The 71,536-nt window shown below is 48.9% G+C and overlaps 1 protein-coding gene across 1 annotated transcript; it reads right to left on the reverse strand.

Annotated features, from left to right (window-relative positions):
• Positions 1-16,627: 16,627 nt before the first annotated feature.
• ZC3H12A (zinc finger CCCH-type containing 12A) lies at positions 16,628-32,770 on the reverse strand. The gene is made up of 6 exons (XM_077837657.1): positions 32,631-32,770; positions 30,540-31,148; positions 22,222-22,361; positions 20,805-21,039; positions 19,885-19,991; positions 16,628-19,777 (listed from the first exon to the last, which is right to left on the reverse strand). The coding sequence occupies exons 2-6, from the start codon at positions 31,007-31,009 to the stop codon at positions 18,732-18,734; spliced, it is 1,998 nt and encodes a 665-aa protein (XP_077693783.1). The 5' UTR covers positions 31,010-31,148; positions 32,631-32,770; the 3' UTR covers positions 16,628-18,731.
• Between the last annotated feature and the right edge of the window lie 38,766 nt (positions 32,771-71,536).

Consider the following 71,536-nt stretch of genomic DNA (forward strand, 5'->3'; position numbering starts at 1 on the left):
GCCAGTGCAGGTTTCCCAACCACGGGTACAGAAGGGGCTCTCTGGGTCAGCGTCTGGACCCAGCACCACATTCGAACCTCAGCCCCCGCCCCGCCCCCCCATCCCAGCCAGTCCCCCCACAGGTCCTGCACCATAGCTCAGTCCCACACTTCCACCTCCTGTGCGCTCAGGCCCATCTCCTCTGGGCCTAAGATTTAGTCAGGACATGGCTGCATGAGGCAGCTTCCTTAATGTTGAGCAATTTCTTGGAAGCCTCCAGGAATTCTCCTGTGAGGGATACGGCCAGAACAGTCACTCAGTGGTTCCACTGTTGTCTGCCTGGATGAGTCTCTTTCACAAGCCGGAGAAGCTGTAGCAATGGAAGGGTTGCAAAATGCAGGCGCTGCCCTAGTTACTGCCTGGCTTGGACAGATAAATCTCCTTTGTTAGCTTCTCAAACACGCGCTGTAACTCTCCGCTGGCCTCTTGGAGACACACTGTTTGCACGTGGAGGAACAAGCCCCCTGAGGCTGCTGCCCTTGAAGTGCACATCTATTTGCAGATTTTTAAGCCTCTCATTCTTACCCCAAATGAAAGCAAGGCTCAGTCTGCAAAGAAAAGTGGCAAAAGTCAGCCCTCTGCACTGGAAGACTGTACTGAGCCCTGTTCCAGGAGTGTCCATGTGCCGTACGCTGCACCAACGTGACCTGGCTAATCCCCAGTGACTTCATTCCTCCTTAATCACATGGAATGAACTGCATCTGGGACCTGGAAACAAACAAGCCACTAACCCTCTGCAGCAGGAAACACAGTCACCGGATGGCTCATGCTGGGTGTGAAAAGTGGCCCGTAATATAGGCACAGGGGTCTGTCTCTCCCGCACACTGACTGGTATAAAACTAAGGGTCATGGATGTGACTCACCCCTCTCCAAAATGCCCAAGGTGTGGCCTCCCTGCCTGGAGGCTTTTAAGGACCTAGCAGAGGGTAGCAGGAACAGACTCACATCATCCTATTAACCACGACAGGGAGATGATGATCCTTGCTTTCTCCCACCTATTGTCTTGTTTATTTTCACTGTGAACTCTTCTGGGCAGGCCTGTGTGACGGTGCTCCACAAAAGGCTTTATGAAAATATGCTTATGAATATATATAACATAACTAGAATATGTTCTTTGCTACATATGCCATGTAACATATCTCTGTAAAGGTTATGATCTACTGAATCTATCAATCCTATTTGTATGCATGTATCATTTTTGTATTCGAAGTTATGAATATTGGCCGTGTACTGGCTTGATTTCTAAATAACCTTAGTAGAGCATTTGGTCAGTTCCTGGAGAAAGGACTTCACAAAGTTAAGTGCCCAATCAAGAAGCACTTAAGGAACAGTGCATCTTGGAAGGCTCCAGTCCACATAAGAAGTCTTCCTGGAGATGTTCAATATGCCAGGTAGGCAATGGCTTCTTCCTGTAAAAACTGTGAGTCTTGCATGGACCTGTGACTTGCCCAGGTGACTCCAGAACTCCACCTTGGAGCTGGACTTTGCATAGGCGAGAGGAGGGTGTCTCAAAGAATCATAGAATCATAGAATATCAGGGTTGGAAGGGACCCCAGAAGGTCATCTAGTCCAACCCCCTGCTCGAAGCAGGACCAATTCCCAGTTAAATCATCCCAGCCAGGGCTTTGTCAAGCCTGACCTTAAAAACCTCTAAGGAAGGAGATTCTACCACCTCCCTAGGCAACGCATTCCAGTGTTTCACCACTCTCTTAGTGAAAAAGTTTTTCCTAATATCCAACCTAAACCTCCCCCACTGCAACTTGAGACCATTACTCCTCATTCTGTCATCTGCTACCATTGAGAACAGTCTAGAGCCATCCTCTTTGGAACCCCCTTTCAGGTAGTTGAAAGCAGCTATCAAATCCCCCCTCATTCTTCTCTTCTGCATGCTAAACAATCCCAGCTCCCTCAGCCTCTCCTCATAAGTCATGTGTTCTAGACCCCTAATCATTTTTGTTGCCCTTCGCTGGACTCTCTCCAATTTATCCACATCCTTCTTGTAGTGTGGGGCCCAAAACTGGACACAGTACTCCAGATGAGGCCTCACCAATGTCGAATAGAGGGGAACGATCACATCCCTCGATCTGGTCGCTATGCCCCTACTTATACATCCCAAAATGCCATTGGCCTTCTTGGCAACAAGGGCACACTGCTGACTCATATCCCGCTTCTCGTCCACTGTCACCCCTAGGTCCTTTTCCGCAGAACTGCTGCCTAGCCATTCGGCCCCTAGTCTGTAGCGGTGCATTGGATTCTTCCATCCTAAGTGCAGGACCCTGCACTTATCCTTATTGAACCTCATCAGATTTCTTTTGGCCCAATCCTCCAATTTGTCTAGGTCCTTCTGTATCCTATCCCTCCCCTCCAGTGTATCTACCACTCCTCCCAGTTTAGTATCATCCGCAAATTTGCTGAGAGCGCATCCACACCATCCTCCAGATCATTTATGAAGATATTGAACAAAACCGGCCCCAGGACCGACCCTTGGGGCACTCCACTTGATACCGGCTGCCAACTAGACATGGAGCCATTGATCACTACCCGTTGAGCCCGACAATCTAGCCAGCTTTCTACCCACCTTATAGTGCATTCATCCAGCCCATACTTCCTTAACTTGCTGACAAGAATACTGTGGGAGACCGTGTCAAAAGCTTTGCTAAAGTCAAGAAACAATACATCCACTGCTTTCCCTTCATCCACAGAACCAGTAATCTCATCTTAAAAGGCGATTAGATTAGTCAGGCATGACCTTCCCTTGGTGAATCCATGCTGGCTGTTGCTGATCACTTTCCTCTCATGCAAGTGCTTCAGGATTGATTCTTTGAGGACCTGCTCCATGATTTTTCCAGGGACTGAGGTGAGGCTGACTGGCCTGTAGTTCCCAGGATCCTCCTTCTTCCCTTTTTTAAAGATTGGCACTACATTAGCCTTTTTCCAGTCATCCGGGACTTCCCCGGTTCGCCACGAGTTTTCAAAGATAATGGCCAATGGCTCTGCAATCACAGCCGCCAATTCCTTCAGCACTCTCGGATGCAACTCGTCCGGCCCCATGGACTTGTGCACGTCCAGCTTTTCTAAATAGTCCCTAACCACCTCTATCTCCACAGAGGGCTGGCCATCTCTTCCCCATTTTGTGATGCCCAGCGCAGCAGTCTGGGAGCTGACCTTGTTAGTGAAAACAGAGGCAACCCCACAAGAGATCTCCACCCACAAGAGAGAGTCTATTTAAGCCCAAGGGAGACCTCTCCATTTGGTCTTCAGCTGGCTAAGGAGATAGCCTTTCCTCTCCCAAGGATACCTGAAAGAAACTGGAACAAAGGACAATAACCACAGGGGGTGCAAGTGATTGCTGGACCCGGACTAGAAGGAGATTAGTCTGTAAAAGGAAGCTTACTGGAACTGGTGAGGTTTTGTCTGTATTCAGTTTTATTAGACGTAGACTTGTGGGTTTTATTTTATTTTTGCTTGGTAATTCACTTTGTTCTGCCTGTTACTACCTAGAACCACTTAAATCCTACTTCTGTATTTAATAAAATCACTTTTTACTTATTAACTAACCCAGAGTATGTATTAATACTTGGGGCAAACAGCTGTGTATATCTCTCTATCAGTGTTATAGAGGGCGAACAATTTATGAGTTTACCCTGTATAAGCTTTATACAGGGTAAAATGGATTTATTCAGGGTTTGGGCCCCATGGGAAGTTGGGTATCTGAGTGTCAAGGACAGGAACACTTCTGTAAGCTGCTTTCAGTTAAGCCTACAGCTGTTAGGAGACATGGTTCAGACCTGGGTCTGGGTTTGCAGCAGGCTAGCGGGTCTGGCTCAAACCAGGCAGGGCGCTGGAGTCCAAAGCTGGCAGGGCAGGAAAGCAGGAGCAGAAGTAGCCTTGGCACATCAGAGGGTTTCTGTGACCCAGCCCGTCACAGCCCGTCTCTCACTCTGCCAGTGCAGCACCTGGCGCAGTGGGGCCTGATCTCAGCTGCAGCTGCTGGACACTGTTATAATGATATTTAAATTGAGGATAAAGCGAAAGGGGAATTACGGCTATTGTCTCTCCTACTGGAGTAAATGACCCTGATCCTAATAAGATGCTCAGGTGGGATGGAGCTTCTCCCTGGGACCAGGGTCTGGATGAGCTCGTCCCCAGCCTACGGGGCAATTTGCTTCTGGGCTGTTCGGAATACAGGCAGGAGCACAAACTAACCATCTTGGTGCAAAAGGAAATGGGGCGTTTCTGGTGCTGACTGAACTCCAGGCTCTGAGAGCCGTGGAGCAACAGGCCGGAGGGTCAACGCAGGTTGTACCAGCAGTGCCGGGAGCAGCTGGGAACATGGACAGCTGAGGAGTTCTCTGAGCCTGTGCAAGTCTGGGACGCTGTGGATAGGTGGGAGCTAATCTCAAGTGTCCGTTCCCCAGGCACTGGAGTTGACGCGACGGGCTGGCTGTTTGCTCTGTGACTTTATACCAATGCACATTCCCAGGCGGGCTCCGAGGTGTCTGTTCAGCAAACAGTGGGTTGATTCCACCTTTCTGTCAAGGCAGGAAAGCCCGTGCTCCTGGCCAATTGCCCGGGCAGATCAGCATGCGCCACAGTCACGGAAATGTTCATTGCAACTTTGCAGACAGGGTTGTGTTGTTCAAAGGGATGACATGTGACAGCAGCACCTTGTGTCTTGGAGATAATCCCCATTAAGAGGAGTCTGGGCAAACCAGCCTTCGCATACCTGATGTAGCTCAACCCCCTTTCAGCAGCATTGCCACGCTCAGAATCCCGATCTCAGGCCCTTCCCTGCGGGCTTCTGCACAGCTAGGTTCTGCCGGTCATCTGCCGGCGACACCCTTGGCAGTAATGGCCTCCCAGGGCAGGGGGAGACTGATGGGAAACCCCTGGATTTAGCAATTTCTTTTTGTGCCAGATACAAAATGACTGTCTAGGAAACAAGCTGTTACTGAGCCTGCCATTCAGGCTGGTGCCGGGGCCCTGGGCAGCAGTGACCTCTCTCCGCTCACAGCACAAGCCAGCCCTTCACTGCTCCATCTCTGCGCCTCCAGCCTGGCCTGCAGGGCCCTCCTCTCAGTCTCGAGGCTAGTTTGCAGAGCACCCCTCAGGGCCACTTGTGGGGCTGGTGCCATGGACAATTGCACCTTAGGAACTAGTCTGACTCCCAAAGCTGTGATGCAACTCATCCCCTGACTGCCGCACTCTGCTGTTCCAGCTCAGTCGGGACCTGCAGCCCCCAGCAATTCCAGGGCTGCTCCCTGTCCCTGAGCCCTGCCGGTTGCTCGTGCCTGACCTGCAGCAAAGCTGTCTCCATTTCTGGGCTCCCGCACAGACTCCTGCTCTAGGCTTCTCTTGTGCAGACACTGCCAACTGCACCAAGCTCTGCGGTGAGGACAAAGTCCAGCCCCGAACTCCCCCAGAGCTGGGTCCTGTCCAAGACGCCTGATTTCTGAGCACTGAGCTTCCTGCCTGTATGTGTCACCCTGGCCAGCACAGACAAACAGCAGAGCCTGGAAGCCATTAGACCGTAATGACTAGACCTTGATGCCCCAAAAGAGTGTCTCTGAGCTCTTAATTAACAAAGGGTCCCAGCTCAGCACAGTAACCACCTCACCTGACACAGGCAAATGGCTCTTCTCTGCTGGCATGCAGGCAAGGATCCCAAAGCTCCAGTCCCTCCCTAACCAGTGCTTACTTTGGTCTGGTGCTTTTCATCTGGCTTGGCTAATGTTTAAGGTCAGCTAGTGAGATGTGATGCTTCTTGGTTCCATACCTCTGGCCTCTGGCATGGAGCCTTACGCTGGCTTTTACTCTCCAGGAGATACGGGTTTGTTGGAAGCTATTTGCCAAGGTCTCGTGGTGAAACTGACCAGCAGCACTGTATAACTGGCTATGGCAAAGCTGGGCCTGTCCCTCTCACTATCCCTTGCAAGCACGAGCACAATCCTACCCCAGTCTTTGCACCACCCTTCTGAGAGCCAGCTCACATACCTGGAATCAGGGAACAGGCTAGGAGAGCGTGGGGACTGTCTCTCCCAACAGGTCTGTGCAGCGCCCAGCACATTCTGGGCACGGCTGCAACACAGATAATAGAGTCATGACTCACACTGTTTGCACTGACCTGTCTGCACTAGGAGCTAGAGATGGGACAAAATGCTACGTGTCTGAACGACCAAAACTCGGTGTTCAATAGTGTGAGACCTGGACCTGAGCCCCTGCTGGTGTTGGGTCACATCAAAATCCCAGCCCACAAGGTCTTGCAAAACCCAAATCATGTCCACACTGACATGAGTCTAGATGGCATCCAGACACACACCTCGGCGCATCTGTGCCCTTGGAGGGTCAGCTCAGACAGCCTCTGGGGTGTTCGTCTGCAATATTGTACCTGCACGGGAACACAGTAGCTGTAGGTGAGCATGTGGCAAACTCCCCAAACCCCGTGCTCCCCTTCCTGCTCTGGAATTAGTACCAGCATAGCAGGAAAATAATAATCACCCTACTACACCTAATTAACAATACTGTCCCCTTGTCATCTCAGGCACTCAAAGCCCTTTACAACTGTTAATGAATTAACTTCCACAATGTCCCCCACCTTCCCCCAAGTCACCCAGGTATTTATGTAACAGCTTTCCTTCCAACCACTTAGCCCCAGAGCCACTAGACACTTTTAGAAGCATTTCTTTTTTAAAAAAGACAAGAACAACAATCCAAAAGATACACCACAATCAGCCCATGCAGGAGCAAGCCCCCAGTCCTCAGCAATACTCAGTCAAGATCTCCCCATTTTACAGGTGGGGAAACAGAGGCATCAACAGGTGAAATGACTTGTCCAAGGACACAGAGTGAGTAAGTGGCAGATCTGGGAACGGAGCCAGAGGTCCTCACTCTTAGTCCTAGACTAGGGTTGCCAACTTTCTACTCGCACAAAACTGAACACCCTTGCCCTGAACCCTGCCCTGCCCCTCCTCCGAGGCCCTGCCCTGCCCCACCCCTTCTCCAAGGCCCTGCCCCCCCCTCATCTCTCACTCGATCTCCCCACCCTCACTCACTCACTCATTTTCACCAGGCTGGCTTGGGGTTAGGGTGCAGACTCCGGGATGCGGCCAGAAATGAGGAGTTTAGGGTGCTGTGGGCTGAGGCAGGGGGTTGGGATGCCGGAGGGGTGAGGGCTCCAGCTGGGGGTGTGGGTTCTGGGGTGGGGCTAAGGATGAGGGGTTTGGGGTGCAGGAGGATGCTCTGGGCTGGCACCGAGGGGTTTGAGGACAGGAGGGGGATCAGAGCTGGGGCAGGGCGTTGGGGCGTGGGAGGGAGTCGGGGTGCAGGCTCCAGGCAGTGCTTACCTCAGGCAGCTCCCAGAAGCAGCGGCATGTCCCCCCTCTGGCTCCTACACAGCAGCACAACCAGGTGGCTCTGTGTGCTGACCCGTCCAATAGGAGCTGCCATTCCCAGCCAATAGGAGCTGCGGGGGTGGCGCTTGGAGCGGGGGCAGCATGCGGTGCGCTCTGGCTGCCCCTACGCATAGGAGCCGGAGGGGGTACATGCCGCTGCTTCTGGGAACTGTGTGGAGCCATGGCAGGAAAGGAGCCTGCCTTAGTCCCGCTGCGCCCCTCCAGACTTTTAACGGCCTGGTCAGAGGTGCTGACCGGAGCCACCATGGTCCTGGAACACCCGGTCGAAAACCGGACACCTGGCAACCCCTGTCCCAGACACTCACTAGCCTGTAGCTGGTTCAGTGCTTAGATTCTGCTGTGTCAGGCACTAAGATGGAAAGCTCTTGGGGGCAGGAACTGTGTTTTCATGTGCGTAGACAGCCCCCAGCACAACGGGTCCCTGATTCCCCACTGGGGCCTCTAGACACTACTGCAGAGTAAATCATGAGCAGCCAGGCAGCTGGGATAGTGCGGTGCGTGATGGGAGTGCTCGAGATGTCAGACACACACAGCACATCAAATCCCAGCCATGCTACAATTCAGCTGTATTACAATCAACCACAGAACCACGTTAGAAACAGCCTCCCAGGGTGGTGCTGCGCGTGGGTCACTGACTCTCCTGGAGATCACTTTTAAACTGCAGGATGGAGGCAAACAGCATTGGACAGCATGCACACGGCCTCTCTTCCCCACTCAGTCGTGGTGGCCCGGCTCCCAGCTGCAGCAATATTCACCACTTATCTCCACACTGGGCAATAGTTGCTTGGCTGATCCCGTAAACCTCCCCCCAGGCCAAGTGCCTGGGTGAAAACAACATGCAAATTCTCCTGAAATGTTGCTCAACAAGACGCTGTGTCTCCCCTGACGTGTTTGTGCAAGGCATGCCCGGGGTGCGGGGAGCAGGTGGGGGCTCCGCACAGCTGGGGAACCTGCCGCTGATTGTTAGTCTCTAAGGTGCCACAAGTACTCCTTTTCTTTTATCAGCTGATGGCTTCATTACTAGCCTTTGATACTGACCTGCCCTCTGCCCCTTTGATCACTGTCTACTCCCCAAGGCTGCGGTGGGGGAAGGTTTGCCTAGGGTAAAGGACACAGGGAATTCTACCAAGAGAAAATGCCTTTGTCACCTTGCTGTGATTGCATCTCTGAGTGAGACAAAACAGCCCACAGCTTTCTGCTCAGTGCTGGTGTGTTTAGGGAAGTCCCCATTGCCATGAGACCCAGTAGGGAACTTGCTACACCAGTGCCATTTACATGAAAAAAACTTGGATACTATGGTGAGGGGCATTATGGTGGATCATGTATATGCGTTAGAGTTAAGGCTGCGAGTCTGTCACGGAGGTCACAGACTTCTGTAGCTGCCCACCAACTTTCCTCCCCCCGGACTAGCAGGGGTTCGGGCTGCACGCCACCACCGGCCTACTCTCCAGGACCAGCAGGGGTCCCAGGCCACCTACCCCAGTGCCCCTGGACTACCCCCCCAGAGCACCTCCGGCCCAAGTTTTAGTTAGGGGTATATAGTACAAGTCATGGACAGGTCACGGGCCATGAATTTTTGTTTACTGCCCGTGACTTTTACTAAAAATACCCGTGACTAAAACGTAGTCTTAGCTATAGTGGATCACAAACTGAACATGAGCCACCCGTGTGACTCAGTTGTGCAAAAGGCTAATATCGTTCTGGGGTGTATTAACAGGATTTCTGTAAGTAAGACACGGGAGATCATTGTCCCGCTGTACTCAGCCCTGGTGAGGTCTCCGCTGGAGTACGGAGTGTCATGCTTAGGAAAGATACAGACAAACTGGAGAGAGTCCAGAGGGGAGCAACAAAAATGATCAAAGGTTTAGAAAACCTGACGTATGAGGACAGGTTAAAAAAACTGGGAACATTTAGTCTTGAGAAAAGACCTGATCACAGTCTTCAAATACGTTGAGGGCTGTTACAAAGAGGATGGTGATCAATTGTTCTCCACGGCCACGGAAGGTAGGACAAGAAATGACGGGCTTTAATCTGCAGCCAGGGAGCTATCGTTAGAAATTTGTCCTAATATCTAACTCTGAAAGGTAGTTCAGCTCTGGAACAGGCTTCCAATGGGGATTGTGAAATCCCTGTCATTGGATGTTTTTAAGAACAGGTTGGACAAACACCTGTCAGGGATGGTCTGGGTTTACTTGGTCCTGCCACAGCAGGATTTGATGACCTCTCGCAGTCCCTTCCAGCCCTACATTTCTATGATTATACAAAACCCATAGATGGATAGAGGGGTGTGTACGGGGACAGCCAGCCAGCCAGATTTCCTATACAGCAGTAGATCTTTGTTCTGACCCTTACACATACTCCCCATTTCCTTCTTTGAGTGGTTTCCTTCCCTTTTGCTGGACCCAGCCCTGCTTCTGGCTGTTCCTTTGTCTGTGTCCTAGTATCATATTTACTTTTGCACTTCCTTCCTCCTTTATTCAGTGGATGCCCTCACGCTTCTATCAGATTACAGAGATGGGGAGGTTGAGAGGGTGGGGCCTGGCTGGCTCTCCCAGATGCCTGTCAAGCCTTCAGGGTCAAAGCAGAGGCCCTCACTCACACCTCGCTAAAGACAGAGACTTTCTCCCTTGTTGCATAATATTGTTTAAGGTGCCTTAAACCCCCAGGTTCCAGTCAGAAAGCAGGGGGCACAGCAGCTCAAACAACATGGCTCTCAAGCCCCATCTTCTTTCCCTTGGCCCCAGGAGTCAGGCAGGAATCTCTGTCCAGCACCACTGTGAATTGTTGCTCATTTCTAGCAGGTGCAGCTGCATCTTCCACCCACATACTAAAGTCAGGGAAGCTACTTCTAAGCCAGACACTTCCTGGGTTCTGGGAAATCCCCTCCGGGAACCTGCTGAATTCACAGGAACATCCAGTACCAAAGAAAGGCATGGGAAACCTCAGCTAACAAAGAACTAAAAGGAGGACAGTGTAATTAATCCCAATCAACAGGGGTTTATGGAAAACAGATCCTGCTAAGCTCTCTTGCTATCTTTTTTGATGAGATTATAAATTTGGTTGATAAGGTATTAGCATTGCTGTAATGTACTTAAGAGTTCTGTAAGGCCTTTGACTTGGTACTGCACAACATTTTGATTAAAAAACTAGAAAAATGTGAAATGAGCTTGGCCCACATTAAATGGACTGAAAGCTGGTCTCACGTTGCCACTGTAAATGGGAAAACATCAAGGTTAGGGTCTTGGCTCTTCACTATTGAACATTTTTATCAATGACCTTGCAGAAAACATGAAATCGTCACTGATAACGTTTGCAGAGGACACAAATATTGGGGAGTGGTAATTAATGAAGAGGGCTGGTCACAGATTCAGACTAATGTGGATCACTTGGTAAGCAGGGCACAAGCAAACACTACGTTTTGATATGGCTAAATGTAAATGTACACAACTAGGACAACAGACTGTCGGCCATACCTATGGGATGGGGGACACTGTCCTGGGAAGCAGTGATGCTGGAAAAGACAGGGGGATCATGGTGGATAATCAGGTGAACATGAGCTCCCACTATCATGCTGTGGCCAAAAGGGCTAATGCAGTCCTAGGATGCATAAACTGGGGAATCTCCTTATTTTACCTCTATATTTAGCACTGGTGCACAGGGCCGGATTATCTCTCCTGTGGGCCTGGGGCTATTAGATTGTGTGGGGCCCCTGTCTACAAGTCTTTTTCCTAATTTAAAACAAAATGATCACAATTATGGCATCAAGGCTATTAACGCTATACTAAACTTGCCTTTTAATTAACATAAAGCCATTCTGTGGTTACATTTCAGTCTTAAAACATGTAGAATATAGTTAAGTTAATGCAAAATAGCTGTTCTAAGGTAAGAAGTAGGCTGTTATAATAGTTTCTTTCTGGGAGGGAGCTTGGGTGCAGGAGGGGGCTCCAGGAGAGGATGAGGGGTGCAGGCTCTGGGAGTTTGGTGCAGGGGGTTGGGGTGGAGGAGGGAGTGCAGGGTCTGGAGGGAGTTTGGATCTGGGGCAGGGATGCAGGAGGGGGTGCGAGGTGCAGGCTCCGTCCCGGAGGTGCTTACCACAGGCGGCTCCTGGCTGGCAACACAGCATGGCTCAGGCAGGCTGCCTGCTACCATAGCTCTACACCGCTCCCGGAAGCAGCCAGCTGCCGGCATGTCTCTGCGCGCCGCTGGTGGGAGGGGGACAGCGTGTCTCTGTGCGCTGCCCAGTACCCGCAAGCGCCGTCCTCACAGCTCCCATTTGCAGAGCAGAGCAGAGGCTCCAGGATCAATGGGTTGGTGACCACTGAATTGTATATAATTATGGATTTATTTTTGCAGGGGCCCCCTTAGCCTGAGGCTGCAGCCCCTAAAGCCCCTGCGTTAATCAGGCCCTGCTGGTGCAGCTGCTGCTGGAATCCTGTGTCCAGTTTTGGAAATAAGGCATAACTTTCTAACAGCAAGAGGAATGGACCCCTGGAACAACTTACCCAGGGTGGTGGTGGATTCTCCATCACTGGCCATTTTTCTAACAGATAAGAATTACTGGGAGGTGGGGGAGGATTCTCCAGCTGGGCTATACAGGGGGTCAGACTGGATGACCTCAGTGGTCCTTCTGGCCTGGGAGTCTCTGCAGAGGGAAGGCAGACAGCCCCCTAAGGAGCAGGTCAGTGCTGCAGGGCACCAGGGGTAGGACCAGTGCAGTGCAGACTCCTGGCAAGAATTTCACTGGTTCTGAGAAACAGCCTGCACCCTGCCAAGCTGAAAGAGGAGCCTTGGTTAATGCTCCATCCCACTCTCTTCCCCTGTGGCTCTTCCCAGCTGGGTCATTGCAGCCTGAGGACCAGACCTCTCTGGGCTTTGCCTTTTTAGTCTTTGTTTCCTGCACAGGCCATGCCTCCCCCTCCTGCATTTAGTGCAAAATTCAAAACAAACCCAATGTCAAACATCAAAATGGCTGAAGAGTGACCTCCCCCCCACGCTGTTCAACAAAAACATATCAGTGAATGGGTCAGGGCTATTGCCCAGTGTAAAGGGGAAGCAACCTCTTCCCTGATCAGGAGGTAGTGAGATTGAGTGGACAGAGCCATAGACTGGGATGTGGGCGACCTGGGCTTGTTCCTGGCTCTGCCATGGGCCTGCTAAGTGATCTTGGGCAAATCACTTCACCTCTGTGCCTCAGTCTCTGCATCTGGGAAATGGGGATAATGGCACTTGCCACCGTTGGTGAAGCGTTTTGAGATTTACGGTATCTGAGCTAGGTATTGTCGTCATCGGGAGCCCCATAGCTCAGAACACACAGCACATAGCAATTGCCAGACTGGATCAGACAGAGGTCTAATAGCCAGTCTCCAAGATCGGTGGAAGAAACCCTGCAGAAAGCATTGCACTTGCCCACAAGCAGCTTCCCTCCTAACCTACACGGAGATTGGCTTCTGCCCTAAACCAGGAAGGCTTCCAGCCCTTCCAGCACTCTTGTTTTTTAAACTCTACTGGTTCTTGTTATCCATAAAGAACTCCACTCCTTTTTTAAATCTTGCTGCACTCTTGGCCTCAGTGATCCCTTGTGACGGTAAATTCCACAGCTTAACTGTGCATCATGTGATAAAGTATTGCCTTTATCCACTTTAAAGTAACCATCTTTCCAGTTAATTGAATGTTCCCATGCCCCTGTACATTAGCCTAATAGATGGTCATTCACCATAACCTATGTACATTTCTCATGGCTCTCATCTACGATGAACAATCTCAGTGCTTTTAGTCTCACTAAATATGAGTTTGCCCAGATCTTTAATTTTTATCAGCCATCTCTAGCCCTTTCCATTTCTGCCATACCTTTCCAGAGATGGGAATGTGCAGAACTGAGCTCAGCCATCCTAGTGATTTGAGAGGTCTGTATGGCTCAGGAGACACTCAAGCAGGACACAGAGAAATCATACTGACCCATACTGCAGCAGGGTAAAGAAAAGAACAGTTGTTTGGAGGAGGGACAGAGAACAGATAATGAAGGTCTGGTCAGACTTGTTCTGCAGGGCTCAGAGCTGCTTGATCAGCTTTGTCCGGCCCCTGCTTCCTGGGGTGTTACAGGACTGGCTCCTGCTCTTCCACTTCATCTTGCTCCGCTGGAGTCTACTGCCCCATGCACCATACCCAGACTTGCCGTGCAACGTTACAAGACTTCCCTTGCATTTGTTGCTTACCCCATGGCCCCTGCTTCCCAGCAGCAAGGCAAGAGTTCCTCACATTTTTCCTTGCATTATAGCAATGGGTGGGACTGTTGCTCAGACATAGGCTTGAGGGGTTCTGTATTTAGGGGCTGAACATATCCAGCGTGCCCCAGACTGAGCCAGCCGCGTACCCAGCCGAGGTGCAACACGCTTTTCAGAGCACGTGTGTGCATGTGACCTCTTTTTTAAAAAGAGTAGATCTGCACCTTGCAGAGGAGGGGATAACCTATTTAGAGAGATAAGGAATATGATGCAGATGCCATGATCACCACCCATCTGACACCGCGTTCCATCTGCGCGGAGGTACCCAAGAGGAAGTGGTAAGCCACCGGATGTTTCTTGAAAATTACACAATAGCAGAATATACTAGAACCAGTGTGGAGGGGTTTAGGGCAGGTTTCTTTGATTTGATGGACATGATTGTGGCTGCAGTTTAGGATGAACCAATACATGTAGCAGTTCAAATAAATGCTGCCCATTCCTTCTCAACAACAGGAGGAAGGACAACTGCATCCACCAGGAAACAGACGGGCAGCATTTCATCAGCAGGCCCAGCTTGAGCAACCGCTACTTGGGCATGCCTGTAGAGGCTTCAGCGAGATGCTGCAGAACAGCAAAGCCATGCCCTGTCTAAGGAGTGCAGAACGCTGCTCAACTGGTAGCCTGCTCCTGGGGACAGGGAGTCAGGAGATTAGCATGTCATGCCCAGCTTAGGCATGGCCCTGCTGTGGGACAGTGGGCAAATCACTGCCCCATTCTCCCCTGCTGCCTTCAGCTGTCAAAAGCTGCTTGGTGGGGTCTGAACTCTAGAACCCTCACTCCTGAAGTCTTTCCCTCCTGAGCTATATACGGTTACAAAATCTGCTGCAGAAACAGAGGCAAGACCAAGCTCCATTGCAATCACCGCCTGAACAGAACGGGCCCAGCTCCCTTCCCTGTCAAGTTATGTTAGCAAACCTGAGAACGTCGGCACTAATTTACTCAGGATTTGTCTACCAACTTGTTTGTAACATGGATCAGTTTTTGGTTCGATTCCAGTATACAAATAGGAATGGCCTAGAAAGGGAGAGCTTTCATCGATATAAAGGAGGCATTTCATTTAGAAGTGCATTCTTGAGTTCCTACAATAAGCTTTTAAAAAGTTTTCTTGTGAGAGTAGTTGTTAGGGCACAACTTTCAAGCATCAGCTGCATGTGAATTTCAGCATTACCACTCGCAATTCTTTTTTTCACCCTGAGACCTCAGCACAACAAGGTAGAGGGACATTTCATTCAGTACCTGATCTCAAATGCACATGCACGGCTCCACCTCACCTTTCAAAATCATGGTGATGTACTCACTGTATCCATTGGGAGCTGGAGGACTTACTTTCCAGAAGAAATGTGCCCTTGAAAGGGCTTCCCTTACCCAACCAATAAAAGCCCTTTCACCCGGTAGGGCTCAGAGGAAAACTGCAGATTCTTATTAGAATACTTCACCTCATCCTGTTCATTAGGGTCAGCAGTTCAGACACAGAGCCTGTGTGATTGGTGCCATTTTTCCAACCTGGCTGACCAGGGCTGATGTTTTTGGTTTGAAATCAGAGTTTTCCTTCCCCTAGGTGCCTGCCACTGCTGAGCAGCTCACCTGCCTGACAGAGGGAAGGGACTTGCTCAAGCTCATGCAGCAGCTCAGAGCCAGAGCCAGGAACAGAACCCAGGCCTTCTGAGTCCCAGTCCTCCCCCTCCCCAGCTGCTGCTCTCAGATTCCCATTAGAACACAGATACACCACTACCTTCAAAGGAGGTCCCTCTTTTCCTCCAGTTTAGGGAAGGGATTTATTTCATATCAGCTGGAAAGAGCTATCTGACTGTACTAGATCAAGGGAGCACATTTGAATAAAAGACCATAAAATAATTTACAAAGTCAGATAAAACTCTGTTGTACTGAACTCTAGAGGGTGGGGTTGGGAGAGGAAGTATTCCCCTGGAGAAATCTGAGTGTTAAATTCTTACTAGACTTCCTCCTAAGCTCACTAACAAAGGCCCCTGCCAAGAAAGTCTTGCATATGGTGTGGTGTCATGATTTATAGTGATAGATTTATATCAACAGCTTGCATAAATGATATGGTGCTAGACAGTGCTTAAGTTATGCCAGGGCTAAGCCCTGGCTCCTTTAGGGTTGGTGGTTCATAGCCCTGGCACCTCTGGATTTGCTGCTTCATTGATGAAAGTTAAAAAAAACATTGCTTGCGCCCCGACCCCTTTCATTGCCTATGGAGCACTGGTACTCATCCGTAATAGATCGCCGCTCTCTGGTCAGATGTTTACACTAATCTCTCTATGTAGATCACAAAGCTGCAGAAGCCAAGGCTGGGAGCTTTGTTTTGAGTGTTCTGTTTGAATTAGTGAGCAGAACAGAAAACCGGTTTTTGTTTTTAAATTCTGTCCAACAATTGCTAGGAGGGGTGAGGAGAAGCAGGCTTCATGAGTTCTACCAAAACAACAAAAACAGGCTGTAGCATCCTGGGTCACTTATGGCAGCTGCCAAACACAACAGCAGACTTTTCCCCACACAGCCTGCTGAAAAACCCACATGCCAGCAAAGTGTCACTTCCCTGGACCAACCCCACACTTGCTACCATGGTGTATCCCAACACTTCCATGGTCCTCAGCCTCACAACCATGAATGAGTCTCTATGCCCAGCCCCCCAGAGGCAGGGAAGTCTCATGCCCATTTCACAGACGAAACACAGCGATTAAGTGATTTTCCTCAAGGTCATCCAGGGAGTCTGTGTCAGAGCTGGGAAGTGAATCCAGAGATCCCAAGTCTCAGTCCAGTGTCTTAACAGCACAGCTGCCTTTCCAGAAGCCTATTGTGGTACATTACTTAAAAATCCCCACCAAGCTGTAAAACAGTCTTCCCAAAAGCCATCAAAAAGAGACCCAACAACCTAGCCACGCAACCTAGCCATTTTTATTTGGGTAATGCAAGTTCTTACTTTGCCATGACATACACAGGGCTGCCTCTTCCACATGACTAGCTGACTGCGTGGACTCCAAGTGATACAGCAAGTTTCAATAACTGTCAACTTTAAGTATAAAAGTGTCTAAGATCTTTGACTGCAATAGAACAAGTATATATTGCTATTAACTCTTCCAGAAAACACCACTAACACACAATGGCTGAGTTAAGTACAGTACTAAGTAAAATAGTATCAAACAAGTTTCTGGACAATACCATTAAAAAACATCTTTCCTGTAATTTACAAATATGCAAAGTTATCAGGTTACATAAGATTAAGAAGCATTTTGCTTACTAACATGAAACATTACAGTTTTGTAATGTATCATAATTAACCAGGTATACAGGGTTTCTGTGTCCTTGTGGTTTCCATGGCACATGGTGCCAATTTGGCTAGGCCATCCACTGGAAATCTGAGTGGTAAGAACCAGCGAACAGAATAGCCTCCAACACACCACTGAGAAGTGGGGTGGCTCAGCCACATCTGTGCGCAGTTCTCCCTCTCATGGTTTGCCACTTAGAAGGACCTTGATTTAACCACAAGATGGACATAATTAAAAAAACACCGCCACACAGATACAATGTGTATCAACAAGTCAACTGCTTCTGGCCTGCAAGTGAAAGTTTCCTTTGCACCCTAATTAAAATGCTGGGACCAGAAGCAATTGCTACAGTATTTGCTTTTGTATATCTTAAAATTTTAGTTACAGTATCTACAAGTCACCAAAGATATCCTTAACCGAAACAGACTTAAGAGGGTCAATTAGTCATAAACAAAAGTGAGACTGCTTTGGAGATCTTGGGAGTCAGAAGGGTGCTTGTGGGGGTGGGGAGAGAACAATATATAGGAGTGAAAGGGTAAAGGAGTGGCAAATTCAAAGAGAAAATACTGAATATTGCCAAGAATTTGGAGGAGCCATCAAAATTGTACCGGCAAAAGGGCAGACACACAACTTGCAAGTCCAAGTGGGACCGCAGTCACTTCATTTTACTGATCCCCACAGCTATGGTGGGGTGATGACGAAGGGGGAGCTAATATCACAGGCATTCCAGGCCTCTCCTCAGCACTATACAGATGATTCCACGGCCGGGCATAAGGGACGTGTTTTAGAAGAGCAGCACAAGCCTGCTCTTCTCTGAAGTTTGGTACAGAATGTAGTTTTGGTGGAGAAAGTGCAGGAGGCAAGGCTCCAGGAGACCAGAATCCAAGTCACATGGAGGTTTGGTGCAGTGCCAGGCCCTTCCAGGCAAGCAGAGATAAGATTAACTCCTCACTCTTTGGATTAGCGGGAGCCCTGCAGCAGGCGAAACAACTGCCCTATTCACAGGGCAGCCCCACATAAGGCCAACTCATTAGGGGTGGTTAGGGCACGGAAAGGCCGTAAAAATGGTCGAGTCAGCTATTGGAATCTGCAGTCTCCTCACAAGGACAAAATGAAGATGGCTGATGGGAGTTTAAGGCAAGCGACTCAGTTAAGAACTAAGGAGCAGACTGGACAATGAGCACAGACTCCAGCCTTTCCCGAGATGTAGTTACACAGACACTTATTGAAAAAGGCACCGTCTCAGAGTAACCCCACAGACCCCACTCACTCAACGTAACTGTCAGATCTTTCTCAAAGCGCCATACATCTGACTGTGTGCTACGCCACCTCTGAATGCTGCAGGCTAATGGGAAGAACCATGATCCGAAGTGCCCAACTGACAATTGCAGGAGCTCAATGGGCAGGACATACCCACCTGCTCCTACAGCGGAATCCCTGCTCTGTGCTCCTGAGAAAGGCAAAATCCACCCCCTTTCCCCAGATTCCTGCTAATATGCCCTAGGGGAGGATGGGACAGTTTCCTCACAAGTGGTTTTGTGAGGTGCATTAGAATTGGCCACACCAGAGTACGCCATTGGCCCATTGAGTCTGGTATCCTGCCTTCATCTTGGACCTGGTGCTTCAGAGGAAGGTGAAAACCCTCACGGAGGCAGCCATGCCATTTGTGCTGTGCTGTCCACAGGAGAGACATTGCTCCCAGCACACCGACTGCCTCACATACCTGGGTTCTGAGACTTGTACGTCAGTATTTCAGCAGCTAGTCTTTGGGGATCCAAAAGCTGAGGGAAACGGCTCATCACAGCATCTACTAAATGGGGGTGGAATATGCCACAGAGTTTCACATGCACATTGGCTCGCTCCTCTGCGAAGCGGTCTGGCAGGGCCCACTGGCACTGGTCACCGTACGCTGGCCCTGGGGCTCTCGGCAATGGGCGAGGGTCTCTAACGTTGCTAGGTCGTGTTGATGTGGCAGGCATTTGGTACGGCTCGGACCAGTATTCACGAAGATGTCGTGCTGCGGTGTTATACTCACTGGGAATGCTATAATGCCCGCCACCTGCTAGATGTATGGGCACTCCATAGCCTGGGAAAGAGTGAGAGGACCTCGTGAGAGAGTTCTCAGAACTATATGGCAAGTAGCTAGTATCAGAGGAGACCGCTTTGTGAGAGCTGTGCTTATAGTGGCCAAGGGTGTCCTGCTCTACACTAGGAGAGTGCTGGTAGACAGGTCTCTGTCTGCTGCAGCTACAGACTGCCATCTGTTCGGGGTGGGAATGCTCACAGTGAGCAGAAGATCTGCAAGGCCACATCTCAGACATTTGGTTCTCAAGGGATCCAATGCCTGAGTCAAGATGCTCCTGAGAGATGTAAGAGAGAGAGTCCATATGGGGAGAAGGGGGAGGGTGCTGGTACCAGTCAGAAGATCGATAGCTGCCATTGTTAGAGGGGACACTGCCCAAGGCACAATCCCCCTGGATTAGGAGGGGACTATCGCTAGATTTTGCTTTTTGGGCTGAGCTTTTCCTCTCCATGGAGACCTTCTGCACAGAGCCTTTGTCGCTATCTGTGGACACAGAGCAGAGGGGCTCTGCCTGGGAAGGTCTCCTGCTCCTTTTCTCCTCTTTGGCAGTGCTGGTGGGGCTTCTGGTTGGGGACAGCCTTGCATTGGCCCGTAGTTCATCAGCTACAGAGCGCTGTGGTTGGTTGATCCTTTCAGGATGATAGAATTTACACTTAATCCCATAAGTGCATTTCTTCCCTGCAAGGAAAAGGCAGAACATAGGGTGACCTGCTGCAATTCACCAAGTGTGTACAGTTTACTCTGTACAGACACCGCTGCCCCCAAGCATATGAGGCTAGTCTTACCGTAAGGGCACTGCTGTTTCTTGTGTTCTGGCACCAAAGGTTTTTTTCTCAGGAAGTTCTCCAGGCTGGGGCCATGCCGCCCTAAGGGGTCATCTGGAGGCATAAACCTAAAAGAAGATAATGAGCATCACTCAGGAGCAGCCACTTTCCTGGGCCAAGGTTTCAGTCTCTCAGCTGCATGCAGATGAAAAGTTATTCACATCTGCCATCCCCTCCCCATGCCAGCCAAGAAACAAACCCTGGCATGGCCAGAGGAGTGTGATTCAGACAATTCCTCTAGACCCAACAGGGTGTCACTATTTGTAAGACAAGTTTCCCTTTTAATCCTCTCTTAATGACCCATGGCAGGCTGACCTGTTTATTAGCCATACAGAGAAGGGTTGTTGCCCAACCGTACTGTTCAAGTAAATAGAGAAGGATTTGATCGAGATTGTTGCAAGAGGCTTCTTGCCCCAGGAACAGAGCAGGCTGCCTCCCCCGCATTGCTGGTCACACCAATCCTGTGCTCTGCTGTCGCACGCTGGGCCAGCTGATCATTTTCTCATTTGTAATGCAGAGGAAGCAAGTGGTCTGTACCAGTGCCAGGCCTGCCCAGGAATGTCAGCAGGGAGGAGTTCCTGGCTCCAAGCAAGCCAAGTGCAGTCAGAGCCACTCTTGGCCTTTTCTTTGTGCCCTCCCTGTGACTTGCTGCCTATTGGGAGGAGCTGTTCCACATAGGAAGCACTGAGTCACTGCCTCTCAAATACTCACCTTAAGTCATTTGCTTTACCCTGTGTTTGACACTCACCTTTCCAGCCCCTGCATGCCATCTCCTCCTAACACTGAGATGCCACTGACCTTCTATTAATCAAAGGCACACAGTACTATGGTCACTTAAAACTGCTGTATTGTTTTTAAGCGACCGGGGAACATGAACGTACTTGTCATTAACAAAGGAATACATCAGCAAGCGCTCCTCAATGAACTTCTTCCATTCGGGACGCTCATTCTGCAGGTCACGGTAAGTGTCGTTGGAAACCACGATGCCATCAGACTCATATGCCAGTTTCACAATGAAACGGTCATCATAACAGACAACGCGTTTGCCTCCAACCCGCCTGGAAGGAGTGAAGACCAGAATTTTCTTCTTTTCAAGGTCACGGAGAATGTGCTGGTCTGGAACAATCATGAAAATGTGGCATAAACACATACACAGCCTGGTATCATTTCCAGGCAACAGATGCCAAAAAAGTAAAGTGTAATGTTTACAGGCAAAAACAAACAAAGGAGCTACAAACATGCAGAGTCCAGAGTTCCAAAGGGGCACAGTGGCTACTTTGACATTTCAGTTACTCTGTATCCTGCACAGACTGCTACTGTTAAAATCTTTCCAATTTTTCAATTTCCTCACCCACACCTCTCAGTTTAAAAGGGCACTGACCCAAACTCAATTTAACATGGACCAAGACTGTCTTCTGGCTAAGGCACTGAAGTAGGACTCTGAAGATCTGGGTTCAGTCTGTGGCCCAGCCAGGAATAACTGCTGTGATCCTGGGCAAGTAACGTAGTCCCTCTGTGCCTCCAATCCCTGATCTGTAAAATGGGGACAATGATTCTTCCTTGTCTTGCACACGTTAGCTGTGCTGTCTGTGTAGTTTGTAAGCTTTGAGGCACGAACTGACTCCTCCTATGTGTTTTTACTGCACCTAGCACAGTGAGGTCCTGATTTTAGTTAGGACTTGCAGATGGTGCTGCAGTACAATGAAACTCCAGTCCCTATGTTTTCTTCAACCTATGACAAGCAGACCAATAAGGCAAGGCCAAAGCATGCCTTTGATGGAAGTGGCCAGGCTGACTTTTTATAGTGCTCTGGAGTATGTATGGATTTCTTTTCAGAGCTGAAATACTGACTTTGGAACAACTCAAACCTCAGTTCCTTGGAAACTCAAAACAGCAATTATCACCACCTGGACCCATCTGAATAGATCCCCAAGCTGCTTGTCTGTTAACATTTCATACAGGTGGGCTGTATGGCCATTTACAAGAAGAGAAAATGAATTCTGGAGATAAGAAAAGGTAACACACATCAAGTGAGTAAACCTCAGGAATAAGGAAGCATTTTGGAATAAAGTTAGTTATGTTCTTTGAACTCAGCTACCTTATCTGAGCAAGAACTTGCTTAGAGGAGAGGTTAGGGATTTGAAATCTCACTGGTCAGAAGTTTGGTTAAGTTTCTAGTGCTCTTATTTTCCATTTGCTACCTAGGAGCTTACTGGCCCAAAAAGGACCTTGGCAGGCTTATTAAAACGCTACAATTGGAAGCTTTAGAGATTTAGTTTTGGCTTTAGAGTTCCACACCTGTGATGGGCACATCTGGTCTTGGCTGTTCTTTTCTCCAGGATGGCACAAAGACTGTGATATCTGGGTGTCCTCTGTCCCAAAACCAGTGAACGGCCAGCAGGATACCTCGGCAGGAGAACACTTCTTTATTTCCATGGCTGCATTAAAGAGGATGGAAGAGGACCTTGTTTTCAGTATTCAGATACAATGTACTTTTGCGTATTCACAGACAGCACATGAGACAGACAGTCCAATACTAAGCAGGAAGAGCCAGTGTTTTAGACATTCTTTTCAAGGTGGTACTTTTGTAGACAGTATCCTATTAGTTGACAGCCTCTGAATTTGTCCATTTATTGCAATGCATTAAAGAGGTTGAGGGGACCAGTAGTTCTGTCTTAAGCTATTCTAAAGCTGCAATACCCACAAATCCCCAGACGCGCAGAGCACTGACAACTTTTATCAATTTTTAGCACCTCTGAAATCGGGACCCACTTGTTTACAATGGGGCACTCAAACCTATATTTAGACTCCTAAGTTTTGCTGGCATAGCTATGTCAGTGGGGGGGGAGAAGGGGGGCACAGGAGAGGAAAGAAGAGAAATCAAACCCATAGCTAGAGTGCTATTGGCAACCCCTCCTAGTATAAATGCAGTTATGTTGGCAGAAAAGTCCATTTGCAGTACAGCTTCATTTTGTTTGGAGAGCTGGGGTAAGCAAGTGATACCGACAAAAGGCCTCTTGCCACTACAACTTCGTTCAGGCTAGTAGGAGTCGCCAATGTAGCTAGACCAGCAAACGGTTGTAGTATAGGAGTCTCTTTCCTTTTGCTTTACTTCATACCAAAAGTGTGTTCAACAAAGACCCTCTGTAAAGATGGGGAAGGACAGATCCTCTCCTCATTATACAGAGCCCAGTATGTGGAGAGACTACTTGTGACCGTACTGTGTTTATGAAATGGCAGCTTCAAACCTGAAAGCCCCGAATAAATTCTTTATATCCAGCTGGCCTGTTAGAGACAATCAAGAAGAGGAAAAATTCTACCCGAAGAAAAGGGCAGTCACAAGTATCAGAGGTTAGTTGCTAGCACAACACAATCCTTCCTGCTGAACAGTCAATTAAGTCAGATCAATAAGTCTCTGGAGAGTTTCTATATAACACATGGCTGGTAATCGTTTCTTTGCAGGTTCCAGTATTCACAATGTTATCAGTGCTTATGTTGCACATTAACTAGAAATATTATCAACTGTTTCCAGGTTACTAGTTTCACAGTAGTGACAGATCAGGGCTGTAGGTGGCATTTACTTTAGGGTGACTTTCAGAGACCCTGCATGTTGCACTGAAGAGTATGAATGGGGAGTCACTTCAAGAGAATCGATTTCCCCTCACCACCCACTTAAACAAAAATTCATATTACATTTCTAAAAATATTAATATCTACAATGCAAAATAATTAGATTATGATCCATGCAAACTCAAGAATCCATCAGACTTCAAGGAACTTGCTTTATGTTTAAGCAACCCTCCCTTCAGTAGGTAAAAGATACTCTGGAAAGCTATGTTCAGAGTCAAGTATTTTTGAAACAAATAAGAACTACATTAAAGTGCATTACCAAGTTAACAAAGAAATGCAGTAGCGTATTAGCATACAAAAAGCCTGGTCTCCCATCTCTTGGGTGGTGGGAGACTACAACTGACTACCATTGAGCCTAGTTCATTTTGTTACCCAGACTCATGTATTCTAACTGGCCAGCTTCGATCAGGCCATCTTGTGATCCACTATCACTACATACAGTCTGATCTGGGGCTCAGATACCCAAAGAAAACACATGAAAGGCAACTGCTCATGTTGGTGTTCTCTGAAGAGCATACATGTCATTTCACTTTTCACAAGAAACAGGGTTGTAACTCTTGTATCCTTGCCAAATTCTAATTTAGGTAATTACATGGTGCCTACTTAAGTTCCCTTGCAGTTTCAGAGAACAAGATTTGTTTCCTGTCCTAAACTGTAGTGTAATGTTAACATGTGCCAATAAAGAAACGTCACATTCCACATCAGAGGCAGCTGCATTTCACTGATGAAGATATTCCCGGTTCAAAACTGCTTGAGGAACCTTCATAACAAACGATGCTATATAAATGTAAGATAACACAAACAGGATTAGTATTTTCTGTGAGTATTGCCTGCAAGTCTTATCACAATTTTTAAAGGTGAAAGTTCTTATGTGGAAAAGCAATGGGCACCTAGTGAGGAAAAATCTGCTTATTTATATCACCACCATCGCAGGCTCAGAATGGCTTATGACAATACAAAGGTACACAGATCACAAGAAAAATGAGGAGTCCGGTGGCACCTTAAAGACTAACAGATTTATTGGGGCAGAAGCTTTTGTGGGTAAAAAACCCACTTCTTCAGATGCATGGAGTGAAAATTACAGATGCAGGCATAAATATACCGACACATGAAAAGGAGAGTTACCTTACAAGTGGAGAACCAGCGCTGACATGGCCAATTCAAACAGGGTGTATATGGTACACTCCCAATAATTGATGAGGAGTTGTCAATACCAAGAGAGGGAAATTTATTTTGTAGTGAGCCAAGGTCCATACCATATTAAGTCATTCTGCAGTCTTAGAGATTGATCTGGCAAACTCTTGGCCAACCAGAGTAATGAGTACTGAGTAATCTCATTGTGTCCTCACAGTAGGCAGAGCTACACAGCCAGTCAGCGTTTGCAGTGTTGAGGCATAAAGCAGGTACAGTATACTTAAATAAAGTCAGAGATAACTGGAAAAAGCTGAAGCACAGACATGAGAGGGGGCATCTTTTTTGGTGCATGTGGGTGTACAAACATCGCCCATAAAACATAGAGAAGTAAATGCTCTGTGGAAAAACTTTGGACACAACTGTCCTTGTATTAGCCATTGCATGCTATATTCCTGAACCCTGCTCTTGAGTTCTTTGGGTAACAATATCAGAAGTGCCTACCTTCAAAGAGACCGCTTGTTTCTCTGCAAAACCATTAAATGCCAGAAACCTTTACATCAATGTGAGCAATATGTAGGGTGAAAAATACCAAAGGCACTAGAGTTTTGGCCTCTGGATCCTCTTGTTAGGGTCTTATGAAGTGAAAGCAGAAGGCTCATCCAAATTTAGCTTTTTTGTGAGTAAAGGGAAAAAAGGCACCTATGTTCTTTCCCCAATAATAGATTTTTAAAAATGGCAAGCAACTCAATAGTGCTCCTATTACAAGCCTAAGCACGGCATTTTGTGGCTTTTGTCAGTTTAGTCGCTTTGATGCAGTAAGAGGTTTTTTTTTTAAGTCCCTATCAATTTGCATGAAAAAACCGAACACATGCAGCAGCCACTTTCTAAATGAAATAACTTCGGTTTGTTTTCTTCCCACCCACCGCCACAGCAACAATACACAATTTCTCCTTTGCCTTTTAGAGTACAGTACAACCTCAGAGTTATGAACACCAGAGTTACACACTGACCAGTTAACCACACACTTCATTTGGATCTGGATTTACACAATCAGGCAGCAACAGAGCCCCAAAAAAGCAAATACAGCACAGTACTGTGTTAAATGTAAATTAAAAAAATAACGGGAATGAAGCATTTTTCTTCTGCATAGTAAAGTTTCAAAGCTGTATTAAGTCAATGTTCAGTTGTAAACTTCTGAAAGAACCACCAAAACGTTTTGTTCAGCGTTATAAACCACCTCTATTCCTGAGGTGTTTGTAACTCTGAGGTTCTATTGTAGAAGGGTTTAAAGAAACCCAACACAATCCAAAGTTCACTTCCCCACTGAGCAAAACTCCAGCCTAGAAATAATTTTTTAAAGCTCCTGAAACTGAGACTATATTACAACTGAAGACATGCTCAGACACAACAGCGATGGGAGTCAAATGAGTACCTGACAGGGCAGAACTTTCACTGCTGCGGGACCAAGAATTACTATTCTTTCTCCTTAAACTCCCAGCTCCAGGGTATTTTACAGATTATAGAACCATCATAATTTGAATTGGCTCTATATGGACACAGATTTGAAGTGATATTTCCATTTTATCATTATATGGAATTCTCTAGTTTAAACAAAATGGGTCCTTCATTCTGTAGGAAATAAAAAGAGCCAAGCTGGGGGAGCAATTTCTGTTGGTGAGACACACAAGCTTTCAAGCTACACAGAGCTCTCCTTCAGATGTCAGGAAGATACCCAGAGCATCCCAGCTAAATACAAGGTGGTACAAATTGTAACATATTTTAAGAGACCATTCAAGGTGAAGTGAGCAATTAACAGTAGTAGGGCAAGGAAGGATCAGTGGATTATCGATTGTTATAATGAGTCATAAATCCAGAATCTTTACTAAGTACATGATTTTTAGTGTCTAGTAGAGTTATGACTTTAAACTCCCATGCTTGTCTGTTGAAGGTATTGTGCAGGTTTCCACTGAGGACGAGGACTGAGAGGTCAGATATGGAGTCATTGTTTTGTGAAGAGTGCTCGTCCATGGGTGATTGGGTGTTCTTGTTTTATTTTTCTGTGAGAGTTCATTCAAAAGCATAGTGATTGTGTGGTTTCACCCACATAGTTATTGGGGCACATAGTGCACTGGATGAGGTACACCACATGTTGTGATAGGCACGTGTGGGACCCACAGATCTTGAAAGATGTGTTGGGGGAGGGTCCTATAACTGCAGAAGTGTTATCTGCCCACTTGAATCGTCTCTTACAATGTTAACTCCTTATTCTAAACAATCTTGTTCCACCTTGTATTTAGCTGTAACACTCTGGGTATGTCTACACTGCAAAGTAAGCCCAGGCTTGAGCCTAACCCCCCTTCCATCTACATACAAATCATGTTAATCCAGGGCTCAGACCGAGGATCCCAAGGGGTTGGAGGGTATCAGTCTGAGTTAAGCCAGGACCCAGGGTTCAAGCCCTATTGCAGAAGCAGCCCCACTGGACTCATGTTCTGGGAGTATGCTACAAGTATCCCTCAGTCCCACAGGCCAACTTTATTTGCCCTCTGCAGAGTCAAGTTTTCCCACATTGCAACACGAACAAAGGGCTAGAGTGTCTATATTTTGGGAGTGCGCAGGATATGAGTGATTGGACTCAGACCTATGTACTGCAGGGTAGATGCCAGAGCCCCAGGTTAGGATCCAGGGTTCAGTAATTCCTAACCTGGAGTTACAAATGAGTGTAGACTCTCAAGCTGTAGATTAACAAACCCAGGGTCTGCTAACTTGAGTTCTATTAACCCTAGGCTTACATTGCAGTGTAGACCTACCCTTTGAGTACCTTTCCCAGACCTGAAGAAGAGCTCTACGTAAGCTCAAAGCTTGTCTTGTTCACCAACCGAAGTTGATCCAATAAAAGATATTACTTCACCCACTTGGTCTCTCTAATCTCCTGGGACCAACATGGCTACAACTACACCACAAACAGGAAAAAAAAATTAGTTTTACTGCACGTACGATTTAAGCCACAGACCAATTTCAGACTGTTGCAAGGTCTATTTGGATATGGAGATAAACAGGGGGAACTGAACATCTCCCCCCCACCCCAATTATTCAAAACAAATGCATAAGCTTACTGTACCCCAGGGACAGCTTCCAGGCGGCAGGGCTATCTTTAAAACTTCCTAGAGAAGGTTTTAAAATAGCAAGCTCCCAAAGTTCAATTAGCTTACATCAGTGGCCAGAGGAAAAATACCCAAAAAGGAGTTTTTACAAAACCAATAGAGTTGAAAGATACCCAAACATTTACCACCACAGTTCCTGAAAGATTAAATGAAAAACATGCATTCAGGTTTTTGGAGTCCCAGCTAACAAGTCAGAGTCCGCAATGAAAACGGTCAAACGGGCTGATCTGATTTGGCAACTACTGAGAAATTCCCTTAGAAGGAAGTAGAAGCTAATTTCCACTGAGATTTGCATATGATGTTGAGAGCTGTACAGGGAGGCCTGCTGCTCATTGTGCAAGTGAATCAGCAGGGAACATCATACACCATTAATACAGGAAGTTTCAGAATGGAATTCCCCTCCTGGTAAACAGCTTCAAAATAACCCACACCAGTCAACTGCCTGCTTTGCAAACATTAAACTGCGTTCCAGCTGCGGTATTGCTACATCCTGATAGGAATCAGAGGAGAAATATTCTTCCTCTAAATGGCAGCTGAAGATCAAGTGTTCCAAGACAGACATTTCCAGATGGACAGATTCTGTCCTGCCAAGTTTTCTCAAATATATCGTAACAAATATTTAGACGAGCAGAATTTAACAGTATTTGCTTTGGAATCATTCACCCTAAAGTTCAGTCATAACAAATGGCACATTTCTAATGGGGAGAAAAGCACGGTTAAGGCAACAAGGTAGGCATAAACCTGGATATGTAAATTAGCTACTCCCCTGAAGAAGAGGCAACTACAGGCATGATACTGAAAAAAACCCCACCAAGTCATACTTATGCTGGATGCCTTACCCCCTGGAATGTGTTTCAACTCCTCCTTCCTCAACACAGCTCCCTAATGCAGAAGGCCCAACCCCTCTGGTGGTCTAGAAATCCCACTAACTCTGAAATGGACAAGTGGGCCAATTCTTTTCTGCAGTTATTTCATGCAATACAAGTGAGGAATAGAATCTTTCTCCACAGTCCCAAATCAAGAAGACTAGTCACCACACACCTGGTCTGCCCATGACCACATCTGCCAGGCACTCGCCTTTGCTTGAGGTGGCTTGATGGAAGAGTATTCAGGGGTAAGAGGTCACTGTAGCCTAATACTTTGTCTGCATGCACTAAAATTCAGAGTTAAAGGTTTCTGCAATAAAATTAACACTACCCACTAGCACATCTCTTAAAATAAGGTCTTTTCTCCCATGAACACACTATGCTGGGAAATGCAGCTTTGTTGGAGAAACAATTATTAATGGAAAGGGGCCAATCTCTCTCCTACACACAATTCCAGGTTAAGTCCACTGGCTATAAAGTCTGGTAAGTCAGTGTGAACATCAGAGCGCAAACACAATATTTCCTGATCATACCGGCTAAATTGGGCCTTGGCCCTCGGATCTGTTATACGGTCAAGAGATAGGGTGTTCCCCTTCCTTCCTCATACAGTCTTACTCAGCCATACTGCCAATCATGACTTGGGGGAAAAAACCCACACCTGTAAGGCAGTCTCCATAAAGGACTTTCTTCTGCCCTAGGTAAATCCTCTAGAGTAGCTCTGTGTGCACTGACATGTATCTTCTAATTATAAGAGAGATTAAGACAATCAAATATAAACTGAAGGAAACTTGTATTTAAACTGAAGTGGTGGAATCAGATTTGAAGTCCAAGCGTACTACCCTCTGGCCAACTGGTTCCATAGGACTTGATTTTTTTTTTTTTAAATCTAGAGGTAAGTATACTGTTATGTGCAAAAAGAATTCACTAAAGGAGAACCTTCCTCATATCCTCCCACTTCTCCCCCCAAAAATCCACTTTACCATTCTTAGGGGGCAAAACGAGGCTGAAAACTTTTAATCCAGCCTGGGCCAGTACTGAATCTGTCCAGTACACGACAGATCTCTTGATCAGATTGCCTATGAAAAGAGGGCAGGCTCTCTCAACAGAAGGTATGAGAGATTTGCAGATAAGTCATCATCTTGCCTCCATGTTCACAGCTGTCAATGATGCTGCAGAACTGGTGTACCAGTGTCATTCTAAACTGGAAATCTGTCCCTCTTTTCTTCCACCCAATCTGCAGATCTGCCATGAGATTTAACCAAAAAGTTGTGGAAACTAGACCAGAGATGCCACTTTACTCAAAGCTACAGCCTCTTCTAATTAACCCTAAAAAAATTATTTGTTGAGCAACTTCCTGCTTTTGGAGCTTACGTACAGTAATTAGGTAACAGGACTACACATCGGGGATTTCACTTCTGCTTGCTAGTTTAAATACAAAAACTTTAGCATTTCATATGAAACAAGTCCAAAATTCCCACTGGGCATAGAAGTCCCCATCATTCGCACCCTAGTGGGACATGGCAGACAAACCAAGGACTGAACGGGCCATTAAGACAGACTGAACCTCACATTTGTAGATGTTGCCCTTCGAGGTGAGGGAATGAGACAGGTTGGTGAGACTGCTCTACCAAAGCCCAGTCTGGCCTCACCTTTGTGGAGAGCTTGGATGCCTCCAGAGTTTTTAATCTAGTACCTTTCATAAGCACTAAATTCCCCAAAACCAAAAACCTTAAGAAATGTAAAGAAATTACTTTATAATTTAATCTGATGCCAACTATACTAAAATTAAAGATGCTTCTCCCACTTAAGGGGACCAACCTACCTCATTGCCACATTGCTTCCATCAATAACAATGGGTTTTAAATTACTGCCTTCCTTCTCCTCCAATGGTGGCACAGGTGGAGGGGTTTTGTTGGCTACTCCCCCACGGGGTATCAGTGGGGCTTCTACGGCCTCCTGTGGGGGGTCGGTAGTCTCTCGGTCAGCAGCTGCAGCACCATGCTTCACAAGCTCCCCAAGGACAGTATTGGTGTCAGCGTTTGAGCCCAGTTTTTGGAGAACGATATAGATCTCTTCTGATGAGTAGCCCAGTTTGCGGAAGAAGTCCACTTTCATTTGCATCTCAGCACTGTCCATGAGGTCCTGCTCCGAAATCCTGAGCCTTTCCTGTGCTGCCCGGGGTACCACATCCACCATGCTGAATGGCTCACACTCTGTAGGGCTCTGGCCCTTCGCAGGAAGCACACAGTTCAAGTTCAGGTGATCGTTTTCAGATGTATCTCTGGAGCTCATGCTTTTGTCAACCTGAGCAACTTAATGTTTGCCAGCTGGAAACATCTCACTCCAGCTGGGAAAACCCAGAGCAGAAGGAATACTGTCCAAGTTCATAATTTTCCTGGGGCAAGTTCTGTTTTTCATTCACACACCGTATCTGTGAATCAATACAGTGATCATTAACTCCTAAAGACTTGATCTAAAATAAAGGAAATTCAGGAACTGTTTTCACACTAACATTCTTCAAATTCTTCTCTGTGGCTCAGCTACTCAAGAACTCTGGAAATTCTTTTATTGATACTTCATGTTTATGTTTCCAAAGCACATCACAAGAATTGAGAAATCTTTAGAAATCCCATCCCCCAACAACCTGGTTAACATGCAGATTGTTTGCACTAAATTTAATTCAGTGTTTGTCAAAATAGGGCATCACCTTCCTATAGCACATCAGAGGCACTTGTTTTTCCCCCCCACTGAATGCAGCCGATGAAGTGAGCTGTAGCTCACGAACGTTTATGCTCAAATAAATTGGTTAGTCTCTAAGGTGCCACAAGTCCTCCTTTTCTTTTTGCGAACACAGACTAACACGGCTGCTACTCTGAAACTTGTTAAAATGGTCACCTATGCCATGGTTTTTGTAATAAGGATCCTGGGATGTGCAACATCATTCTCAGCACATAAATATCACTTTTCACCTTCAAAGTGCCCTACAAATGTTAGCTGATTAAGCCCCACAAACATCCCTATGAGGTAGGGTCAGTTATTAATCCTTGCACAGATGGGAAAACCAAGGCTAAGCAACTTGTGCGAAGTCACGGAGTGAGGGTCAACGACAGACGTGTAACGGGGACCCAGATCCCTGGTCCTGTGCTCAGGCCATGCAACCCCCTCGGCCGTGTTTCGCCTCCCCATGGGGGCACACCTACGCCTACACCTCTGGCCACTAGGACAGGAGCGAAAAGGCAGTCTGGCGTAACAGGATAGCGCTCAGCCGTGGCCTCGAGCTTTGGTGGAAAGAGCACATGTCCACACTTCCACCTACTCTCAGCTTCTTCTTTCCGGCCTGGGCATTCCTGCTTCAGGGACAGGCCTGCAGGGCACACACCCAGGGCACACAGGGCTCCCGTCCCGGGGCCCCTAACCGAAACCCTGCGGTTCTGCCCCTCGCCCGGCCAGCACGGTCCAGCAAACGGGGCCCTGGACCAGGGAAACCCGGGTTCTCGGCCCCGCTCTGCCAGGGGCCTGCGGCGTGACCTTGGGCAAGGCACCTCCCCTCCGGGCCCTGCCTCGCCCTGCGCCCTGGCTCTGTGTTTCGGCAGCAGGCTCTGTGGGGACAGGGAATGGGGGGGCGGGGGGACGGACCGTGGGTCGCACAAGGGGGGCCCCGATCCCGGGTGGGGCCAGAAGAACAAGGAATAAAGCAGGGATGCGCCCCGCGCCCCCTTACCGCGAATAGGGGGCAGCCCACCCACCCCCGCTCCGGCCGGGAATGGGGGGGGTTGAGCCCCCGCTCCGGCCCCCCCCGGCTGTACCCCCCCCCTCCGGGGCCACCCGCCGCTTTGGGGGAGGAACGGGGCCGCCCAGCCTGCGCGGGCCCGGCCCGGCCCGGCCCGGCCCGACTCGACTCGACTCGACTCACCGGCCTGGGCGCCGCGCGCCGCCGAGGGTCCATGGGCGGCGGGGCCGGGCGCGCTGGGCCGGGGCCGCCGCTTTATACCTGGGCCGAGCCCGGCAGGTGGCAACGCGGAAGCGGGGCGGGGAGGAGCCGCGGCCGTTTCCTCATCCGCCGCGCCCGGCCTGGCAGGGCCCGCCCCGCGCCCGGCCCCCGCCCTCCTCCCAGGCGGAGCGAGGGCGGGGTACATGGCACCCCTTCCCTCAGACCCACTGAAATGGGGTGGGGGTACAGGGATCCCGCTCCCCCCCCCAACAGAGGGGCAGGAGCCCCCCTTCCCTCAGACCCATTGAAATGGGGTGGGGGTACAGGGATCCCGCTCCCCCCCCCCCAAACAGTGGGGCAGGAGCCCCCCTCCTCCCAGGCGGAGCGACGGCGGGGTACATGGCACCCCTTCCCTCAGACCCACTGAAATGGGGTGGGGGTACAGGGATCCTGCTTCCCCCGCCCCAAATAGTGGGGCAGGAGCCCCCCTTCCCTCAGGCGGAGCAAGGGCAGGGTACATGGCACCCCTTCCCTCAGACCCATTGAAATGGGGTGGGGGTACAGGGATCCCGCTTCCCTCGCCCCAAACAGTGGGGCAGGAGCCCCTGTTCCCCCAGGTGGAGCGAGGGCGGGGTACATGGCACCCCTATGGGGTGGGGGTACAGGGATCCCGCTTCCCCCCACGTATCGGGGCAGGGTACAGGGGGGCCTCTTCTCCCCTTGTGTTTTAGGGCTGAGCTGGGACCGACAGCCAGGTGCTGTGTGTCCCCAAAGCTGCCACTCCTGGGCAGCGAGGGGCAGAGATGCTGGAACTAGGGGGGGCTCCTGCACCCCCTGGCTTGAAGTGGTTTCCATTATATCCAGGGTTCACAGTTTAGTTCAATGGCTCTCAGCACCCCCACTGTACAAATTGTTCCAGCGCCCCTGGCGAGGGGGGAACCCTGCTGGCCCCACGGCCGTGGCCCAGTCACTCCCTGGCTGGCCCCGTTCTCCCCAGAGAGGGTCATGGCTCCTTGTACTGGCGGCTGCTGTGGTTTGATTTATTTGATTTATTTCTCCCCCCTGTTTGGGGTGTATCTTAAAACCCCTGCCCCAGGGAGTTGTACACTGCTGAGAGCCCAATTTACATGGGCGAGAGATGTTTCTAGCTCTCATGATTGCAGAGAAGAGTATGGAAATGTGACCCATGTGCACCTCAAAGGCTCAGACACCAGCAGGCCAAGTAATATGACAACCCCCCAGCATGAATACTTTTGAAAGTCTCAGGAGTTTAAGTTTCAGACTAGCAGCCATGTTAGTCTGTATTCGCAAAAAGAAAAGGAGGACTTGTGGCACCTTAGAGACTAACCAATTTATTTGAGCATAAGCTTTTGTGAGCTACAGCTCACTTCATCGGATGCATTCAGTGGAAAACTGAATGCATCCGATGAAGTGAGCTGTAGCTCACGAAAGCTTATGCTCAAATAAATTGGTTAGTCTCTAAGGTGCCACAAGTACTCCTTTTCTTTTAGGAGTTTAAGTGAGTCTCATAATTTTTGAGTACTTGGAGTTGGTAACACAGAAAATTTCAGAACTAATGTGAGTCAGAGCTGCTGGGCTCTGGGCCTGGGGAAGGTAGCCGACTTGATCAGGTGCCTCACTTTAGGCTGCCACATTTGTGGGAGAGGGGCAGGGAGCAGTATTTTCAATTCAGAGACAGAGCTGGCTCTTCCTGGTGCTGTGTGATCTTCCACAGGTGTTTTTCCAGCAAGCTGTGCAGATTTAAATCCTAAAGCTACAGGGACCCATCTGTTGTTTTGGCATGTATTATTCTGCCAATCCTACATTAGACTTCCTTTTGCTCCATCACCTATTCCTTGTTCTTCATCTATAGTTTAGTGATAATTACTTCAAGGTATTTGAGTTTTTCAGCCCATTTTTGGGGTTTTGTTGTCTCCATATCTGAGATAACTCAAGTGCTTTACATTTCTCTGCTGCCTCTCCTTTCCTGCCCATTTTTCTACATTTTTATGCAGTTGCTGTGTTCTTACTCTCAGACACCTGATGAAATGAGCTGTAGCTCATGAAAGCTTATGCACAAATAAATTTGTTAGTCTCTAAGGTACCGCAAGTCCTCCTTTTCTTTTTGCGAATACAGACTACACGGCTGCTACTCTGAAACCTGTCAGACACCTGAGTCTCTTCAAAGTTTTCATATTTACATAATATGGCACAGGTTCTGGAAGCCATTGATTATAATTTACCCTGCTGAGCTGGTGCTATTACTTCTATACAGCCAGCTAAGGAAAACTACAGTTATGACAGAGCATTTTAGACATGTCCACGACCAAATGGTTCAGTTCCAGAAGAAGTTCATTTAGAAATCACAGCAAGAGTGAGAAGGGGCAATTTCATGTCCTATATCCATCCTTGATAGTTCATGAAATTCCATTTTAGTGATAATAAAAAGCCAATGCTTTTCAAAATAAGTGCACAATGCTCTTTAGATTTGTTTGTGCATTTTAAAACTTGCATTAGTAATTCATTTATTTTTAGATTTTTTATGTGTGCTATACAAGTATGTGATTTTTGGAAGGTGGAAAGAAGGGAGTATGGAATATTGTTTAAGAAAGAAGGTCTCTATCATATTTGCTTGATATTTTCCCCTTTCATTGCCTTGGTCTCTTTCCAGTACCTGACTAAGGTATTTATTTGTAGAATAATCACAGTTGATGAAGAAACCGGTCTTTTTCTGAGAGCACCTGGTTTTTATGCAAATCATTTTACAATAAGGAAGATTTGCATCAACAAGTGTACTCATTAGCCAGAGTAACTCTTCTTCCTGGTGTCCTTTAAGGACAGCCTTTGTCTAGATTTTGCTGTTTGAGAGCCATTGCTGTTTTACCTGGCTGCTTTTGTATTGGTAGAAACAGCAAAAGCCACAGCTGACAATTTGGTTGGGATGTGTAGCTAATGATTTTAGTATTTATGGTGGTGTAATACCACATTACAAAATTCACTTTAAATAAAATAAAAGGCTACAGCTGAGAAAACCCTTTTGTCTGGTAATTTTCAGACATGTGGCCAGTTGGTAACATTCTGAGTTTAATAACTTAAGAGATAAATTTTAAGAAGAGCTGCAGGCCTGGCCATTTCCCCACCCTGATGCAAATTGCAAATTAGAGCGTGTATTATTACAATTTATCAAAGTACTCAAGAGTTTGCTAGGCACCTCCCAAAATAAAGAGCACATGCCTTCTTTATGTATAATAAAGATGAAAAAACATTAAAAAGTCAATTTCCTCCCCTCTGTGTCCTTTAAAGGTTAGGCTCCTTCAGACTGTACCCTAAGGAAATTGAGCAAACAGCACCCCCTGCTGGCAAGCAGAGGGGAAGAACAAGTTGAGAGTGTTGTGCGTAGTTTGCTTTTCTGTTTTTGTTTTTTGCAACTATTTGGATTTCAAACACTTCCAAGAGTTAGATGATAAATAAAAAGAGGGAGAGAGAAATTAAAAGAGGGCAAAGCTGTTTCTTTTGTGAGATTTGATACAAGATAGAGATGTGATGAGGCAGCAAGACTGCTCCAGAGAGCAACCTGCAATGCTGAGATTGTGTGGAGGAAGCTAGTCTGGGAGGAGGAGGAGGAGGAGAGTCCATGAGCTTGGCTGGCCGGTAATGGATGGTTTCAAGAACGAAGCCAATCCTGAAATTAGGGTTACCATATTTGAACATTCAAAAAAGAGGACGCTCCACGGGGGGAGGTATTTGCTCGTGACCCCCCACTCCTGGCCCTGCCCCAACTCCACCCCTTCCCCAAAGTCTGCCCCAACTCCACCCCCTCCCTGCCCCATTGGATCCCGCCTGCTGCTGGCTCCCTCGCCGCTCGCCTCTTCACCCTCCCCGCCCGCCACTTGCCTCCTCACCCGCCCGCCCGCCAGCCACTGGCTCCCTCGCCTACTCACCCCCCCACCCACTGCTGGCTCACCGCTCACCTGCTCAGCCCTCTTGCCGCAGATCCCTCTGGCTCCTAGGATCGGGGCAGCCAAGCTCCGTGCTCCCATTGGCGGGGAAAAGCGCCAGTGGGAGCTGCCGGAGCCACGGAGCGGGGCTTGCAGGCGCTGGCAACGCGCAGAGAGCCCTTCACCCCCCCCCACCGCCAACCTGACCCTAAGAGCTAGAGGGACCTGCCGGGGGGTGAGGTGGGGAGTCCCAGCGGTGCTTACCTGGAGCTGCTCCCGGGAAGCATCAGGCAGGTCCCCCTGGCCCTTCCTAGGGTTGGGTCGGGGGTGGTGGAGGGCTCTCTGCCTGCTGCCGGTGCCTGCAAGCCTCGCCCCCGCAACTCTGATTGGGCAGGAGGGAGCCAGTGCAGCACGCGGAGACCCCCTCCGCCTTTGTGCCTAGGGGCCACCCACACTGCAGGCTCCTGCCAGCGGGCGGGCGCCGGGAGCTGCCCAGGAAGCGCCGCCAGCCCCGGGACTTTTGCGGTGAGGTGAGCGGTCCCCGATATCGGGACAAAGGGCGTCCCGACCGATGTGGCAAAGTCCTGGACTTTTTAGATATTTAAAAATTCCTCCCGGATGGCGATTTAAGAACCAAAAAGCCGGACCTGTCTGGGAAAATACGGTCGTATGGTAACCCTACTGAAATGAATAGGAAGCCATTGAAAAAATACCAGTATTTCAGTGGACCATCTGAACTAGCAGAGCTTCACTCAGCTTTGTGTACTCAGTGAACTCAAGACACAGTGGGAATCTGAATGATCTGACCGGAGGCCTGTGGCTGGCCTCACAAGCATAGAGAGAGTGGACTGCACACAGCACATCCACCTCTACAGCAGCTCTCAGCACCTTGAATCTAAAAGGCTGTGAGCCTGAAGAAAGCAACAGCCTCTGAGGTCACCTAGGAGGCAAGGCTGAAACTAAGGTCAAATTGTAAACAAATGGGCTAAATCTGGATTGTATCATGTTACTTTCACCCAATGCAGAATTTAGGTTTATGTATTTTTGCTTCCACTGAAGCTTATGGCCTCTGGAAGCGAGTTTCCTAGAAAACAGCCTATGTGAGAGGTTTCAGGTCACAGAGCTGGAGCTCTTGACTTAGGCAGAACAGTGATGGCAGCATGCGCGTACCTGTTCGTTGGTTCAAGAACAAACAAGAGGAGTTCTCATTTTCCTATCCATATCCTGGACCTTTTGCAGTAGGGCCTTGCATACTGGTGAGGCAGAATGCACATTGCTCTGCTGCTGAGCAGAGGCACTCTCCCCTCTTTTTCCAGTGTGTGTGTTCACCTCTAGCTGACAGGTAACCTCTCTCATTGAGTAAATGGCATCCAGGGCAGTTGCAAGTTAATTAGGGCTGGTTTCTAGTTCCTGTCTTTGCGTATTTACATTCACAAGAAAGGATGTATGGAAATCCCCTCTGCAGAATGCATATGTACAGGCCTTTCCTGATAAAGAGCTTCCTGTGAGTGATGGCAGCTGGGTAGGCAAAGCTAGACACCACACCACACAGTTTATTAAGATGACTCTACTCTGGATGGCAGCTGTAGCTAGCCGCACATTTCACTCTCTTTTTAACCTCTGGCAATAAAGGAGTAGATTCTGCTCTCCACAAGCACACTGAGTAGCAGAGTACTTACTCCCAGAGTACTCCTGCCAGAGTAAGGTCTTAGTGGAGTTATTATTCCAGAATAAAGTCACTTTTATTCAGAATAGAGTGTCCACACAGGTTTCAGAGGAGCAGCCGCGTTAGTCTGTATTCGCAAAAAGAAAAGGAGGACTTGTGGCACCTTAGAGACTAGCCAATTTATTTGAGCATGAGCTTTCGTGAGTTACAGCTCACTTCATCGGATGCATAAAGTGGAAAAAAAGTGTCCACATAAAGTGGACATAAAGTGTCCACACAGAGAACTAGGCCAGAATAGCTATAATGGAAGAGTTTATTCCACGGTAGCTATACCAGTTAGTTTAGCTGGCTAGGCAAAACCTTAGGTACTACTCAGGACTGTATAGCAAACTCTGGGCTGAGAATGACAAGTGTTACATTGCAGAAGTGCTGACTTACTTCCTCGCAGCAACAGCCCTTTCAATAATACCCTATGTTATTTCAAGTGCGCTTACTCGAGGAATTAAGCCATCATCTCATCGACTCATAGACTTTAAGGTCAGAAGGGACCATTATGATCGTCCAGCCTGACCTCCTGCACAACGCAGGCCACAGAATCTCACCCACCCACTCTTGTATCAAACCCCTGACCTATGTCTAAGCTACTGAAGTCCTCAAATTGTGGTTTAAAGACTTCAAGGTGCAGAGAATCCTCCAGCAAGTGACCCGTGCCCCACGCTGCAGAGGAAGGTGAAAAACCCTCAGGACCTCTGCCAATCTGCCCTGGAGGAAAATTCCTTCCCGACCCCAAATATGGCGATCAGCTAAACTCTGAGCATGTGGGCAAGACTCGCCAACCAGACACCCAGGAACGAATTCTCTGTAGTAACTCAGATCCCACCCCATCACAGGCCATTGGGCATATCTACCGCTAATAGTCAAAGATCAATTAGTTGCCAAAATTAGGCTATCCCATCATAACATCCCCTCCATAAACTTATCAAGCTTAGTCTTGATGCCAGATATGTCTTTTGCCCCCCTAGTCCCCCTGGAAGGCTATTCCAGAATTTCACTCCTCTGATGGTTAGAAACCTTCGTCTAATTTCAAGTCTAAACTTCCTGATGGCCAGTTTATATCCATTTGTTCTTGTGTCCACATTGGTACTGAGCTTAAATAATTCCTCTCCCTCCCTGGTATTTATCCTTCTGATATATTTATCGAGAGCAATCATATCTCCTCTCAGCCTTCTTTTGGTTAGGCTAAACAAGCCAAGCTCTTTGAGTCTCCTCTCATAAGACAGGTTTTCCGTTCCTCAGATCATCCTAGTAGCCAGTTTGAATTCATCCTTCTTAAATATGGGACACCAGAACTGCACACAGGATTCCAGATGAGGTCTCGCCAGTGCCTTGTATAACGGTACTAACACCTCCTTATCTCTACTGGAAATACCTCGCCTGATGCATCCCAAGACCGAATTAGGTTTTTCAAGGCCATATCACATTGGTGGCTCACAGGTCTTTTTAACCCTTAGAAATTCATGTTGTTGTTGGAGGTTAACAGGACACAGAATGTAAACCCTTAGGATCAGTCAGACCCTGTTGCATTTGTATTTTGGAGCAGCAGTTTGAGCCTGTGAATTCCAAGCCAATCTACTAGGGATGAGGATATTGAGCTATCACCCCCGGGTTCGGAGGTTAATAACTCGAAGTGTTGTGGAGATGTAAAGCAACGAGTATCGTAACTATTGGTTTAATGTATTAAACCTCCCGCAGTGCAGCAAGGGGCTCAGGTGCAGCTCAAAGGACATAATAGCAACAATCTGAGCTGTCAGTCCAGTTCTTAAGTCCTCAACTCTACCACACAAATTATGTTTACTAGCCCCTTTATTGGCCATCTTGGATGAGTGTCCACGGACTGAATAGGCCATGGAGACTGAACCCCCTCCCCCTTCTAGCAGGGGTCCTCTTTACGTTCCAAGCTAGCACATTGGCAGGAGACAGCATGTGGGGAAAGCTAGCCCTGCCATTGCCAGGCTGTACCTGCTCTGTGGTTAATCAGAGGACTTCAGCATTCAGAGCTGCCCAATTGGCATTTATTTTGTCTTGTAAAACTTGTTTATCAAGTGTTTGGATCTTTTGCTCTCCAAGCAATGACTTTTTCTTCCTGAAGCAGAGAAATCTCTCGGACTCACTGGGTAATCGGCAATATACTGCAGCAGAGTTAAAGAACAGAAAGCCCATGCAAACAACACACTCTGCTAATAATTGGTGGGGGAAAACAAACTAGTTGCACAAGTGTCCCTCTCACACCAGCCACTATATTGTTGTGCTACCTCCTTCCTACATGCTGCTCACCTGCTGCAAAATATCAGCTATAGCCTCCTACAACAGAAATATCCCTGTCGCTTGCTAAGTCCCCGTGTCGGTTGGCTGCAGTGCTCCTACTCATGGACATACTGTATGCTCTGAGACGCCTCGGAGATATTAGTAGTGCAAAGTGAAAGGCATCATAGAACACAGTTTTTGTTGAACAAATATTTGATTGTTTAAATGAGATCTTTCACTAGATCACAGGATATTTCTGCCCAATCAGCGTAGGAGGAGGAGATGAGGATTTGTGCTGGTCCTTGAACACTGTCCTTTAGAAAAACCAAATCCTTCTAGGAAATGGAAACTTTTTGTTTTGTGAAAATGAAAATGCAGCATCCCTGAAATAACTGAACGAAGGGGATAATGATGGATGAGTTCTGATACCTCTCCGTCAACGCAGGCCCTCAGAGGAGTTGTGTTAAAAAATGACCAATGGGTCTGTAAAGAAAATCCAACCAGAGGGATATAGGAGAAAGATCTCAGGTGTGGAGACTCTCAAGCAACTTGGTGGGGACAAGTTTGTTACAGTGTCTCTGTTCTGAGCATAGGGAAGTGGGATTGTAACCTAAACAAGGACAGCTAGAGCTGTGTCCCGTGTTCCTGCTCAGTCACTCACTGATGAGGTGGAAGCTTGCTCTCCTACAAGTTCTGAGTAGTGGGCAAAGCATTCTGTAGAACTCCTGAGAAGGGGCTGATCCTGCCCCACTTACACCCTGACTTGAATGGGATTGTTCGCATGAGTAAGTGCTGCTCAGGCTGAGGAAGGGACGCTGCGTCAGGCTCCAGGTGTGTGCATGGAGTGTGGAGGGAGCAGAGATTGGCTCACTGATGGGAGGAAAAGAAGGAGAGGCTAAGCATTGTGTCTCACCAGAGTTAGTCACCTGCAGGAGTGTTTCTGGGGTGTCTGGAAACATGTGCCAAGTACCTGAAGTGTAGAATTTTGCCGAAGCAAACAGGTCCGCAGCCTTACACTGTTTGCTTGCGGTTTGTTATGTTTCATCTCCAGCCCTGAGAACAGGAACTCCATAGTGTGTGAGTCACTGAGACATGCTTTCACCTCGCAGCTTGTGACACATTCCTTCCTCACTGCCTGGGCCCTATCACCTAATCCTTGACTCATCCATGCCAACACACGGAGGGGAGCAGTAGCGGTGGACCCAAGTTGGGAAATACAAAACGCCTACATCTGAGAATGTCCAGTGTGTGTCAGCTTTAATTTACGGCTAGGCTGCAGGCCTGTCCTCTCGTCATGGGCTGGATAGAGTTACTTACACAGAAGGGACAAATAACTTCTGCCAACACAGCGATTACTGAGTGGAATGGCTGGTCTGTGCTATGCAGACTGGTCCGTTGTGGCCTTAAAGGCAGTGACTCCCTGCTGCATGCTGTTAAAAACAAACATGGTGAAGGCAAGGCCAGACACAGAGTCGCTTGGAGAGAAGTGCCCTAGTTGGGAAATAGTCTGAACACTTCAATATAAGTAGACTCTGTGGATAGCAGGGAGGGTCTGTCACTGCCGAAGGGCATGTGGACAGGCAAAGAGAGAAGCAGCAGGATGCTTAGTGAATGGATTTACCAGAGACAAGACACATGGGGCATAGAACATCAGGGTTGGAAGGGACCTCAGGAGGTCATCTAGTCCAACCCCCTGCTCAAAGCAGGACCAATCCCCAATTTTTGCCCCAGATCTGTAAATGGCCCCCTCAAGGATTGAACTCACAACCCTGGGTTTAGCAGGCCAATGCTCAAACCACTGAGCTATTCTTCCCCCCCTAACATCAACAACCAGGCAGGAGAGCTGAGTCCTGAGATGGCAGGCAGGGGGCTGGCTGTCCCACCGGGTGTAAGCGAGCACCACGAGGGAAAACATCACCTCCTTCCAAATTCCCTGCATAGGCTGAGGTGCTGCCAGCTTCTGGCTAAACCTGAATTGCAGGGGACAGCCAGCCAGAGAAGTTGAATCCCACAGAACATCCCAGCAGAGCTGAAATCTCCTACTGAAACTCATTCATATGGAAAGAACACCCTCCCTGCCAGCCCCAGCCCTGCTCTTCTTGCCCAGAGCTGCGCTGGAGCTTCGGAAACTCTTACTTCCTTCTCATGACAATGCCTGTCAGATGAAGAGGACCTGTGAGTCCAGCTCAGTGTCGGGTGCTGTTGGGCTGAGCGGATGGATGTCTGCTTGAGTAATGCTGCTTCATTGCTGCCCACCCCAGGGCCCTCCCACAAACCGGGGGCAGAAATGTAAATACGGTAAGCAGATCTCCCCCTCTCTGTGTCCTGATGTCAGAGCCAGCGGAGAGGCAGAGCGCGGGCGGGAGGCACTATCTGACATGACTCAGTCTGTGTCAGCACAACGGTGCCTGGATCTGGCCTGCGGGGACCAGGAGCTGATTGCCTGTCTCCTCACCCTGAAGGCGGAACGGTTGCTAACCAGACCCAGTGCTTTGTGGCTTTGCTCATTTCTTGAGTTTGGCAGGCAGCAAGATCCTTATCGTCACCCATGCCCACGGTGGTAGAGAGCAGAGGCACAGAGAGGCTGATAACACAGCTTCCCATCCACAAAGCTGGTCTCTCACTTAGGCTGGTTTCACATGGCTCTACCTCTGCCAGGCCAGATTCTCTCTTCCTTTTCCCATTGGGGGATTCCCACAGAGTGGAGGGAGTCCCTAACCAGCATAGAGCTGCCGTAGCCAGTTCTTATGCCACACATTCAGTGTACGGGGTGAGGCTGGAATGCTCCTGTGCTTTAGCTGTTCTTCGCTGGTAGATGGCCAGGGGCCTTTAGTATCTGGCACATTCAGCAACCCCTAGACTAGAACCAACCGTGTAACCGGGGAGCTGCAGCTGGCTTCTTTGTGCCACCTCCCCAACACAACTGCACCCAGCAGCTACTGAGCAGAGCAGCAATTCTGGCCTGATACGTGTTGTGAGCTGCCTCCTGGTTTACAGTAGTGTGAGAGTACAACAGGCCCCAAAGACCTTTTCCCCGTTCTATGATAACGAGGTGAAAGCCCGGCTGTTACCAGGTGTCATTCTCAAAGTGTCGAAAAGCCCCAAATGCTTGAGAACTTAAATACGGCGGGGTGGTAACAGAACCGAAACCCAGCGTTGGTCGAACTTGGCGATAATCTGAGAGCTTTCAACCATGCTAGTAGCTGTTTCCATTGCTTCACACTAACTCTGAAACTAACTCAACAGTTGTTCAAGGCTTCAGAGTGACCCACAGAATGACAGTCCTGAAATCTTGTTATATAGATGCACCAACCAAGCTACGCATTCATTTCAAAACAGAACACATGGGGTAGGACAGGAAAGTCAAGAGAGGCCATTACCAGCAGGTTGCAGAGTAACAGCCGTGTTAGTCTGTATTTGCAAAAAGAAAAGGAGTACTTGTGGCACCTTAGAGACTAACCGATTTATTTGAGCATAAGCTATCGTGAGCTACAGCTCACTTCATCGAATGCATTTAGTGGAAAATGCAGAAGACGTTTTTATACACACAAACCATGAAAAAATGGGTGATTATCACTACAAAAGGTTTTCTCTCCCCCCACCCTACTCTTCTGCTAGTAATAGCTTATGTAAAGTGATCACTCTCCTTACAGTGTGTATGATAATCAAGGTGGGCCATTTCCAGCACAAATCCAGGGTTTAACAAGAACGTCGGGGCGGGGGGGGAGAAAACAAGGGGAAATAGGTTTCAGAGTAACAGCCGTGTTAGTCTGTATTCGCAAAAAGAAAAGGAGGACTTGTGGCACCTTAGAGACTAACCAATTTATTTGAGCATGAGCTTTCGTGAGCTACAGCTCACTTCATCTTCATCACTTCTGATGCAGTGAGCTGTAGCTCACGAAAGCTCATGCTCAAATAAATTGGTTAGTCTCTAAGGTGCCACAAGTCCTCCTGTTCTTTTTAAGGGGAAATAGGTTACGTTGCATAATGACTTAGCCACTCCCAGTCTCTATTCAAGCCTAAGTTAATTGTATCCAATTTGCGAATGAATTCCAATTCAGCAGTCTCTCGCTGGAGTCTGGATTTGAAGTTTTTTTGTTTTAAGATAGCAACTTTCATGTCAGTAATCGCGTGACCAGAGAGATTGAAGTGTTCTCCGACTGGTTTATGAATGTTATAATTCTTGACATCTGATTTGTGTCCATTTATTCTTTTACGTGGAGACTGTCCAGTTTGACCAATTACCAGCAGGTAGGAGAAGATAAACGTGGTCATGACCAAACCACGAAGAGCAGCTACATGAACTCTGCCGTCTATCAGAGCTGACTTCAAGGTTGGACCCGGCAAACCTTCTACAGCCCCCTCCTGGTGCACAGGACTCAGCGATTTGACTGCAGCCAAACAGTGTGTGGGGGGGGGAAACCTGGCTGCATTGCGCCCTTTGAGAAGCGTTTGTTTGGCAACGTGACTGAAACTGCTTGTAAAAGCACAGATGAAACGTGGAAGTTCCTGTGATGTGCTACCAGGTTTCCAATCCGTGGGTACGTGTGTGCAGCCTTCCATCTAGTGGACTACACAAGGTGTTGCAATTTGCACAAAACTTTCTGATCATTCAACACATACGGCCATGACTTGTAACTTCGGGTGGAAAATGGTATAATCGACAATCCATTACTGCCAACCTGATGCCCAGTTAATGCCATCTCTCAGCAGCTCTTAAGGTAATATACATTTTACCACATTTCCAGGCTTTCATCTCTCTATATCAGAGGTGTCCAGAAAGGAAACCTTCCCTTTGAATTGCATCACTTTTGAACTCTTCATATAAAAACCCCAGTAGCTTCCCCTTGTTACACAACCTTCGTATGGCCGGCCTGTCCACGTTCCTGCTCAGGTGAATACGTTGTCTGTCTAAACGCCCTCCTCAGTGTTCACTGGTTAGAGGAGTTCTCTTCCCCTTTTTTTGCTAAACAGATGTGCGACATTTCTGTGAGCTGTGAAAGAACAGCTACTTTCCATTCCACTGAGGGCTGCATTTTAATGGTGGGAATTAGTATATTAGTTAGTGATCGGGCCTGATTCTGCAGCTGCCCTGCACATTGATCTGCCCTCGAAGTGAGTGGAAATCCCATGTGTGGAGCAGCTGCAGAATCATTGCCTCAGTGTGTTAAAGTGCCGGCAGATCCTTTAGGATGAAAGAGTCTGTAGAAATATAAATCAGTGTGGTTATGATTGCTTGCAACAGAGTTGACTGTCACCCATGTGCCCCCTCATAGCCAGAGATTGGCTCTGCAGAGCCCTGCCTCTGTCTTCAGGGCTCCTTTAACCACTTCCACAGTCTCTCATCCAATCACTGCCCTTCTTGGAACTGGCTCCTTTATTCACAAAACTCCAAAAGCAAAGACAAAAACAAATCTTCCACTCTGCCTAAAGCAGGGCCCAGCCCGGGCCCCTCCTCCCTGAGGTTCTGGCTCAGCCTCCCCTTAGCTCCTGATCAGCTGGATTGCCAGGCCTCAGGCTTGGGGCAGGCTCAGCTCCCCTCTCATCCACTCCCCCCTTTGAAGCTTTCTGCTGCCTCTTATGCTGGAATCAGGGGATTCCTCTCAGGTGAGGTCATCTCAAAAGAGAGACAGAGCCCCCACCTCCAAACTGCCAGCCCCTACGGACAACAGTCCCTACGGTCTGTTCTCCCACCCGCCCTGTCGCCACCAAGCCTCATGCTTGCTTTTGGGTGAAGAGCCTCAGGCTGTCACAGCCACTTTGGGAGGCTCACACTCCTTGTTCAGGAAGCTACTTTTTATGATGATTTAAACAAGGGAAACAAATAAATGAAACGGACATAGAAAGTCTCATCTGCAGCCTCTCTTTAGAGACTGGTTTCAGAGGAGCAGCCATATTAGTCTGTATTCGCAAAAAGAAAAGGAGGACTTGTGGCACCTTAGAGACTAACAAATTTTAGAGACTGTGACCCTCCACCCCTGGTTAGCCATATGCCCCTGGATCAGAATTCTCCACTCACTCAGCCTGGTGTACCCAGCTTGCACTCAGTCTGTAATGACTCACAAGGGGTCAGGCAGGGGAGAGCCAGGATCTGGGTGCCCAAATTTCCCCTCACACTGGTGCAGGCTGACATGGGTGCATGGGAGGAAAGCCAGGCTCTAGGAACCAGTGATGCCCCTAGCCAGGCACTGGGTGTCTCTGCTGCTCCACAGACCTGCAGTTGGTTCAGCCTCCCTCTGCCAGTGTAACCAGAGCAGGCGAGAGGTTGGGGTGGAAGCAGCCTGGCAAACAAGCTCACTTAGTGTTTAAACAACAGAATTTGGGATGGTCACATGCAGTTTATATCCTGTTTATTATGCAGCCCCACTACTAGAATGCTCCCAGTCCCCTTGTGGGATTTAGCCTCCAATCCCCTTTCCTCAGAGGTTCTCTGACACCTAAACCAAGCTCTCCTAAGCCACCCCAACCCACGTTGAGCCCTCCTGAACTGCCCCAGGGTGACTCACCACAGCGCCACCCTCACAACCCTCAGGCTGGCTGAGTATGATGTCACACTGCTGCCTGCCTGAGTATTTCTTAGCTCCCACCCCTGGTCCAGGCATGGGGGAGGCATGTGCAGCAGCCGCCAGGCTCGTGTACTCACCATACTTCCACTGCACACATCCCCTCCTTCCCAGTGCGCCAAAATTGGCCTGAAAACCTCAGGTATCATCTGTGCCTAGGCTGTGCTGTTGTGTCCTGCAGCACTGGGATCCCCCTGCAGCAACAGCTAGTCCAGTCTGTGCAAACAATGCCCGGCAGGGCGTTGTATCTAGTTTATCTTTGCAACACCAGTCCTGGGACATTGTTTCTAACACTTCTGACCATCAGCCCCCGTTCCTCTGCACCATGGCTCCCAGAACTGCCCCCTCTGGTGGGTAGCAGTGGGGCATACCAGCAAACATTTCCAAGTGCAGGCAAGGTCCCAGGAAACAAAAATCTGAGGCAGGGATCTGCATTTGCTTCAGATGCTTTCCAGTCTTGGCAGCCCAGCTGTCTCACCCAGCATAGGCTCCCTGCTGACAGCAGAACCAGACTTTTCAGTGTTGTGCAGCGTGTGGCTGTGTGTCACGCTGTTTGGAGACACAGTAAATTAGACTAAAGCCCTTAACCCAAGGGCATTACTGAAAATTACTATCTACTTGAATAGCTGTTAAGGGTTTAATGGGAGGACCGGGCAAGGCAGGGAGAGAGGTGAAGGTGGGAATAACTTAGAGTTTGAGAAGAGAGGGATCCTTTACGACCTGAAGCAGCTGCTCCAAATGAATATTGAGGCAGAGTTTAAGGGAAACGCCTCGATTCAACAAAGTCTGAGCACCCAGCCCTCCCCTCTGGGAGACACTAGCACCCCCTGCATGGGGTCGCAAACATCCCTGTGCTAGAAGTGAAGTGTCAAGTGTCACACACTCAATCCATGTCAGGCTATTTCTGTAGCTGCTTTCTTTCTTTTCTTTTAAACAGCTGCCTCTGATCTGGGAGCAAACAGGAGCTGGGGAGAGAGCGAAGGGAGAGCCTATTGCAACTTGAAGGGTAGACAGGTCTGATTTTGGCTTCTCAGATCACCAATGAGCCTGGAGCACCACCATTCCTCCACAGAGGTGTTCAAAACCTGCCTGCCATACCAGCCCCAGCCCCCAAGCTGTTCTGAAAAATCTCTAATCTACCTGGAAAGAACAGCAAAAGCCAGGCTGGAAATCAAAGGCCAAGCTCAATTCATCTAGCACGCTCCCTGCCTCTCAGGGGAAAGCATCCCAGAGATTGTAGCAGATCTTCTGCTAGCTGGCACAGAAATGAAATCAATTGAATTAGCCTAAATCTGTTGGATGAGCCCTACTGCTGAGAAACAAGGGGCCTGGTTTTCTGCTGCCAGGCACCTTGTGTTATTATATCCATCTGTACATGATAGGGGTAAAACACTCCCTGATCAGGATTCCCCCCCTCCCCTGGCAGGAGTGTTTCATGCCTATTTCGCACAGGTGGAAAGGATGACGCAAAGTGTCAGGCAGTGATGGATCCTGCCCTCCACCTTCCAGGCCATCTATTCTGCATCTGCATGTCGCTCTGTTTCATTAACTGATTTCCCCTGCCGCATCAGAGGGGGCAGGCCACTGTTATCCCGTATCTCACCAAGTGCACAGCTGCCGTTATGCACATTATCGGCCCCTTCATCGGACTGAGCAGGGCAATGCTGTGAAAGTAATGTGGTAGCAACTGTGGCCTTGGAGGTCCAGATAGCAGTGTGACACCCACCTGCAAAGAGAAAAATAATCAGGCACTCAGCAGGCCTGGAATCTTCCTACGGAGAGGGAGCCCTGCCCTGCAGGGGCTGATGCACGGGGTTTGGATCGGGCTGGCTCACGGTGGAACAGTGGAGCTAGTGCTATTTTCTGGTGACTGCCCTGATGCGCTCCATAGATTCCAAGGCAGAAGGGGCCATTGTGATCATCTTGTCTGGCCTCCTGGCTAATGCAGGCCAGAGAACTTCCCCAAAATAATTCCTAGAGCAGATCTTTTAGAAAAAACATCCCATCTTGATTTAAAAATTGCCAGTGATTGAGAATCTACCATGACCCTGGATAAATTGTTCCAGTGGTTAATTACTCTAATTATTAAAAATGTACACTTTATTTCCAGTCTGGATTTGTCTAACTTCAACTTCCAGCCATTGGATGGTGTTAGACCTTCCGCTGCTAGACTGTAGAGTCGACTATCAAATATTTGTTCCCCAAGTAGATACTTATAAACTGTCATCAAGTCACCCCTTGCCCTTCTCTTTGTTAAGCTAAATAGAGCTCCTTGACTTTATCACAATAAGGCATGTTTTCTGATCCTTTAATCATTCTCATGGCTCTTCTCTGATCCCTCTCCAATTTATCAACATCCTTCTTGAATTGTGGATGCCAGAAATAGACACAGGATTCCAGCAGGGTTGCACCCAGTGCTAAATACAGATGTAAAATAACCTCCTTGCTCCTACTTGAGATTCCTCTGTTTATGCATCCAAGGAGGGTATTAGCCCTTTTGGCCACAGCATCACACTGGGAGCTCATATTCACCATGAATCCCAAATCCTTTTTAGAGTCACTTCTTCCCAGGATAGACTTGACCCATCCTGTATGTATGGCCTGCATTCTTTGTTCCTAGATATACACATTTACATGTAACCATATTAAAACACGTATTGTTTGCTTGTGCCCAGCTTACCAAGTGATCCAGATCGCTCTGTATCAGTCCTCCTCATTATTTACCACTCCCCTGACTTCTGTGTCATCTGCAAACTTTATCAGTGACGATTTTATGTTTTCTTCCAGGTCATTAATAAAAATGTTCAATAACATAGTCCAAGAACCGATCCCTGCAGGACATTACTGGACACGCACCCACTCCGACTGATCTGTAACAGTAGCGGGACCCTGACAAGCACCCCAATATGCCAACCTCTTCATGGGCCACCTTGAGGAACAATTGCTGACAAATGCACGTCGAAACCAATGATACACCTGAGACATTTTCATCCTCTGGACAGACGACCTAAGCTCCCTCATAGATTTCCACCATAACTTTAACAACCGCCACCCATCCATCAAACTCTCTCTCAAACACTCCTGCACCAGCATCAGCTTCCTGGACACCACACTAAGCTTCAGCAATGGAACCCTACAGACAACTATATACAAGAGACCCACTGATCACCCCACCTACCTTCATAGATCCAGTAACCACCCCAAACACACCAAGAAATCTCTTATCTACAGCCAGGCAGTCAGATACCACAGAATATGCTTCAAGGATAAAGTCCAGGATATACACCTTAACACACTCAAAACCACCTTTATCAAACAAGGACACTCCACCAGAGAAGTAGATCACATCATGGAACGGGGAACCCAAATATCCCGAGAGAACCTGCTTCAATACAGAAATAAAACTCCCTCTGACCGCACACCCCTAGTTGTCACCTTCCACCACATGCTGGAACCCATGCAGGGCATAATTAAACAACTACAACCTGTACTCAATGGCACCCCTTCCTGAAAGAAATCTTTCCCAAACCCGCTCTTCTGGCCTTCGAACAACCCCCCAACCTCTCCTAGCTCATTGTCAGAAGCAAGCTCCCTACTGACCAGCACACACCAACTCAAAGTGGCATCAGACCCTGCCAGAACAACAGATGCAAAACCTGCAGACATCTCTCCACTGTTACACTGATTAATACCCCCCACAACACACCATTTAAGATCCATGGGTCCTACCCATGCCTATCACAACACGTGGTATACCTCAGCCTGTGCACTAAGTGCCCCAATAGCAACTATGGGAGTGAAACTGCACAATCATTATAGTCTCACATGAACTCACACAGAAAAGTGATAAAAGACAAAAACACCCTATCTTCTGTGGGTGAACTGGCATCCGATGAAGTGAGCTGTAGCTCACAGAAGCTTATGCTCAAATAAATTGGTTAGTCTCTACAATGCCACAAGTCACTATGACTATGGGGGGGAGGGATAGCTCAGTGGTTTGAGTGTTGGCCTGCTAAACCCAGGGTTGTGAGCTCAATCCTTGAGGGGGCCATTTAGGGATCTGGGGCAAAAATTGGGGATTGGTCCTGCTTTGAGCAGGGGGTTGGACTAGATGACCTCCTGAGGTCCCTTCCAACCCTGATATTCTATGATAAGTCCTCCTTTTCTTTTTACTTTTCACAAAGTGATCACTCCATAGCTGACTTCTCAGGCCTTATCCCCAGAGGAAACCTGCACAACACCTTCAGACTAGCTGGGAAGATAAGTTTGCTAGAAACTAAAAATCATGGTCTTAATAAAGACACTAGATTTATTGCTTATTTATTACAACAATCTGTAACCCACTAACCCTGCTCTTCTTTATCCTATGACTGCACATGTGTTAATTGGCCACTTCACCTTGAATGGTCTCTTAGAATGTGTGTTAACTACTTTGACTAACCAAGCTGTTCCACCTTATATTTAGCTATGACGCTCTGAGTACCTTTCCCAGCTCTGTGTAGCTAGAAGACTTGTCTCTGTCACCAACAGAAGCTGGTCCAATAAAAGATATTCTCTCCACCTCCTTGTCTCATTGACAAGCATTGGCCTTTTCAAATAAGCACCGATACCCCCGTGAAGCTTTATCAGTGGGATGACATGAGTGTCGCTGAAACCCCTTTGGGCCTAGCTTAGTGCAAAGCAAAGAATATTAATCCATTTAACTTGGCTATATAAAAAAATCCCTGCCTAATAACCTGTTGCAGCTTAAGGCATTTAGACAATTTTCAATCTTTCTGTAATTCTTTGTAATAATAATTAAATGACCTTTTAAATGGCAGTGGGTGGAAAAATTCAGCAAAGCTGAATAGCGATTCAGGGGCTGCAGCAGAATATTGAAAACCAACAGGAAAAAGAGGTACTCTGATATTAATAAGAAGGAAAAAGAGAGAAAGAAATTAAGCAGTTAAGTGTCGGGCTGGAAGTTTGTTTTACATTTTCACAGGATGATGAGCCACTATGTTTTGAGGCTCTATTTTTCAGATTAAACATTTAAGTTGTCTAACCATGGAATATTTAATAACATAGGAATCACTAGACTGGCTCAGATCAGGGGTCCATTTAGACCAGTATCCTGGCTCAGATAGCGGCCAGAACCGGCTGCTTTGGAGAAGGGAAATTACAATTGGCAATAGTACAAGAGTTCCTTTCTGACCACTGTTCATTAGAAGTTGCTCACACCCTGAAACGGGAGGGTTTAGAACTGGTTTTGTTAATGTGAGTGTGGTTGAGCACCAGATGCGTTTATAGATCGAAGTGCGTTGGTGCAGTTCTGGTGTCTCCCTGCAGAAGGTGCTATTGAGTAAGCGGAGTGGATCAGCAGGATGTGCAGGGAACAGATTCAGGCCTCATGCCAGACTCCCTGGGCCTCCCTTCCTGGGCCCCTTAGGCCCTGTAGGCCCCACACTTTGGGCCCTATGGGCCTTGCTCCTCACTCCCTGGGCCCCACAGCCCTTGTGCTGGGCTCCCCAGACTTTGTCTTGGGTTCTCTGAGCTGTGGATGCCAAGTCCAGGAGTCGTGGCCCAGAGCTGGGCAGAGACATTATTTAATCCATCTCTTAGTGTAAAAGCTGCCTCAGTCATGGGAAGGCAGTTGAAGATGGATGTTCAGAAAGTCTCTGTGCTGGTGCCCGATTGGCAGCCCAGGTTTCCCTCCAATATCATCACTCTCCAGAAGTCCTGCGCTGGGTTTGATCCTCCACAGTACATGGATTTATCACTGCCACTTTCATGTGCCTTTAAAATCCCACCACTTTTTATCTCATTTCTGCTGCTTTTTAACAGCACGAAGAGGTTTTTAATGAAACGAGACTGCATCTGTTTCCACGGGCCGGATCGGCACGGGTGATTTCAATATAAAACAAACAAGGCGGCTTCAAAATTAAAATTTTATGTGTGGAGTTTTCTCATTTAATGGAATGCACAAAGACAGGCAAAACCAATTAACAGGAGGGTGAGACTCAGTGTTTGGCAAAATTAAACAACAGGCCTCTGCAAGAGGAGCGATTTGTTCAAAGAGACCAGGAGCAAGAGAGATTGAGGCTGCTATTCAGATCTGCCAGTTCTGAAAACAAACAAACCAACCCACACACCACCTTGCCGCTCTTAGAAGTGCTTTTGAATGAGGCAGATTAACTGTGGGGAGGGATGTGAGGGAGGAGGCAGGAAAAATTCTTAAATGAGGTCATTGGATCCTATGAGGAAGAGAGAGAAAGAGGCTTCCTGAAAAACAGAAGAGTTTTCCCATTGAACTGCACTGCAATGGAGCAGCTGGAATGGCCACAGCAAAGAATTGCAATTAGCCAGAGCCAGGAGCCCTCTACAACCAGATTAGCGGTCCAGCCCTAAAATATCCCACCCTGGCTCTCCCTGGAGCAGCACCACCATTCTTAGCAACCGTGGAGATGCTGGCCTAGCCCAGATGCCGGTGTTTTCCCTCACCCGGCTTAGAGCAGGTCAGGCTGACACGAAGGTAGAAACACTTGCAGCTGCAACTGCCTTGTGCTGCCACCTCAGCTACCCCAGGGGTAAAAGGCTTGTGCAGACAAAGCCATAATGTAGGAGAAAATCTGCTCCCCACTCCCATGCCCACCCTTCCCCTGTGTCACAGCCCACTAGCCTGTACTGCTCAGAAATACCAGGGTCACCAGCGGGCTTTCTGCCAAACAGAAGATTGCACAAGAGGCTGCCTGGCAAGGTATATTGTCATAAACTGTATTGCTGAAATCTACTGGGCAGGGCAGGGGACTGGGAGTCGGGACTCAGGTGCTAGTCTCTGCTTTTCCACCGACCACGGGCAAGCCTCAGGTTCGCCACCTGCAAAACAGAGCTAGTGCCTCTCAAAGGGGTTGTGAGGCTGTTTGTGAGGTGCTTCGAGATCCTCCGGGAAGGGCAGGTTGTAATTATCCGTAAAAAAAATTATCAGTAAAAACCCTTCCGAGCCCTTTTCAATTCCAAAGCGAGGTTCCCGCAGGAGAGGGCGTCAGGCTGGCATTCCCTCTTTTTGATCCTTTTTCTGCTTCATCCTCTTTCTACATTAAACATTTGTTCCTCTCCTTAATATTTGCTATCCTAGCTTCTGATTCGAGTCCCCTTTTTTCTGATTAAAAAATAAAGACGACGGTCCAAACGACACTAACTTGGAAACAATAAAGGGACAGAGATAAAGAGCAGAAAGCGAGGCTGGGTAGAGGGCTGCTGGTAAGCGAAAGGCTGGTGAAGGTGGCAGGGTGCCCTGTTCATTGCCATGGAACCGTGGCGCCCTAGCAACTTGGGGAACATTTGAGGAGCTGTGATTAGCTGGTGTATTTAGCGTCTCTGTGGGGGATTCTGTCTGAGCCATCCGAAATTAGAGTAAGAGGTGGAATCAAGTCCAATCATTCTTGTTATCCGCCTGGAGGTTGTGCCGGCTGAGCTCAAGATTTACAGCTCCCGAGAGCAAGCCGGAGCTGGGCTCTGATTGCAGCAATCACTGTAAAATGGGGCGAGAATTTATTTGGTTGTTTTGCACATGTGGAGCAAACTACTGAATCCATTCAGGAGGCAAAGCGAGTGACCCTGTCATTTCACCGTCCCCACAGACAGACTCCCAAGCTAGTTAGAGTTATATCTGCCCCACTCGAGTAGACATCACTTAATAGCTGAGTGCCCCACAATTTGGAGTGTGTGTCTCCTCCTGTTACTTCAGGCCAGGTGTGGACAAGGACTTGCAGGACCTGAAGTTGGTGTCATAAAGTGTCATCCCCCTGACTAAGACCACGGGAATCATCCTGAGTTGGTCTCGTTGGAGGTCACTTCTCCTTGGTCAGAATTACGTTGACATGGGTCTTCGCTGTGCGCTGCCTGGATGAGCTGAGTCAGTGTCTGGCGTGGAATTGATTTCCCCAATGGAGCTGGTAGGGACCATGCCTAGGTGGTCTCTGTTGGAAGTCACCTCCCCAGGGATGAGGAGATGCACTGAGCTGTTCGCTGCTGGGCTTTGCTTTGTGCAGAGATCAGATATGTGAGTGGATGATGCCGAGGAGTGAATGTGGGACCGAGTGAATGTGGGCCGGATGTTGAGCAGGATGCTCTGTGTAGTCAGTGCTGCAGTCCCCTGGGGTGGCTAGTCGCTGGATACATGCGATAGATTCAACGCGACTTTGTGACTAACGATTTGGCCTTGGCTAGGCAGGAGCTGAGTGGTGCAGGGGCTGCAGGTCCTGAGTTGCTGTGTATTACACAGGAGCTGGTTGTGTAATTAGCTCCGGTATCCATCCCAGGAGCAGAGCAAGGGGACAGGAAGGGGATGGGGATGCTATTCATTGTCAGTAAAATCTGGACATGAATAATGTAAAGTGCCTCCGGCTCTAATTTCCCTGGATTTTCGGGAACTGAAACACTAACACTGAAATAGCCAGTTCCTCATAAGGGTCACCTGCGGTTCAGCCCAGGCAGAAGCCTCCTATTTGTGTGGATCACAGCTCCGCTATTTAAAGGGCCAGAACTAGGTTCCTAAGGGAAAGAATTTCTAAAGGTGGTGGTTTGAAATGTTAGAGGGGCAGGCATATGTGAATGCAACCTGGGGACAAATGGTGGGGGTCAGAATGTTTCACACCCCCTTTCCACGTGTATAAACCAGGGGCAAGGCAGTGGAGAATAGGTCCCTCAGTGCGGTCAGACCCTAGAGTGAGATTATCATCCTGTGATGGGGAAAGTGGATCTCAGAGGTGTTTTGAGCCTTCACTAATGAGAGTTTGGGAAGTGCCTTTCTTTTTGAGCCATTCTTATCAGGTGACAAATCTGAAGAACTCTCCCAGACTGAGGTGACAATAAAGGAGGTTTTGGAACAACTTGATAAATTAAACAGCAATAAGGCACCAGGACGAGGTGGTATTTAGCTAACAGTTCTGAGGGAACTCAAATGTGAAATTGCAGAACTACTTACTTTGGCATGTAACCCGTCGCTTCAATCAGCCTCTGGACCAGAGGACTGGAGGGTAGCTAATGTAATGCCATTTTTTAAAAAAGACTACAGAAGAGATCCTGGCAATTACAGGCCAGAAAGCCTAACTTCAGTACCAGACAAATGAAAGGAGGCATGAAGAATGGGGACTTTTTTCAATATTCCTTTCCATCGCTTTCCTGGAGGCAGCTGAGTCAGTTCCTTCCACGTGGGAATCGCCCAGAGAGAACTATCAATATAAGTTTCTACCTGTAATAAAAAAGTTCTCTAAAGTTTTAATTATTTTTAAAGCTGCTTCCCCCCGACCCCCGCTCCTGTGGCCTCTCCATTCCCCTCAACTCTGCCAAAACACAGCTGAGAGCAGCCCGGCAACGGCAGATGCTTGGTGACAGATGAAAGTAAAATGCTTACTACAGACAAGGATTTGAGCAGCATGGAAATGAAAGGGGCACAAGAGGGGATTTCCCTGGCTCTGGTGGGTTCATCACCGTCCCCCAGCCCCTTCACCCTGTATGTCTGGGGCATCTCTCCCTGGCTTGTAAAGCTAACTCTGAGATGTAAGGGTCGCCCCGTCGGAAGGCACCCGCTCGCAGCAACCAGCACAGTGTTCCGGAGATGGCGTTCTCCTGCACAGGGCCGGGCCCCACCTTGGGCCTCCATTTACATCCATGCAACATGCCTGGCAAATGCTGCCGAGTCAGAATGGTCAGGCTTTGTGCCCACAGTGGGCCAGGCAGTGCTGAGTTGGGCCCTGAGAGTTCACTCCCTGCAATAAGCCAGCCCTGCAGGAGAAAAGGCCTTGGGGTTGGACCCTGGTCCCCGCTGTTCCCATCACTTCCCAGTGGCCTCTGCACCATTTCGAAGGAAGGTCTGATGGGAAGGGACTGTCTGGGGGCTTCTTTCCTGAACCCTCATTTCTGTAGCAACAACTTCCTTAATCTATGTTGAAATCCATGGACTCTTTGGGAGCCAGTTGGACTGTGGGAAGTGAAAAGTCCCAAGGCTTTGGGAAGTGAGGGGAGGGAGAAATGCCTCGCCCAGGCAGCAGCCTGGAGCTCCAGGGAGGGATTGTCTGTCGCTGTCAGTGGCAGGGGGAAGCTGTGGAGTGTGGGACTGTGCAGTGGGAGAGCCCTGACTAAGCCTCTGCTGCGCTTGTCAGGTCTGCTGAAGAAATGAAGCTTTTTATGAATGAATGAATGTATACCAGATGGAGGAGTAAAGCCCAGGAAGAACTAGGGGCTTGTCTACATGAGACCATTGCACTGGTAGAAGGGGAGGGGTGAAGTTAAGCCAGTGGGGATGCCCATTTCGGGCTGAGTGTCTTGGTTTAGTTTCAGTCTTGTCTTCCACCCGAGACTGTTGTACCGCTATAACTTTGGATTATCCAGCGGAAGCTGCCTGGTATCCACATGCCCATTGTCTGTTTTTGGTTTATCTCATGTCTGAGATCGGGTTCATTCAGCTGCTTTGGAACCGATGTAGCCGGGTTTCAATAGGAATTCTATCGGTCAAACGTTTGTGTGGGAACATCCCCATACCAAGATAACTATAGCAGTCAGTCCTCCCACTGATATCCCACAGTTCATCGGTTCACCCCTCTATTGGCCTGTCTGGTTAACTGCACACCCCACTGCACTGCGGCCATCTGCACCAGATGTTCCTGCTCTGTTAAGATGCCATTGGCCCATGCACTTGAGCACTGCCCCTAGTCAACGGAACCAGCCATGCTTAAACTTAGGCATGTGCTGAAGTACCTTGCTGAGCCAGATCCCGGGTTATGAGCTATCCCTTGGGGATACAAACACATCTTCTGGGATCCTGCTTCTCGGGGGGAAGTTATCCTTAAAAGCTGGAACTCCAGGAGAATCACTCACCCACTGAGGAAGCCACCCCTCCGCTGAGTCCTGTGCAGTGACTCTATTCCTAGGTTCATGCACAGCTACCTTCATGGTGGGACTTGCAGGCTATTAATCAAGGCCAATGGAAGCACCCTGACAGAGCCCAGTCCTCGGGTGCCAATGCAGGACTGTTCCTTGTTGTGCATGTATTCCTGCTTCATCGGCTCTAGCTGGGAATGGCCCAGCTGAAGGGGCATCAGTCACAAGTTGCTTTTAGTTTGTTTATTTATAGTTCTCACGGTCTCTCATAGCCTGAGCCAGGGTCTGCAACGGGCTTTTCTCCAGAGCAACATCACAGCAGGATCTGCAATCACAGGAGCAGGTGTGTGTGAGCGTGTATATGTCCATGCTTGTGCTGGTGTTTGTGTGAAGCAATTTTCTGCTCTTTGCATTTTATAATTCCATCTTTAGAACAATGTAGAAAATGCCCATGACACAGAGAAAACCCTGGAGCAAAACAAAAAGGGCCCAGACAAATAGGATCCCTTTCCTTTTCCTTCCTGGGCTGATAAGCAACATCTGTGGGGATTTGGAAGGCTGGGCATGTGTCTGTGGCTGCCCTAGGTGATTCATTGAGCCTGTTGACATGCTGCACATGAGGAGCTGACAGTGCTGGGAGGTGTTATCAGGAGACAGCACAGTTTGGGGGAAGCCAACTGGTTTTGAGTGCCCTCATGGCCCCTAATGCTGGATGGAGATGCCCTGCTGTTATTAAATGGCCATAAATCCATAAATCAGGGAGGGGAAAAATAAGCCACTAGCCCCAAGACCTATTCATTACATAGTCAGTGGGTAATTAATCAGAGCTAATTAGTGGCCCCAAACCCCAAAGCTGGGGTAGTTTAGTAGGAGATTGGGGCTGAGGCTCTTTTCATCTCTGCTTTTTTACATCTTGTGCTGGAGCCAGGTATCAGTCACAAGCACTGAGCACTGAGGTGCATGATCAGTCTGTGTCAAGGGCTGGCGCGAGCTGGGGGCTAGTGGGACGTCACGCGAAGTTACCATGCCACTGTGACCCCGCGTGCAATTATCCTGTATGCGCAAAGCCTGGGACCATGTCGCCCTGGTGGCCACTCAGGCACTGCTGCAGTGACACTCATTCTGGGTCCTTATCACTGGATTGCAGGTCTTTTCTTTGCCATTAAACCTTAACTCACTTGTAGCCTCCCCAGTAAATTGTTAGCAGCCCCCTGAAGTTCTGCAGCCCCGGCCGTCCAGCCGCAGTTCGGCGTTTTTAATACACGCTGGACATGAAGTGGCTGCTCTCCCTGGGTGCGAAAGCCTAAGATAAGATGCAACAGGAGGAAATTAGCTCTAGTAGAATAACAAGAGGCACTGGCAGTGATCCCTTCCACAGAGCTGCCTCTCCTGGTGTTGAAATTACACTTCCTGCTGGGAGTGCCTGTGAGTTTGAGGCTGATCTTATTTACACCAGCTTTGCACCCTTATCACTCACTCACGCTGTGTGATTAGTCACCAAAGCCACAAGCATCTGAGGTCACTGAAATGCTAATGGGAAACTTTTTGCAAAGTCTCCATTTCTTCTGAGCTGACAATCAGGCAGATACTTGCGCTAGCATGCTTGTAGGGGCATAACTGCCGAGGTGGATGGGTGGGAAGCCCCTTTCCTCTGGGAATCTGTCCTTTCCTTTCCTCTCCCACTGCGGCCTGGAATGCTCTTCTGCTCTCATCACAGGGGTAACTGGAAACCAATGGTCGATAGACATGGTGCTGCCTTGTGGGTGGACGTAGCACAGCAGCTCCACACCCTTGTGCATGAGGCCCGGTGCCAGCAGGCAGCCATAAAACATCTGTGTCCTTCCAGATGTTTACAGCAGGGCTGCACCTGGGATTACTATCTGGCTTCCCTGGCATGTAACCCGTACAGGCCTCAGGGGGTCCTGCTGCTGACAGCTCATCATTCATTCCTCCATGCCCAGTACCGCTGCTGACAATTAGAAGGCAGCTCCTGCTCCAGTTGCCCCTTCACAAGGCGGAGGAGTTTGGACGGGGAGCACAAGGGGTGCCTGAGCTGCCCGTAAGATGGTGGGAATGGCACTGTGCCTTGTTTCTGAGCCTGAATGGCCCTTCCCAGCCATGAGTCCATGCGGCCCTGTAAGGCGGAGGAACACCCGTGTCCCCCGGTCAGGGATGAGACTCAGAAATGCTGCAGGACCTGCCCAGATCAGTGGCAGAGACAATAACTTGGAGTCCTGGTTCCCAGGCCCTTCCTTAGGCCAGTAGATATTTTCCCTCCCATCTAACTTTCCTCTGTCATCCCTAGCTATCACAGTTTGGGGATGTGTTGAAATATGATGTCACACATGACCAGATCTTGTTGTCTGGAGCAGGCTGAATACAACAGAAAACAACCTTCTATTTCTACCCAAATCCTTGGGCAGAGCAGCAATGACTAGGAAAGGCTCACAGCTGAACTCCAGGACCCTATGAAGGGGTTTCAGCAGTACAACATATTTCAGAGTGCTTGCCTAAGGGAACCAGCGCTGCTTGCAAGAGATCAGCTATTCCACACTTCCAAAATGGTCCCAGCTTGATTGAGCATGGGGCAGTCCCACAGGCCTGTGTGTCACTCCTACTGCTGCTTTGCAATTTGCTAGGTTTAAATTCTCTGTAAGCAAAAATTGAATAGTAGTTAAAAAAAAAGAAGAAGAAGAAGAAGAAAATGAGGAACTAGCTTTGAAAAATTATCTTGAATCTTTTGACTGGAAATTGTTCAACGTTCTCAATAGCAAGCAATTTCAGGGAGTTGGTCCTGTCACGGGGAGCTGATTCCAGGGAGCAGAGCACTGATTTGGCAAGACATTTCATACGATCCAGGGTCCAGTCCACATTGCCTCATTCTGCGAACCGAACTCTGGGCTAAATAAGTATGTCGATAGATAGATACAGAGATTAGATAGGTGATAATCTGTAGAGGGTAGCTTCAGGAGGATATGTACCTACTGGGGCTTCATTCTGCGGTCATTTACTCCAGTTTGACACCAGTGGTATCCGTGCAGTTACTCCTGTTTGACACTGGTGTGACTGAACTCTTAGTGTGTAGACGCACCCCAGCACAATGCTGCACACCTACGGCTTTGTAGTTCACATGATTGATGGGCAGATTTATCCATGTGCACAGTGGATTAGAGTCGCCTATACTGCCAGAGGTGGGGGGCCAGGCCGTTAGCCCAGGTGCTGGCGGCTCATGCGTTTAGAGCTCGGGGTCCTAGGTTCGCAGCCCCGTGCTGGTGCGGCTGGGGCATTACGCTACGTTGTTGCTGGGAGCACTCGCTGCTGACCACGTAAAAAGCGTAGAATAAAGATTCCAATGATTGCCCTAAAGTGACATGCGCTCGTCAGACAAAGGCAACAGAGCCAGCTGTGTGGCCTGTGAATCCCGCTGGGGTTTAGCAGCAGGACAGGTCGGGACAGGGCCCTGCTCTCGGCTCCCCCAGAGACCTGCCCTGTGGCTGACAGGTAGCAATGTTTCCCTCGGCCGAGAGGTGGCTCTGGCAGACTGTCTCATCGGTTCCCTCTCTCCCCGCACCTGCGAGAGCAGGGAGAGCCCGTCTGGGTGACTTTCTCCCTCCCTTTGGAATCGGTTCTTTGTGGGACCGATGGGGCTTTTCTGTCCCCAGTCTGAGGCCATGGGACGTCTGGCCCATCAACGGCCAGTCCTGTCTGGAACAAATGCAGACGGAGAGTGGGACTGAGGGGGCAGCCAGGGGCCCCCCTGTGGAAACCCTGCCTGGTTGCTATGGAGAGGAGAGGTGGGGGCAAATCCTTACCCTTATTGGGTGGCTCTGGCCCAGCGAGCACCACGTCCCTCAGGCCACCCCCCTTCTACTCTGCCTGTCCCCTGCCTGAGGTGAGCAGGAGTAGGGATGAGCTCCGGCCTGTCAGATTTCAGGGTGGCTCCCCTCACGGCCGGGACCCGCCAGGCACCTTGCCTTGCGTAGCCATTGCACTGAGCACGGGGAGCAAGGGCAGGCGGTTTCAGGGCAGCGAGGCAGGCGAAGCCAGAGCAGGGAACGCGCGGGGGCCAAGCGCGTTCCCCACCAGCCGCACCTCATGCCCAGAGCACACACGCATCCTGCCGTCCTGCCCACAGGGTGCTGCTGACGCCCATTCCTCGTGGCAGGCGTCCGGCCTGGGACAGGCCCGAGGCCGAGCCACGGCTGCCTTGTCGTGACCGAGTGGCGTGAGCTGACTCCAGTGCACGGTGCAGTGGGACAGTCCTCCCTAAATTCCCTCTCGGCCCTCAGCTGGCTGCGGGATTCACCTTTATGGGGGCGTTGTGAGTCAGCCGGGGGGGAAAGTGGGGGTGTCAATGCGACAGTGCCCCTCCCGGCCCTCCCTCCATCACTTGCTCTCCCCCACCCTCACTCACTTTCACTGGACTGGGGCAGGCGGTTGGGGTGTGTGGGGGGGGGAAGGGCTCCAGCTGGGGTGCAGGCTCTGGGGTGGGGTTTGGGGTGCAGGAGGGGGCTCCGGGCTGGGGCAGGGGATTGAGGTGCGGGAGGAGGTCTGGGGTCCTGCCATTGCTTACTGTGGCTCCCAGGAAGCGGCCACAGGTCCCTGCAGTCCCTAGGCACGTGGGCGGCCAGGGAGGCTCTGCGTGCTGCCCTTGTGCCCGCAGGTGCTGCCCCTGCAGCTCCCACTGGTCGCGGTTGCCGGCCAATGGGGACTGCGGAACCGGCACCGAGGCTGGAGGCAGTGCATGGAGCCTCCCTGACCGCCCACGTGCCTAGGGGCTGCAGGGACCTGGCAGATGCTTCTGGGAGCTCTGCAGACCTAGGGCAGGCAGGGACCCTGCCGTAGCCCCGGGCCGCTGCTGTGCTGCCAACCGGACTTTTAACGGGCCAGTCGGCAGTGCTGACCAGACCCGCCAGGGTCCTTTTTTGACCGGGCATTCCGGTCGAAAACCACACACCTGGCAACCCTATTCTCAGGTGCAGCAGGGGCTGGAAACCCAGTCCCACCCACTCGACGGCGCTCCAGCCTAGGCCCCTCAAGCTACACACGTATGACCAGGGTTCGTGGACTCAGCCAGTGCCCTGAGCTCCTTTCTGCCTTCCCCTGGGCCTCTACGGGCTCTCCAGCCTGTCGGTCTGTTGGCCCCTCCCTGGGTGCTGTCCCTGGGTGCCTCTCTAGCAGTTTGCTGACAGGCGTTCCCTCCTCCAGCCTGCTCACTCCTCTGACAGTGTCTGTGCTTCTGAGCATTTTCCCAGGGCCCACAGTGCCTGTTTTAACCCTTTGGTTGCGGGGCCAGTGTGGGGTACATACACCTCATGACAGGCATAATGTTGCTATGTGCGGTTAAATGACTGCCACAAGAGGTGACTGCATTTCGTGGCTGGTGACGTGTCTCCTGGGCATGGGTTTTTTCTCTCAGCCTGTAGAGCAGAGCAGGCTGTGGGGGATATAGAGGGCTATATAACGGAAGCTGCTGCTGTTATTATTAGACAACTGGCATTCATTTTCCCTCCTATCTTTTGGTTTCATGAAGATCCGTTTTAATGTACCAGCATGAGTACTTTCCAGCTTTGCTGCCTTGTGCAAACTTTTATATCAAGTACAAATGTTGACTTTATGTCAAGGCTCAAAGGAAATCACTTTCAATTGAAAACAGCTTCTTCTTCTTGGGGAAAAAAACCCAAGACACTTCAGCTCCTTCAAACTATTACAGAAAAATCCTTCCCCAGGGAGATGCTATTGGAGTCGCTGGCGTCACCCCGACCTCTAGAACTGAAAGGATGATTCTGATAAACCCTTCACAACCGAATGGGATGTACATGACTCCTGGCTTTGAATCCCCAGTAGGCTCATCACATGCACTACGTTCTATACAACAAGTGTTTCCAGAGGATGTGTGTGTCTGTGTGACTGATTGGCTTGGAGTAATGTCATTTGAGATCATTTGCTGACAAATCCCCTCTCTTTCAAACCCTAATCAACGGGTACCATCCCTTAGGATATCCCAGAAACACAGACCAGGGCCTCCATCTCTTTGGAGCTCAGACCTCTTTGATCTCTGGGACGTACAATCCCAAGTTCAGCTCTCTGTGCAGAGCATGGTGCATGTATTATACCAGGTGAAATTTGGTAAAAGTTTCAGCAACTTTCTGGGATGCAGAGCTGCCTTGGGGACATTTGGGGTGAGTTCCTGCAGGGTGAAATTAATAAGTAGTTTTCATCCTTTGAGAAGGGAGGGTAGAGAATGCAACAGGAGGACTGTAGGATCTACTGGGAAATAAGAAAGCTGAGGGAGTTAGCATATGGAAAGACATGGCTTGTGTCTGTTGGGATTCCATCCAGGTCAGCTGATTGTGGTCATAATGCAATTTCTCTCCTTTTGTAAAGAAGCTGGATGCCCCAGTTCTAGAAGACTTGGTAATAATGCTTTTGCTTATATTTAGCATGGGATTGTGCGGGGCCAGCAACATAACTGTTAACATAAGCCACTGTGTGTTTGACTACCTCAATTTCCAACCCCAAAGCTGAGTGAGCAATAGGTTATGGGCTTTGGGCCCTCAGATTCTTCATCCCAAGCTGTATCATCATATTTTGACTTAAAATCAGGGATGGCTGCATCATGCAGGTGTTGCTAGAAGGTCAAGTCCTGTCACACGGAACATTCCTGGCAGGAAAATGTATCTGGTGTGTGAAATAAAAGGTAGGGAATCTCCTTAACTCTTTAAAACACAGGAGGGTATTAGTTTGGGAAGTCAATGGAATGACTCAACTGGTATCAATGACCTTTAGATTAGGCCTAGGGACCAGGATTTTCAAGAGTAACTAGTGATTTGGGGTATTTCAGTTTTTTGATGTCCAGTTTGAGGCATCTTAAAAGGGTCCGATTTTTAATGAGTCAGTGCTCAGCTCTTTCTGAAGGGCAGGCTCCTTTAAGGTGTCTTGCCAAAAATCACTCATCGCTTTCCAGCACCTTTTCAGTTAAAGATCACAAAGTGCTTTACAAAAGTGGTAGCATTACTCCACTTTTCAGATGGGGAAGATGAGGTAAAGGGCTTGCCAAATCTATCTACCCATCTACCTATCCATCCATCCATCCATCCATCCATCCATCCATCCATCCATCCATCCATCCATCCATCCATCCATCCATCCATCCCTGTAACAGCTGAGCCTCAGGGAGTCAGGGGAAGAGATGGGAATATAGGGCATGATCCAGCTCCCACTGAAGTCACGGGCAAACTCCCATTGGCTACGTTGCTAAAGGCTTGAGTTCATAATCCAATGTCTCCCGATTCCCTCCCCCATGCTCTAATCGCTTGCTGTGGTCCTCACAGATCCAACAGAAATGCTGGGGCCTTGGCAGATCAGCCAGTCTCACTGGGAGCCCAGGAAGGGCAGACTTGTGTTTGTGGCTCACGGAGTTATTATTTCCCGGTCTCAGGACAGGCCAATCAACATTCAGCACCATGGACAAGGCACAAACAAGGTCCTTGAGACGTAAGGGGAGGAGACTGGTGTGATTGAAATAGGTGGGAAGGAAAGGCAATTTAAAGCTGGGCAGATGATTGCAGGAGCTTCCTTGAAGCACTCAGGGATGGGAGGTGGAGTTATCATGTAGAACGCCCCTGTGTGAAGCCTGGGAGTGGCCCGGAGCTGAAGTCTGGCACTCTTTTCTGAAACAAGAGGATTTGCTCTTCTGGTCAATCCTCCCCAAAGCCATCCTGGACTCGGAGCATGGCCTGAAGGCCAGACAGCAGGGACCTCAGGACTGGTGGCACATTCCCTGTCCTGTCCTGGCACACAAGGGGTTCAGTTACCTATCAGCAAAATACCCAGTAGCATCCAGATTTTTTGGAGTGAGGTGTGGTGAGGGAGAACCAGACGGACTGGCAGACAGACAGCTGCCCATACCCACAGCACCAGTTATAATGTTAGCTTTGCTGTGGTATTCATAGCTACAAATGTTAACAGACACCCTCCTCTGTAACAGTCCCTCCCGCTCTCCCTGCATCTCATCCCACCCTGGCCATCCCCAGCAGTAGGCTGCTCTCAGTGGCAGGGTCCTTTGGAGAGAGCCAGGTGGCAAGGGAGAGGTTGTTCAGGAAACAGGCCAGCATCGCTACAGCAAATGGTGAATAATGCACAAGGGTGGGGAAAAATTATGCCTGCAACAGCCCTTGCCCAGATTAGAGGGAGTGTGTTCATTTGCTGGGCTTCCCAGGCACGCACAGCATGCAGGGAGATGAGCGGGAAAGTTCAGCAAAGCTCTCAGGGTATCGCCAATCCCTGCAGCGCAACCTGGAGGTCCCATTGTGCCCTCGGGTATCTCTCCATCCATGCAAAGTCTGTTATCTAGGCCTGTTCTCAAGACTCACCCTCCCCAGGGCCCAATCCAATGTCTCTAGTAGCTAGTGGGAGTTCTTCTGTTGATTTCAGTGGGTTTTGGACCATGCCCATAGCCAGCTTCCACCCCAGCCACAGAATGTTTGCATTATTTTAAATAATAATAATGAGCTATAAATATTTGTCTCCACAACCCACAAGACACCCAGTGTCACAGATGCAGCAGTGCCCGTCTCCCAGTGCAGAGATGAAGTGGCATGGCTTACCCAGTGCTGGGCGTGAAGGGCAAACACGCTGATGAGAATGGTCTGGGAACCAGGCGGGGCCAACATTTTTTAAAATTTTGAAATGTCAATGATTTTTTTTTTTTTGGTCAACATTCCAAATTTTGACACACTCCCAACAAAAAATTTCAAACCAGCCAACCAACCTACCAACCGAAAACCAACCAACCAAAAAGCCATTTTATCTGATGGTTTCACTCTGTTTTAATCCTGGTGTTTGACCAGGTCTAGGGGTCTTCCCAATTTGTCAAGTTTCAAAATTTTGATGTGAATTTTCATCACCATTTTGAATTGGGATGAATGAGTAGGAAAACAGTCAGTTTTAATATGATTCCCCCCCCTTGTTTTTCAACCATCTCTACAAAAATGAGGATGTAAAGAGTGGGCCAGGCAGGCAGAGGGAATGAGCTGCAGTCATCCTAGCAGAAGAGCAGATATCTTACTGATGGAAGCATGGGTATCAAATGCGTAGACTCTCTGGCCCCACAGTCTCCTATCGTACATCCCATCTATGATCCACATCTGCTCATGAGCAGAAAGAAGCTATGCTGTTCCATTATTGTTCATTGCAATGATAGTTAACCCTGATGATGTGCAATAAATCTACCCATGACATCAGCACTAGGGCACAGGGTCCAGTGGGAATGGCTTTGTGTCCATTATAAAGGATGTTTCTGCTTGCAAACCCCAATGCTTGTCTATCCTTCGCTTCTCTTTAGAAGAGCATACTATTCAAACATGTTAACACGGGATTTTCATCCTGTGTCCATCTTGTTTAATATGAACCTACCTATATCAGTTGTCCTAATGAGCATCTGCATGACAGACAACACTCAGTATTAAACAGGGGTTAGCTTCAGCACTGGAGGAAATTACAGGCTTCTGCCTCTGCTTCCTTTCTAGTTAAATCCCTTCTGGAGAACTTTAGTTAGAGAATTCCCAGGACATTGATCTGCATATCTGAAGGTCAGGAGGATATTTTGCGTGGGGGTGAGGGGGAGAAATGAAACCATATCACTTTTCCAATATGAATCCATTTCATTTGCATATCTAAAGCCCACTTTATTTGTGTGTATCTTTTAAGTACCATTTTTCCCCTCTCCCCTGACATAGACTCTGTTTTAGAAGGCCCCTGTGCGCAGAATATAGAAGCTGCAGCCAGACGCCAGGGGACGGGAAGGCACTTTAATACAAGGAAGACGAGATGGGACTAAAATGATAATTTTAAGCAATCAATAGTCTACTGTGTACATTTGATTGTTCTGTTCTGCTGTGCGGTGGGAAATCACCCAGCCTTCATTCCCCATAGGAAGGAAGTAGCTACCAGAACCGCTCTGCTCTGATGGGAAGGGACAGGGCTTGTAATTGTTCCCGGGACTTTCTCCCACAGGTGGAGAGAACATTAACCCTTGAAATGCTGGAATTTACCAAGTGGCCAACCAAAGACATGCTCAGCACGCTGTGTGTGTGTTTAGTGGTCAGGGACAGCTGGGGCAGAACAGCTCACAAAAGGAACAGTTTCCCAGCCCAGATGCCTCCTTTGAAATGCTGGGTTTCTGCAACCCCTGTGAAGTGCTGTGATACCAGGTTTCAAACCAGACCTACCTCTGTAGGGTCTGGGGAGAGCCATCAGCCATTACAGAGACTCCTTGTGGTAACGGGAGCCTTCCCTGGCCGGGGTGCTTATCTCCTTCCCCAGCCACGGGGAGTGTGCTGGTAAGCCGTGCAGTTCCCCCTCCCTGGCCAGTGCCCTGAGAGCTCCCTTTCCTAGTTCAAGCCACCCTACCCCTGAGGAGAAGACAGACCCTCTGTTCTGCTCTTACGCTGGCCTTCCGACACTGGCCTCCAGAGAGTTTCAACAAGCATCTTACTGCCCCCGTGGCTGTGACAACAGGGGCCATGGACGTCCCTGAGGATTGGGGGCTGCTCAGAGTGGGGGCTCTGCAGCAGTTCTGAGCCTTAGTATTGGCCTATCTCCCTGCCTCCAGCACTGAGAGCTTTACCGCCCATACAGGGCTGATGAGTTTATGCAGCTGCAGCGCTCCTGCGTTTGCTGAGTCAAATGGGGATAACGTCTCAGAGACTCTAGCTCAGCCAGAAGTTCTGGGCTGGATGCAGGAGTTTCTGGGGGATGTCCTGTGACCTGCGTGCCGCAGGAGCTCAGACTAGAGGCTGACAGTGATCCCTTCCAGCCTGCCAGTCAGAGAGCCACGCATTTGGAAAGCGGGCTGAACACCTCCCAGCAAGCCGTTCTCTCTCCCACGACATGCCTAGGGCACGCTGGTCTCCGTTGGAGCAGGGAAGCCGGGAGAGCAGCTTTCAGTGCAGGATTTTGGCACTTCTGCCCTGGCAAGAGCCAGGAATCTCAGAGGCACGTCAGATGACAAATAAATGCAATACAATTAAGTGAACTTTTTCGGGGCTTCCCCAAAGTGCCGTGAGCATGTCTGAGCCTGGGACAAAGGCTCGGGTGAGGGGTGTGTTTATTTCACCTGACTTGGTCACCCCAGGCATCAGGTGCCCATCACTCCCTTCTGCGATAGTCTCTTGAGGCAGGGGACCAGTGGAAGACATTGCATTTGGTTGGGCATGAGCTCATTGGAGGCTGTTAGTTAGCACTCTCAGGTGATGCAGGAAGGTAGCTCCTGGCGCTTGGGCCATGTAGAACAGAGTGTGTTAAGATCGAGCCCCCACTGGGAAAATGAACCCAGCACCTGGAGGGAGATTAGGGCTGGAGTCAGATCTCATTATGGGGCTATCAGGAACAGTCACTGCTTTTCACTCTCTGCCCTCAATGGCAATCAGCCATTATCATTCACAGTGGAGCGCCCGGAGCCGGAGTGCCGTTTAAAACCCAAGCCACAAGCTCTGCAGCAGCTGGAATGATTAACTGCATTTGCCGGGAGGGGAGGCCTGGTTGGGAAAGGCTCATCACTCCCCCCAAGAAAGTGGGGAGTCACAAGCGATGCCCGGTGGGAAGTGAACTCTGGTCTTGCTCTCATGGCTTTAGCAGGGCCCCAGGGGACAGGCGGCTTGGAATAAAAGTGGGATTTGCCTTTCTGACCGGCCTTTTGCAGTGTGACATTTCAGAACTTTCTTGTATCATCACCAGTTCTGTAAACTCCAGGGTACGGTGGGGCGCACGCCTCACCTTCCGCCGCAGGGGTCTAGAGACCCACAGTGTGCAGCACACAACCCTCTACAGACCGCAGCCAGCTGATCTCACGGTCTTAGGCCAGTTTCTCAGCCGAACTGTGACTGCTTTGCCACCCCCTCAGTTGGTCCAGAGCACCCCTAACGCCCCAGGGATAGCTTGAGGCTGGAACAGCCCCTTTGGGCGACGGGAATCCAGGATCAGGGAAATGTAAAGATGATGTGGACCCAATTCAAAGCACAGTGAAATCAAAGGGAATCATTTTCACTGACTTCCATGGACTTTGGATCAGGCTCTTAGAGTGCAGCCCAGAGAATCGCTCTTTCATATTCTCTGTCCCTTGACAGAAATGCCCTGCTGTTGGTGCAGGAGCTTTCTGCTCTGTAGCTGCATCTCCTGGTCCCAGGAGCAGCCTTTCTGTGTCTCTCTGCATCTTCAGAGGCCAGGCCTTCTTTCCTTGGCCTGTTCATCTTTAATAATAGCAGGGAGATTCTGCCAGTTAACTCTGCCGTGCTTAGGGACACGGCATGTATGAGCGAGACGCTGCGTGACACAGCACAGTGCCTATTGGGTACTGACTGGCTAACGCTTGTGAGCTGACAGGTAGCAGGTGCATTGCTTCAGCCTTTGCACATCTGCCAGCGGGTAAATCGACACCTTCTGCTGTAGTCTGCCAGGTTGAAGAGGCAGCTCTGCTGTTGCTGGTTACAGCCACGGCTTTGAAATCCAAAGGGAAGGGGATGGTATAAATCCTGCCGCTCTGATTGTGACCAAAATCCTAACCAGGCATTTCCCCGTGCTCACTGGCCCTGCCAAGAGCAGGCTGGTGCTTTGAGATACTGGTGCTGCAAAGCGTGGCCCTATTTTCAAAACCTCTCCTCAGCCACAGGGGCTTGTACAATCCAGGGGCGAACAAACTGCAACGGAAATATTTATCCTGCGGTTTCTTCTGTGGCATGGTGTTATTTTAACCCCTGTGTCATAAATATAAAGGGAAGGGTAATCACCTTTAAAATCCCTCCTGGCCAGAGGAAAAACCCTTTCACCCATAAAGGGTTAAGAAGCTAAAGGTAACCTCGCTGGCACCTGACCAAAATGACCAATGAGGAGACAAGATACTTTCAAAAGCTGGGAGGAGGGAGAGAAACAAAGGGTCTGGGTCTGTCTGGGTGATGCTTTTGCTGGGCACAGAACAGGAATGGAGTCTTAGAACTTAGTAAGTAATCTAGCTAGGTATGCGTTAGATTATGATTTCTTTAAATGGCTGAGAAAATAGCTGTGCTGAACAGAATGAATATTCCTGTCTGTGTGTCTTTTTGTAACCTAAGGTTTTGCCTAGAGGGATTCTCTATGTTTTGAATCTAATTACCCTGTAAGGTATTTACCATCCTGATTTTACAGAGGTGATTCTTTTTACTGTTTCTTCTATTAAAATGTTTCTTTTCAAGAACTGAATGGTTTTTTTTATTGTTCTAAGATCCAAGGGTTTGGGTCTGTGGTCACCTATGCAAATTGGTGAAAATTTTTACCAAACCTTCCCCAGGAAGTGGGGTGCAAGGGTTGGGAGGATTTTGGGGGGAAAGATGTTTCCAAACGACACTTTCCTAATAAAAATAAACCCAGATAAATGTTTGGTGGTGGCAGTGGAAGTCCAAGGGCAAAGGGTAAAATAGTTTGTACCTTGGGAAAGTTTTAACCTAAGCTGGTAAAAATAAGCTTAGGAGGTGTTCATGCAGGTCCCCACATCTGTACCCTAGAGTTCAGAGTGGGGAAGGA

Source organism: Eretmochelys imbricata, chromosome 19 (genome assembly GCF_965152235.1).
Source record: "Eretmochelys imbricata isolate rEreImb1 chromosome 19, rEreImb1.hap1, whole genome shotgun sequence".
Taxonomy (NCBI): Eukaryota; Metazoa; Chordata; order Testudines; family Cheloniidae; genus Eretmochelys; species Eretmochelys imbricata.

What these genes read in the sequence shown, in the direction of transcription:
- ZC3H12A (XM_077837657.1), bottom strand. Translation starts at nt 31,009, where the DNA reads ATGAGCTCCAGAGATACATCTGAAAACGATCACCTGAACTTGAACTGT. An exon ending in GGAAGCAATGTGGCAATGAG is followed by an intron (nt 22,362 to 30,539) that starts GTAGGTTGGTCC and finishes TCTTTAATGCAG; the next exon opens with CCATGGAAATAAAGAAGTGT. An exon ending in TATTCCTTTGTTAATGACAA is followed by an intron (nt 19,992 to 20,804) that starts GTACGTTCATGT and finishes ATCTTCTTTTAG; the next exon opens with GTTTATGCCTCCAGATGACC.